This window comes from Oncorhynchus nerka, linkage group LG7 (assembly GCF_034236695.1).
Source record: "Oncorhynchus nerka isolate Pitt River linkage group LG7, Oner_Uvic_2.0, whole genome shotgun sequence".
Taxonomy (NCBI): Eukaryota; Metazoa; Chordata; class Actinopteri; order Salmoniformes; family Salmonidae; genus Oncorhynchus; species Oncorhynchus nerka.
The window spans coordinates 45792152-45863666 of record NC_088402.1 but is presented as its reverse complement, the minus strand read 5'-3'; the positions used below and the strand labels follow the sequence as shown (position 1 = coordinate 45863666).

At 41.5% G+C, this 71515-nt stretch overlaps 4 protein-coding genes across 8 annotated transcripts; all 4 read right to left on the bottom strand.

Moving 5' to 3' along the window:
* Positions 1–11733: 11733 nt before the first annotated feature.
* Positions 11734–17087, bottom strand: LOC115131789 (protein S100-A1-like). Of its 3 annotated transcripts, none has more exons than XM_029663774.2 (4): positions 16910–17087; positions 13608–13728; positions 13186–13339; positions 11734–13014 (listed from the first exon to the last, which is right to left on the bottom strand). In XM_029663774.2, exons 2-4 carry the CDS (start codon positions 13691–13693, stop codon positions 12808–12810), a joined length of 447 nt encoding a protein of 148 aa, XP_029519634.1. In that variant the 5' UTR covers positions 13694–13728; positions 16910–17087; the 3' UTR covers positions 11734–12807. The 3 variants fall into 3 exon arrangements, with proteins under 3 accessions (XP_029519634.1, XP_029519635.1, XP_029519636.1); XM_029663775.2 differs by having other exon boundaries at positions 13680–13728; positions 16910–17079; XM_029663776.2 differs by lacking the exon at positions 13608–13728 and having other exon boundaries at positions 16910–17076.
* Positions 17088–21478: 4391 nt separating this feature from the next.
* On the bottom strand, positions 21479–31345 carry LOC115131788 (uncharacterized). The gene is made up of 3 exons (XM_029663773.2): positions 31183–31345; positions 26198–26332; positions 21479–23364 (listed from the first exon to the last, which is right to left on the bottom strand). The coding sequence occupies exons 1-3, from the start codon at positions 31183–31185 to the stop codon at positions 22969–22971; spliced, it is 534 nt and encodes a 177-aa protein (XP_029519633.1). The 5' UTR covers positions 31186–31345; the 3' UTR covers positions 21479–22968.
* Positions 31346–32564: 1219 nt separating this feature from the next.
* Positions 32565–33903, bottom strand: LOC115132766 (protein S100-A13-like). Its single transcript, XM_029665507.2, has 3 exons — positions 33796–33903; positions 33433–33588; positions 32565–32877 (listed from the first exon to the last, which is right to left on the bottom strand). The coding sequence occupies exons 1-3, from the start codon at positions 33880–33882 to the stop codon at positions 32749–32751; spliced, it is 372 nt and encodes a 123-aa protein (XP_029521367.1). The 5' UTR covers positions 33883–33903; the 3' UTR covers positions 32565–32748.
* A 2344-nt stretch (positions 33904–36247) lies between these two features.
* On the bottom strand, positions 36248–58862 carry LOC115131786 (pre-B-cell leukemia transcription factor-interacting protein 1-like). Of its 3 annotated transcripts, XM_065020549.1 has the most exons (12): positions 56116–56193; positions 53413–53493; positions 53113–53211; positions 52873–52923; positions 46015–46096; positions 45783–45865; positions 44995–45607; positions 44050–44259; positions 43018–43055; positions 42613–42705; positions 41037–41217; positions 36248–39888 (listed from the first exon to the last, which is right to left on the bottom strand). In XM_065020549.1, exons 4-12 carry the CDS (start codon positions 52897–52899, stop codon positions 38783–38785), a joined length of 2433 nt encoding a protein of 810 aa, XP_064876621.1. In that variant the 5' UTR covers positions 52900–52923; positions 53113–53211; positions 53413–53493; positions 56116–56193; the 3' UTR covers positions 36248–38782. The 3 variants fall into 3 exon arrangements, with proteins under 3 accessions (XP_064876621.1, XP_029519631.2, XP_029519632.2); XM_029663771.2 differs by lacking the exons at positions 52873–52923; positions 53113–53211; positions 53413–53493 and adding an exon at positions 58719–58862 and having other exon boundaries at positions 56116–56228; XM_029663772.2 differs by lacking the exons at positions 52873–52923; positions 53113–53211; positions 53413–53493 and adding an exon at positions 58719–58862 and having other exon boundaries at positions 45792–45865; positions 56116–56228.
* Positions 58863–71515: the final 12653 nt, after the last annotated feature.

Sequence of the window (71515 nt, the reverse complement as noted above, 5' to 3'; positions counted from 1 at the left end):
GGACAACAACCACCCGAGCCACTGCCTGTTCACCCCGCTATCATCCAGAAGGCGAGGTCAGTACAGGTGCATCAAAGCTGGGACCGAGAGACTGAAAAACAGCTTCTATCTCAAGGCCATCAGACTGTTAAACAGCCACCACTAACATTGAGTGGCTGCTGCCAACACACTGACTCAACTCCAGCCACTTTAATAATGGGAATTTTATTTTATTTATTTATTTATTTATTTCACCTTTATTTAACCAGGTAGGCAAGTTGAGAACAAGTTCTCATTTACAATTGCGACCTGGCCAAGATAAAGCAAAGCAGTTCGACAGATACAACGACACAGAGTTACACATGGAGTAAAACAAACATACAGTCAATAATGCAGTATAAACAAGTCTATATACAATGTGAGCAAATGAGGTGAGAAGGGAGGTAAAGGCAAAAAAGGCCATGGTGGCAAAGTAAATACAATATAGCAAGTAAAACACTGGAATGGTAGTTTTGCAATGGAAGAATGTGCAAAGTAGAAATAAAAATAATGGGGTGCAAAGGAGCAAAATAAATAAATAAATTAAATACAGTTGGGAAAGAGGTAGTTGTTTGGGCTAAATTATAGGTGGGCTATGTACAGGTGCAGTAATCTGTAAGATGCTCTGACAGTTGGTGCTTAAAGCTAGTGAGGGAGATAAGTGTTTCCAGTTTCAGAGATTTTTGTAGTTCGTTCCAGTCATTGGCAGCAGAGAACAGGAGAAGGGGTGACTAGAGAGATATACCTGCTGGAGCGTGTGCTACAGGTGGGAGATGCTATGGTGACCAGCGAGCTAAGATAAGGGGGAACTTTACCTAGCAGGGTCTTGTAGATGACATGGAGCCAGTGGGTTTGGCCAGTGGGTAGTATATGGGGCTTTGGTGACAAAACGGATTGCACTGTGATAGACTGCATCCAATTTGTTGAGTAGGGTATTGGAGGCTATTTTGTAAATGACATCGCCAAAGTCGAGGATTGGTAGGATGGTCAGTTTTACAAGGTTATGTTTGGCAGCATGAGTGAAGGATGCTTTGTTGCGAAATAGGAAGCCAATTCTAGATTTAACTTTGGATTGGAGATGTTTGATATGGGTCTGGAAGGAGAGTTTACTGTCTAACCAGACACCTAAGTATTTGTAGTTGTCCACGTATTCTAAGTCAGAGCCGTCCAGAGTAGTGATGTTGAACAGGCGGGTAGGTGCAGGTAGCGATCGGTTGAAGAGCATGCATTTAGTTTTACTTGTATTTAAGAGCAATTGGAGGCCACGGAAGGAGAGTTGTATGGCATTGAAGCTTGCCTGGAGGGTTGTTAACACAGTGTCCAAAGAAGGGCCGGAAGTATACAGAATGGTGTCGTCTGCGTAGAGGTGGATCAGAGACTCACCAGCAGCAAGAGCGACCTCATTGATGTATACAGAGAAGAGAGTCGGTCCAAGAATTGAACCCTGTAGCACCCCCATAGAGACTGCCAGAGGTCCGGACAGCAGACCCTTTGATTTGACACACTGCACTCTATCAGAGAAGTAGTTGGTGAACCAGGCGAGGCAATCATTTGAGAAACCAAGGCTGTCGAGTCTGCCGATGAGGATGTGGTGATTGACAGAGTCGAAAGCCTTGGCCAGATCAATGAATACGGCTGCACAGTAATGTTTCTTATCGATGGCAGTTAAGATATCGTTTAGGACCTTGAGCGTGGCTGAGGTGCACCCATGACCAGCTCTGAAACCAGATTGCATAGCAGAGAAGGTATGGTGAGATTCGAAATGGTCGGTAATCTGTTTGTTGACTTGGCTTTCGAAGACCTTAGAAAGGCATGGTAGGATAGATATAGGTCTGTAGCAGTTTGGGTCAAGAGTGTCCCCCCTTTGAAGAGGGGATGACCGCAGCTGCTTTCCAATCTTTGGGAATCTCAGACGACACGAAAGAGAGGTTGAACAGGCTAGTAATAGGGGTGGCAACAATTTCGGCAGATCATTTTAGAAAGAAAGGGTCCAGATTGTCTAGCCCGGCTGATTTGTAGGGGTCCAGATTTTTCAGCTCTTTCAGAACATCAGCTGAATGGATTTGGGAGAAGGAGAAATGGGGAAGGCTTGGGCGAGTTGCTGTTGGGGGTGCAGTGCTGTTGACCGGGGTAGGAGTAGCCAGGTGGAAAGCATGGCCAGCCGTAGAAAAATGCTTATTGAAATTCTCAATTATGGTGGATTTATCAGTGGTGACAGTGTTTCCTATCTTCAGTGCAGTGGGCAGCTGGGAGGAGGTGTTCTTATTCTCCATGGACTTTACAGTGTCCCAGAACTTTTTGAGTTAGTGTTGCAGGAAGCAAATTTCTGCTTGAAAAAGCTAGCCTTGGCTTTTCTAACTGCCTGTGTATAACGGTTTCTAGCTTCCCTGAACAGCTGCATATCACGGGGCTGTTCGATGCTAATGCAGAACGCCATAGGATGTTTTTGTGTTGGTTAAGGGCAGTCAGGTCTGGGGAGAACCAAGGGCTATATCTGTTCCTGGTTCTAAATTTCTTGAATGGGGCATGTTTATTTAAGATGGTTAGGAAGGCATTTAAAAAAAATATCCAGGCATCCTCTACTGACGGGATGAGATCAATATCCTTCCAGGATACCCCGGCCAGGTCGATTAGAAAGGCCTGCTCGCTGAAGTGTTTCAGGGAGCGTTTTACAGTGATGAGTGGAGGTCGTTTGACCGCTGACCCATTACGGATGCAGGCAATGAGGCAGTGATCGCTGAGATCTTGGTTGAAGACAGCAGAGGTGTATTTAGAGGGGAAGTTGGTTAGAATGATATCTATGAGGGTGCCCGTGTTTAAGGCTTTGGGGGGGTACCTGGTAGGTTCATTGATAATTTGTGTGAGATTGAGGGCATCAAGTTTAGATTGTAGGATGGCTGGGGTGTTAAGCATGTTCCAGTTTAGGTCGCCTAGCAGCACGAGCTCTGAAGATAGATGGGGGACAATCAGTTCACATATGGTGTTCAGAGCACAGCTGGGGGCAGAGGGTGGTCTTATAGCAGGCGGCAACGGTGAGAGACTTGTTTTTAGAGAGGTGGATTTTTAAAAGTAGAAGTTCTAATTGTTTGGGTACAGACCTGGATAGTAGGACAGAACTCTGCAGGCTATCTTTGCAGTAGATTGCAACACCGCCCCCTTTGGCAGTTCTATCTTGTCTGAAAATGTTGTAGTTTGGAATAAAAAATTCTGCATTTTTGGTGGTCTTCCTAAGCCAGGATTCAGACACAGCTAGAACATCCGGGTTGGCAGAGTGTGCTAAAGCAGTGAATAGAACAAACTTAGGGAGGAGGCTTCTAATGTTAACATGCATGAAACCAAGGCTATTACGGTTACAGAAGTCATCAAAAGAGAGCGCCTGGGGAACAGGAGTGGAGCTAGGCACTGCAGGGCCTGGATTCACCTCTACATCGCCAGAGGAACATAGGAGGAGTAGAATAAGGGTGCGGCTAAAAGCAATAAGAATTGGTCGTCTAGAACGTCTGGAACAGAGAGTAAAAGGAGGTTTCTGGGGGCGATAAAATAGCATCAAGGTATAATGTACAGACAAAGGTATGGTAGGATGTGAATACAGTGGAGGTAAACCTAGGTATTGAGTGATGAAGAGAGAGATATTGTCTCTAGAAACATCATTGAAACCAGGAGATATCATTGCATGTGTGGGTGGTGGAACTAATAAGTTGGATAAGGTATAGTGAGCAGGACTAGAGGCTCTACAGTGAAATAAGCCAATAAACACTAACCAGAACAGCAATGGACAAGACATATTGACATTAACCTCTTAAGTCGACCCTCTACTTTTTTGAACATTCTGTTAAAAATCGCGCAACATTTCAGCGCCCTGCTACTCATGCCAGGAATATAGTATATGCATTTGCTTAGTCTGTGTGGATAGAAAACACTCAGACGTTTATAAAACTGGTTAAATCACTGCTGTGGCTTTACCAGAACGGCATTTACATCGAAAAGCACAGGAAAAACTGATCACTGAAAATGGGAAAATATATCCATGCGCTACTTGAACCCATTGATAAAGGTGAACCACAATTAATTGACTGAGGTTGCAGTACCTACAGCTTCCACACGGTGTCTAGAGTCTTGTCATTTCCCTTCAAGTTTTTTCTTGGTCAAACACATGCAGGGCACCGTATCTCCTCAGGTCTAGGACCGGATATTTTCGTTGAGTTTCTAGCCGGACATTTTTCCAGACGGACAGCTAATGATCTTTACATCGCCTCCTGATGAATTTTATTGCTTATTAACGTTTACTAATACCTAAAGTTGCATTACAAACGTATTTCGAAGTGTTTTGTGAAAGTTTATCGTCGACTTTTTGAATTTAAAAAAATGACGTTACGTTTTGAAACGATGTTTTTTTAGTTTATCACACAGTCTACATATAACGATATCTAGGCTTTATATGGACCGATTTAATCGAAATTAAGACCCAAATAGTGTTTATGGGACATCTAGGAGTGCCAACAAAGAAGATGGTGAAAGGTAATGAATGTTTTCTATTTTATTGTGCGGTTTGTGTAACGCCGAAATGCTAATTATTTTGTTTACGTCCCCTGTGGGTCTTTTGGGGTGTTACATGCTATCAGATAATAGCTTCTCATGCTTTCGCCGAAAAGCATTTTAAAAATCTGACTTGTTGCCTGGATTCACAACGAGTGTAGCTTTAATTCGATACCCTGCATGTGTATTTTAATGAACTTTTGAGTTTTAACTAATACTATTAGCATTTAGCGTAGCGCATTTGCATTTCCAGAGCTCTAGTTGGGACGCAAGCGTCCCGAGTAGAAGCAAGAGGTTAAGGAGAGGCATCCTTAGTCGAGTGATCAAAAGGGTCCAGTGAGTGTAGAGGTTGGTTGGGGGTCACGGCGATTTAGACAGCTAGCCAGGCCATCGGTAGCAAGCAAGCATAGGATGGAGGTCTGTTGTTAGCCACCTCTTGCGTTCCGTCAGTAGATTAGTGGGGTTCCGTGTGGTAGAGGGGATTAATCCAAATCACACAACAACAACAACAAAAATAAAAACAATAGTTATAGAGGCCCAAGAAGAAACATAATAATAATAATAATAAAAATAAATAAATTGTCCGATTGTCTATTCAGAGAGCAGCCGGTAAGACAGCTAACGGTTAGCAGGCCGCAGATGGGCGTTCAGGTAACGTCGCGACGGAGGAGCCAGCCGGATCTCCTTCGGGTAGATAACGTCGGCAGTCCAGTTGTGAAGGCCCGGTGGGGCTCCGCGTAGGCAGTAAAACGGGTCCGGATAGGTGACTGCAGCCCAGGAGTGATTGATGGAACTCAGGAGTGATTGACGGAGCTGGCTAGCTCCGGAATAATTGATGTTTGCTCCGGAATCGACGAAAGCCGATAGTCACACGGACAGCAGCTAGCTAGCTGTGAGATCCGGGTATGAATGTCCAGAGAGCAGTTGAAATCCAGGGACATGGAGAGAAAAATTGGTCCGGTATGTTCCGTTCCGAGCCGCGCTGCGCTGTACAAAACTGGCGATAGATTTTCGAGCTAAAGGATAGCTGATGACCACAAACCGTGGTTAGCTGAATACTAACGATTTGCCAGTAAAGAAGCTAACTAGCTTCTGAACTAGCTTCTGATTAGCTTCTGGATTAGCTTCTGGGCTAGCTTCTGGCTAGTTTCTGGCTAGCTTCTTGGAGTTTCTGGCTAGCTTCTGGCTAGCTTCTTGGAGGATTGCAGATTTGAGGTAAATAATACTTATTTATAAATATAAATTGGTGAGGCGGGTTGCAGGAGAGTGTTTTGAAGATGAGTTGATGGAAAATAAAAATAAAATGTATGTGAAAAAAGTTGTAAATATATATATATATACAGGACACGACAAGACGAGGCCAAAAGACGTCTGAACTGCTATGCCATCTCGGTAAGATATTGAATTGATGGGAATTGATGTAAAATATATCACCAGCCACTTTAAACAATGCTACTTAATATAATGTTTACATACCCTACATTATTAATCTCATATGTATACGTATATACTGTACTCTATATCATCTACTGCATCTTTATGTAATACATGTATCACTAGCCACTTTAAACTATGCCACTTTGTTTACATACTCATCTCATATGTATATACTCTACTCGATACCATCTACTGCATCTTGCCTATGCCGCTCTGTACCATCACTCATTCATATATCTTTATGTACATATTCTTTATCCCTTTACACTTGTGTGTATAAGGTAGTAGTTTTGGAATTGTTAGTTAGATTACTCGTTGGTTATTACTGCATTGTCGGAACTAGAAGCACAAGCATTTCGCTACACTCGCATTAACATCCGCTAACCATGTGTATGTGACAAATACATTTGAGTGAATTTGATTTGATGACGTTGGCCTGGGGGTTAGGTTTATGACAGTCATAAATACCTCTTCCCCCCTTTTTCCTCTCTCTACCCTACTGATGGAAATGAACTATATTCTGGTAATCCGACCAACTGAACATATGTGGTGGTACTTAATGAATATGATGTCAGTTCGGTTGTCATCTGAGACATTCTCATCAATGATAAGATGACAAACTCTACAGTGGAAAGTCTACACATCAGAGTTATCGGATTCACATAGAATTGTTGTTCAATTTAAATGTTTGAATATGAAATTATTCGTGATGGGATGAAATGTGATTTTAGCTTCTAAAATGTGAGATTTGGGTTTTCATAAGATAGGGCTCTGCTCAATCAGTGGCCGCCGCTGTGAAGGGACATGGGCTATAAAACTTTTCAAACACGCTCTCCTCTCTCTTCCTATATAAAGCCTTGACAACAATGTAACCTCCTGTTCCGAGGACGTGAGGCCGACGGTCCGATGTCAGAATGGTTCAGATAATAACTACAGAACGAAGACAACATGAACTTTGAACTCTTATTCACTACAGAAGTGATACCTCCTAGCCGTTGAGTTAGCAACAGCCGCTGCAAACAAGGGTTAGGAAGGAACAGACAGAGTATCCTGTCTACCACACAACGACGTTACTACAACGTATTCAATTTGCCAGCAGAGACATTCTTCAAGGGACAAAGGACTCGGTTGGGCAACACAGCCTTCCATCTACCACCAACCTACCGAAGCGCAGCTCAGAGTAAATATTTATTGCATTTTCCTTTGTCAAATGGGTGGTAATTTAGAATGCATAAGATACTGTATTTACGATAGCACAGCTTCGCCCTTTGTTCCTCAGTCTTCCCGCTCTTTCACTCAAACCCAGACCCTTTTCTTTTGTGTAACCAGCTGTCATACCTGTTCCGCCCACTAGGGACGTTTTCCTTTATGACATCATTTGAAATCAAGTTATGATTTAAATATGTGTATGTGTAATTCTGTGTGATTAGTTAGGTATTTAGTAAATAAATAATTAAACCCAATTTTGTATTGCTGATTCAACTTGTTAGCCAGGGTTCGTGCAGATAACTAAGAATTTACAACTTTCAGATGAGACCGAATTAAGATGACGATTAATATTGACTGCTATTGATGTAAAATATTACTAGGTCTTCAAGAGTTTATTCGGAAGATAACAGCTCTATAAATATTATTTTGTGGTGCCCGACTCTCTAGTTAATTACAGTTACATGATTAGCTCAATCAGGTAATATTAATTACAGATAAATTATTTTATAGAATAGCATGGGGCGGCAGGGTAGCCTAGTGGTTAGAGCATTGGACTAGTAACCCGGAAGGTTGCAAGTTCAAAACCCTGAGCTGACAAGGTACAAATCTGTCGTTCTGCCCCTGAACAGGCAGTTAACCCACTGTTCCTAGGCCATCATTGAAAATAAGAATTTGTTCTTAACTGACTTGCCAAGTTAAATAAAGGTAAAATTAATTATCACTTAATCCAGCATAGCCAAATACAAGTTTTGGGCTGTCGGAGCTGTTGTGTTATGCACTGAAGTCCACAAGCAAAGGGAAAAGGTGAGAGGAAGAGCGCGCATAGATGCGAGAAGGAATTGTACAACAAGCAAATTGATGATGCTGTTTGTATGGAGCTGCTATGATAGTGAACTTTGTGTGCGAGTGAACAGGGGTGTATTCATTCTGCAGATTCTGTAGAATTTTTTTTTTTAAACAGAAGCAAACAGAACACAACTGTGATAAACGTCACTGAATTTGTCCAGTATAAACTCTTGTTTGCAACTGTTTGGACTAATGATTACACTCTAGATCAGCTAGGTGCAGGCAAGAGTGTGCAAGGCAGAATTGAAGTGTCACTGTCTGTCACCTTGAATACTCCAATTGGTCTCCCGAATACAAAGCCTTGTGCTACCAACATGGAGTTGTGCCCTAGCTACTCTGGCCCCTAATGGTGTACAAAATCCCAATGACAACGATACAGGCTATGGAAAGGAATATCAGTGGCTATCTTAGAAGATGGCTTGGAGTGCCCCAAAGCTTCAGCAGCATTAACCTCTACAGCCGGGTGGATAAAGTTACAACTGCCATTCCGAGGCCTGAATTAGGAGTACCAAGTGACTAAAGCAAGGCAGGTCCTTATTATCAGCTGGAAACTCACCAATGTACAACCTTGTGTTATGTCGATAAAATTGATGTCTCGAGGGTCTAGCGTTATCGTCTACAGCTGGACAGCCATTCTCACCCATGTACCATAGCAGGAAGGTCCTCATTGAAAGGCTCCTGCACATGACACAAGGTTAGGTAAATGTATTGAGGGTCTAGCCTGAAAAAAATATGAAAAACTAGGATGAAGTGATTGTTATTATGGTAGTCTTTATTGGAATTTGTAAAGTGTGAATAAGAAAAACAGCAAAATCCAAACAGGAAAACCAAGTGTGTAGCTCACAACACCATATGTGAACAGACATCGACCAGAAGAAGAGAACATACAGTTGAAGTCGGAAGTTTACATACGGTTAGGTTGGAGTCATTAAAACTAGTTTTTCAACCACTACACAAATTTCTTGTTCATTAACAAACTATAGTTTTGGCAAGTCGGTTAGGACATCTACTTTGTGCATGACACAAGTAATTTATCCAACAATTGTTTACAGACAGATTACTTCACTTATAATTCACTGTATCACAATTCCAGTGGGTCAGAAGTTTACATACACTAAGTTGACTGTGTCTTTAAACAGCTTGGAAAATTCCAGAAAAGGATGTCAGAAGCTTCTGATAGGATAATTGACATCATTTGAGTACCTGTGGATGTATTTCAAGGCGTACTTTCAAACTCTGCCTCTTTGATTGACATCATGGGAAATCCAAAGAAAACAGCCAAACCCTCAGAAAACAAATTGTAGACCTCCACAAGTCTGGTTCATCCTCAGGAGCAATTTCCAAACGCCTGAAGATACCACGTTCATCTGTACAAACAATAGTACGCAAGTATAAACACCATGGGACCACGCAGACGTCATACCGCTCAGGAACGAGACGTGTTCTGTCTCCTAGAGATTAACATACTTTGGTGCGAAAAGTGCAAATCAATCCCAGAACAACAGCAAAGGACCCTGTGAAGATGCTGGAGGAAATAGGTACAAAAGTATCTATATCCACAGTAAAACGAGTCTTATATCGACATAACCTGAAAGGCTGCTCAGCAAGGAGGAAGCCACTGCTCCAAAACCGGCATAAAAAAGCCAGACTACTGTTTGTAACTGCACATGGGGACAAAGATCGTACTTTTTGGAGAAATGTCCTCTGGTCTGATGAAACAAAAATAGAACTGTTTGGCCATAATGACCATATTTATGTTTGGAGGGAAAAGGGGGATGCTTGCAAGCCAAAGAACACCTTCCCAACCGTGGCAGCATCATGTTGTGGGTGTGCTTTGCTGCAGGAGGGACTGGTGCACTTCACAAAATAGATGACATCATGAGGCAGGAAGATTATGTGGATATATTGAAGCAACATCTCAAGACATCAGTCAGGAAGTTAAGCTTGGTCGCAAATGGGTCTTCCAAATGGACAATGACCCCAAGCATACTTCCAAAGTTGTGGCAAAATGGCTTAAGGACAACAAAGTCAAGGTATTGGAGTGGCCATCACAAAGCCCTGACCTCAACCCAATAGAAAATGTGTGGTCAGAACTGAAAAAGCATGTGCGAGCAAGGAGACCTACAAACCTGACTCAGTTACACCAGCTCTGTCAGGAGGAATGGGCCATAATTCACCCAATTTATCGTGGGACGCTTATGGAAGGCTACTCAAAAATGTTTGACCCAAGTGAAACATTTTAAAGGCAATGCCCCCAAATACTAATTGAGTGTATGTAAACGTCTGACCCACTGGGAATGTGATGAAATATATAAAAGCTGAAATATATCATACTCTCTATTATTATTCTGACATTTCACATTCTTAAAATAAAGTGGTGATCCTAACTGACCTAAAACAGGGAATTTTTACATACATAAATGTCATGAATTGTGAAAAACTGAGTTTAAATGTATTTGGCTGCGGTGCATGTAAACTTACAACTTCAAATGTATTTAGAGTATCTTACCTGGATATAGTCGCATCCGGTTTCCCCTCAGAGGGAATGCCTCCGACAAAGACATATGGGCATGGTGTTTGGGTCTCCGTCAAGCCCTCTGGCCGTGGTAGCGGCAGCTGGCCTGAAATGAGTTAGGAGCCGAACTTGCTTCGCAAGAAGATTCCCTCATCTCCCTCAAGACCATATCGGGAGGGAGGGAGATGCTGAAGCTGTACCTTGCATCGCAGACTGCCATCAGGACCATTGCGAAAAAGGCCTTGTAGTTTTAGTACTTGCTGCCCGAGTTGGCCAGAGCTCAGATCCAAAAATGTTTTCCATCGGCAGCTCCTGCACAGAACTGAGAATTCCAATGATCCACAAAATCTCTACAGATTTCTGCTCATTTTGCAGCAATTGCAATTTAAAAAATGGCATGTTTACTTCTACTTCTGTGGATAAAAAGTAGTGTCGTAAAGTGCATGACACCTGACTAGGCTGACATGTAGCTGGTTAGTATGTGTAAACAGGCAGAACACCGGATCAGAAGTTCAAATGTCATCACTAGCTAGAGTCAAAAAAAGTGTCTTGGCCCCTTTTGCTAAGTAAGCTACTCTTACTTAGAGCTACTCTTACTTTGTCTCACTATCTGTCTTACTTCCCCAAGCCCTCTAGTGGATATACACTACACAAGGCAGACTTCCTCTCTGGGGAATGCAACGAAAAAAGTGTCCGCTGTTCCCCCAAAAATGTCTCCACTCAAGTGCATGCACGCACAGAGTGGGGTTTGTAACCGCCTTAAGCCAACCTGGCTCAGATCGTGCATGATCAACACGATAGTATTCAGAAGGTGTAGTAAGCAGCGCGGAAACAGCTAATGAAGAGGGGACCTCACCTGAGGATGAGCCAGGAGCAGCACAACTGCTATTTGCAGGTAGAAGTGTGACAACCAATCTCCCTTACTGTGTATATACTGCAGTGCTGACCCACTCTCTCCATTCTGTGGATCATCTTACACACTTAACCTCTTGCTTTCTTGTATTCTATGATGTCCATTTACACTCTACAGCCCTGGTTTATTGAAGGCTTACATCTGATTTGTAGTTAACCCAAATCCATCAACCATTTCAAACTTAGTTGGTGTGTATCACTATCGGGCTAGGAAGGTTCACAGTTTTGACACAGAAAAGACCAGGCAATGTTGATTGATAGCTGGTTAAATGTTATGTTTAATATTTAGAATAACACATGGGTAATTACAAAATATGTGCAAAGAAAAAGGTTAATGATATTAAAATGTTTAACACTGAATACATAATAAGTATCAGAAATATTGATTGAATAGGTTATATCTATACATCTATACATATAATATCTACATCTATGGTATGTAATCTTTATGTTCATGAGACTCAGAGTATCACCCTGTTGTGCTTCAGGCCCGATCTCACTCCATTGTTGATAGTGTGTTACAATGACATCCACTGAAAATATGAACATTTTCAATGAAATCTATCCTGAAGATATAACCAAAGCACAGTTGAATTGGAATTTGAGGCTGTATAGGGAACACAACTGAACACACACATGCTACTGTGTAATACCAGGGGAAGGCAATCAGATTCAGTCGCTGCTGATTTTTGTCTGAGAGGGTGATCTGCGGGCCGTAACATAATTAGGATAATTTGTACACTGCAAATTAGGCCCCCAAAAATAATTATTTGAAAATAACAGTCACTGATTACATTGATCACATATCACATGTTTTAATGGGAATAATTGGGAACAGATTTTCTAATTTAAACACATTTTTTTTCCTAAATTCCTGGTGATTTTACAGTCTTCTTTTATTACCAAAAAATAAATAAAATAAAAATCCACTAAAAACTTTGGGGGGGCCCAATAAAATAATTTGCGTGCTGATTTTGGCCCGCCGGGGAGCCTGTTGCTGACCCCTGCAGTATACAGTGCCATTCATGGATTTGAGGACACAGAGTAACTGGCTCCGTACCTGTGACCTAACTGTGGTATGAAAAGTATTTGGATAGTTGCAGAGGGAAATACTGCTTTTCCTGTGTCCATCAGCGAAACTTTACTTCCTTTAACACAGTGACGTTCCCTCAGCCTCTTTTCACACATTGCAGTTGCACTGTTTATAAATTGCACAAGATGATCATACAACCATAAATTATACCCTTTCACTATTGCTCTACAGTTCATTGCACCCTTCACCTCCACCTCCACCTCCCCCTTCCCTCCTCCCAGTCCCTCCTCCCATCTTTCCTTCACTCTTTAATCTCCTCTATCGCTGCCTCCTTTGTTTTGAAGGGCGTGTGGACGAGTTTCTCGGGCTTATATTCCATGAAGAAGTCGTTGCAGGCCACCGTCAGGGCTCCCATGAGGATGATGAACTCTGTGAAGTCCACCTCACCGTCACTGTTGGCGTCCAGGTCGTTCATCACCTTCTCAACCCCTTCTCCATCCCGGGCATTCTGGATGAGAAGAGGGAGAGGAAGAGGGACAGGGGGAGAGGGAGGGAGAGGGGTTAAAGAATTGTGTGTATTCTTGTCAGTACATGTATTTTCTTTGCCTGTGAGTGAGTGTTTGTGTATGTTTGCGTGTCTGTGTGTGTGTCTCTCTCTCAGCTTGTACACTCCTCTTACCCCTAGGTAACTCCCCAGCTCCTCTGTTAACAGCTCTCTCAGCTCTCCACGGCTCAGAGTGTACTTGTCCCCCTCCTTCCCCGAGTACTTGTGGAAGGTTTTGATCAGCATCTGCATTGCGTTCTCCAGGTTGGAAGACGGTTCTTTGGACATACTGGAGGGAAGGGCAGAGGTCAGAAACTATGACAGGATGCACGCTCCATCCAAACCGCATGTGCGGTCACATGACGGACATGGGTGTGAAGCCTCCACCAAGACAGAGTGAAATATACACGCTGGATGGAAGAAGGTCAGCAAACTAGAGAAAGAGATGACCTAATTCTAAGCCTAGGCTACTATATTGGGAGGTTAAATTGCAGGCTACAAATGAGCTATTCCTTCTCGACATACTGTGGCCATACTGTGGTGTTTTGTAACCTTACTTGGTTTGACGTGAAAGATGTGATGGATGATAGATGAAGAGACAGCTTTTTAAAAGCAACAGTCTTACACACATTGTGTCCGGCATCTTGGAACCTTCTTGAGTTGGTTTCGTTGGAGAGACTGTGCACACACAGACACAGATAGGTAATTTAATCTCTCTCAGTTGACAGACTTGTAAGCAGCAATCAGGAACTCAGGCCAGGTGATCTGGTAACCCGAGGCACACACACACGCACAACAATCTGTCTCTAGTCATTCCAAACTCTGAAAAATATTCCTTTGCAGATGTTGACTGTGTGATCAATAATACAGAACTGCTCAATATCATTTTAATGTGAGATGGACTAAATAATCTACTAAGGAATTCAATTTAATCAAATAACTGAAGAATAGATTTTAAAAAGTCTGGTTATAAAATGTTTCTGTCATAGGGCTCATCTGTCTCATTGACAGACGTTACACAATGGGTGGGTCTAATCCCGAATGCTGATTGGTTTAAAGGGCATTCCAGCGGGTGTCTATTCTACAAGTTACCACCGGCTAAATCTATGATGTTAAAATGTCTATATGTTCCATCTGACTGTGCAATCCACTGTCTCATCAGCCCAGCCAGGCAATTTATAACCTTGATCTCCACTATAAAAAGTTTCTAGACATCATCTCACATTTCTTTTAGAATAACATCTAGTTTATTCTAAAAGCGTAGATTTGTATAAACCTTGCCTTCTGTCTCTCCGACTGTCCCCTAGTAATGAACGTGTGGGGGTCGGGGGTTGGGTTGAGACAGACAGACAGGCAGGCAGCTTTTCTCAGCCAGTCTAAATCATGAATCAGCTGGTATCATTTTTATGGATATATATACAAAGAAATGTCAATTGAAAAAAGGTCAAATTAAATGAAGTGCAGCTAGTTTGCAGTCTTTCCAGATTCAATTTGAAGTGATTGTGTTGGCTGTGTTGTTGGTTAGCTCCTCTGAACAACAGTGTCACTTCTGACGAGTGAGCACATTTTCTATGCCAGGCGAAATCGCGCCTCATTAGCTCATTGTGTACGGATGCATCCAAATAAAAGTCACTGGAAAACAGCTTAAACAAATGCAAATGCAGCTACTGTTATTCTTTTTGACGTTTGACGTGACTGTAAGTTAGCCGTAGTTGGCTAGCTAGCAAGCAAGGGATAAGAACGTTGCCAGCCAGTATAGCAATGGAACATTTAGAACGAACGACTGGGTCACGTCTCTGCCAACAGAACCAATAGAACAAACGACCAGCCGGCTTGGGTTGCAACCCCAGATTTGGGTCGGGACTAAATCTTGTGGAAGGATGACATAGTATGAATAAATTCATCCAAATAACGTTTTTAATTAAAATATGTCAATCATTATTTGAATATGTTGGTAACTCGTTGTATAAAAGTGATAATGCCCTTGAAGCTGGTGTTTGGACGATATATTGGCATGGTTTGCCGGCCCGAGATGACCCGTGCCAATATACCCTCCAAACATCAGCTTCTCGGGCATTATCACTTAAGATGATCACTCTTAAAATTACAATTGTTCAAAAATGAAACAATGAAATTGAGTCCATGTCAATGTTTAAATCACATCAGAAGTCCATTTTTTGTTTTGATCTCGAGAGAAAAAAAACTATCTGGCCCTTTAATTGAGTGTCAAGCAAGTGATTGAGTGTCTAGCAAGTGATTGAGTGTCTAGCAAGTGATTGAGTGTCTAGCAAGTGATTGAGTGTCTAGCAAGTGATTGAGTGTCTAGCAAGTGAGGAATGTGCCATCTAATGTGCCGGTCTAGTGATGGTTCTGTACTGCTGCTGCTCATTTCATGGCAAAGTTTGCAAATAATATATACAAATGATATACTTCCTCCTGATATACATCTGTAAGGTAAGCCTACTTTGCAGTTAACATTTAATAGAGAAGGTTTTGGGGAAAGTATTTACGTCAACCCACAAGATGGTTATCACATCAACTGGCCACACACTGATAGACAAACGTGCGCACCACACAGACAGACAGGGGCAATATTGCTGGAAATTAATTGCCAGATATTGTGTTTGGTGTAGCTTTTTAAGCCAATAGTGGCTAACCAGGGATGGGATAATGTCAATGTTGCTTTGATTAGATAGTAGCCTGGAGCTTGCGGTGTCTGATACTTGTGTGAGTTGTTTATGACAGTTTGGGTGGAACGTGAAAATTGCATGTACTTTCAGAATTGTTTGGCGAGCAACTCATAGGTGGCCTGCGAGATACTGGTAGCTTGCGATCGACCTGTTGGAGACCTCTGTCCTAAGATAACATATGGAATTGTTTTAAGATGGTTACACCATGGATCATTTAGCTATTTGATTTTGAATTCTGGGTGGTATAAAAACATTTTTTACAAATGATTTGAAAAATATAGAAAATATTGTCCTTTAGTAGTATATAGTAGTATAGCCCATAGAAACACATTGAATAACACGTTCATAAATGGCAAAACAGTCAAACAAATATCATAAGGAAGAAGGTTTTGAGGTGTCTGTCCTATTAACTAGGAGATGGAGGTAAGCTTTTGTTTTTTGGAAACATATTTAACTTCTTTTTGTTGTTGGCACAAAACTACCTCCATACTGCCATCCATTTTTTAAACCAGTATGGAGTTACTTTTAGACCAGTCCCATGACACTCGTAGAGCAAAACGGAGAACACCATCGTGTTTGTGAGAGTCTTAACTTTCCATAGAGTGGTATTAGTTTGTAGGCCAAACCGTTTCGGACTCTACAGACGTTTTCGTGAGAAGACCGATTTTCGGGAAGTCTGATGGTCTAAACACCACAGGTGAAGAAGGCTGACAAAGACGGATGTGATAGATTGAGACGCAGCCCATGCAAAAAAAACGGACGGATTTCGATGGGGATTTTTGTATTATATTACATAGATTGTCTTAAAATTAAGATATTTCATATATTAGCATTGATGGAACAAGTTAACTGACTTTCTGAGCATTATATAGAAAAAAATATTTTCTTCACAGGTTTTGGTCTGTCCAACTTAAACGTTTTAAACCTCTTTTACAACAGGCAAACCAATTGTAGTTTGAGGTGATGGGCTCAAATTATCGGCCCATAAGTTTTATTGCTCTGGATACCAAGGTGCTCGCCTGGGTATCTCACTGTGAAAAAGTGTTTCACTATTCGCAATAAGGCACATATATAAAAACATGGGTAAAGCTGATCCCAGAAAACAGTTATCAGTTACAGAGAAGAAATAAGGAGAAGGGCACAACTTTCCTCTAAACTGTCAATCTTACCTTAGTGCTGATGGAGGGCCTCCTTTGTCTTTGGTGAAGAGGGAGGGAGAGAGAGAGATGAGAGAGAGAGCCAAGGAAAGATGAGGAGAGAGTGGACAGCGGCTTAAATATCACCTGTCCCCTCGTCCTTCTTCTTCCCTTCTCCCACCTACCCACCTACGTACCACCATAGCTGCTTCTATTTCTCTCTCACTCTTTCCTCTCCCCCATCCCTTCCCTCCCTTTCTTCTCAGGTGCTCACACATACAGACAGAGTGCTTGACCTCAGCACGCAACAGTAGCATCAGGACAGATCAGACAACAGGCTTGCGTCAAAGTATTTTATTTTATTATGGGCCGTTACAGTGGTTAACATACTGTAAATACTATTAGCATAGTTTAGCGAAAATGATACAGCATTGGTTGTGAAAGTGTAAGATTGGCATAGTGGTTAATTTATTATGGCTTTTGGTGAGCATGGCAGTGGCTCTGTGATAGAGCTTGTGTGCAACAGCATGTCATGTGGTGGGTGGTCTACCTGTAAACACTACGTATGTCTATTTAGTACAGTATACCACTGGAAAAGAGACCTGGAAACGGAAAATAAAATGTGCATCTGTGTATCCTGTACAAATCAGATTTGGGGTCAATTTGATGTTAATAAGCCAATTCACAAAATTGCTGTTTATTTTTGGTGAGGATTTTTCAATTAATCTACTGAATTGGCTGAGTTGGAATGGAATCCAACCCTGGTACATAGCAGAGTTCTTAAAATACACTGGGGTAGGGCACAGTGTGATAGGTCACATTGTCTATCAAGCTATAGTGTCAGCCTACCTGCATTTAGGTACAGAGTGTCATAGTTTCATCATCCTTGAGTGGACACAATTCTAACACAGGTGTGCATAGTGTCGATGTTTAGACTGTGGGGAACTGCAGGAGGGTACACAGCTAGCTCATGCATACAGTACACTGTGCTAGTGGATGAGGCCTATGTACATTCTGTAGCATTAGCAGGAGATGTTAGCATGTTGCTAACTGCTAGTGAGTGGCATGGTTTTTCACATAGTCGAGATAGGAAAGTAATGTCGTTGTGCATTACTGTTGTGCATTACTGTAAAATACACTGGTTTCCTCAGAAAATAATATTACAGTACAAAATATGCTCTTTAACTAGGTTAAGTTGAAGAAAAAAAGCATGCTTCGGATGTGTAAAGAATGCCAGATGAGCATTTGCTTTCCTTAGTTTAAATGAATCATGCAAGCAATGCAGCATAGCAAGAGAAGAGCAAGAGTGTAGTAAAATGCTTGGATAAGTAAAGGGAAGACTTTTTACAAGTGTCAAGGTGCGACATTTTGATTTACATGTCATTCTTATTAAGTAGATTGGACATCCTCTGTTTTTCACTGAAGGATTTGAAGCTCAACCTGTCATAATTAAAAAGCATTTATACTGTATATCTCCATGTCTCGGTCGTTGGTGCAATGTGGTTTCATGCATGATGCAACATGAGATTTTTCCCATGATTGCATGAGGAACCATTTAAAAAAACATTAAACTACAATAAACGAATTGTCTGTATCTATCCGACAAATATTTACTAGGGTGTAAATAACCTGAGTGTTGGGCTGTACAGTACAACCCCTGCATTCCATTAAAGTAACTGTACAGGGTTTCCAGATTTCTGTTAAATATGACCTATAATTAATTACAATATGAATGAAAAAGTTTTCCTTCCAAGAAATTTAGTCAGGCAGATGAAGCTGATTGGCCAGCTCAGCAATTAAGCCAACTTGACATCACGTTAAATTAGGAAATGTATAGCCTCTAATACTTTGGCCTCTAATAATAATTTATGCTTTGGCCACAAAACGAATATAGGACGAGTCAACAACATTATTTGGGTATGAGTTAACAGAATATGAGCTTTTAAAAGTGAGATTTCACTGGAGAGTCATTTTAAGGCTTACAAAACGTGTTAGTGGTCCAATTCAGGACATACTGTACCTACTCATTCAATGGTTTTCTTGATTTTTACTATTTTCTACATTGTAGAATAATAGTGAAGACATCAAAAATATGAAATAACACCAAAAAAGTGTTAAACAAATCTAAATATATTTGATTTTAGATTCTTCAAAGTACCTGGAATGCTTTTCCAACAGTCTTTACCTGGAATGCTTTTCCAACAGTCTTGAAAGAGTTCCCTTGAAAGAGTTCCCACATATGCTCATATACTCTGTCCAACTCATCCCAAACGGTCTCAATTGGGTTGAGGTCAAGATGATTTGTGGAGGCCACGTCATCTGATGCAGTACTCCATCACTCTCCTTCCTGGTCAAATAGCCCTTACACAGTCTGGAGGTGTGTTCGGTCATTATCCTGTTAAAAAACAAATGATAGTCCCACTAAGCGCAAACCAGATGGGATAACGTATCGCTGCAGAATGCTGTGGTAGCCATGCTGGTTAAGTGTGACTTGAATTCTAAATAAATCACTGACAGTGTCACCAACAAAGCACCCCCACACCATCACACCTCCTCCTCCATGCTTCATGGGGGGAACCACACATGTGGAAATAATCTGTTCACCTACTCTGCGTCTCACAAAGACACAGCGGTTGAAACCAAAAATATCAAATTTGGACTCATTAGACCAAAGGATAGATTTCCACCGGTCTATTGTCCATTGCTCAAGTTTCTTGGCCCAAGCAAGTCTCTTCTTATTATTGGTGTCCTTTAGTAGTGGTTTCTTTACAGCAATTCGACATCTGAATAGTTGATGTTGAGATGTGTCTGTTACTTGAACTCTGTGAAGCATTTTTTTGGGCTGCAAATTCTGAGGCTGGTAACTCTAATGAACTTATCCTCTGCAGCAGAGGTAACTCTGGGTCTTCCTTTCCTGTGGCAGTCCTCATGAGAGCCAGTTTCATCATAGCGCTTGATGGTTTTGCGACTGCACTTGAAGAAACATGTCACAACAAAACTGATTGGCTCAAACGCATTAAGGACATCAATTCCACAAATGAACGTTTAACAAGGCACACCTGTTAATTGAAATGCATTCCAGGTGACTACCTCATGAAGCTGGTTGAGAGAATGCCAAGAGTGTGCAAAGCTGTCAAGGCAAAGGGTGGCTACTTTGAAGAATGTCAAATATGAAATATATTTTGATTTGTTTAACACTTTTTTGTTTACTACATGAATCCATATGTGTTATTTCATAGTTTTGATGTCTTCACCATTATTCTACAATGTAGAAAAACCCTTGAATGAGTAGGTGTGTCCAAACTTTTGACTGGTACTATACTTGCTAAAAAGAGTATAATATACTCTCTGTAACACTACTGGTTTAAGGATTAAATCAGTTTACAGACCTGGGTTAAAATACTATTTGAAATAAATTGCCAAGGTTGCCTGGTGTAATGGACCAATAGAATAGTCCAAAAACGTCAAACCCCGCCCACCTGGCACTCTAGGAGGGCTAAAGCAAACACTCCCAGCATTTAAAAGATTTAAAATAGTATTTGAAGTCTGGCAAATTCATTGCAACTCAGGAAATTCAGATTAGTCACAGATAGCTATCAGTAATCAAGTAGCCTAGTGGTTAGAGCGTTGGACTAGTAACCGGAAGGTTGCAAGTTCAAACCCCCGAGCTGACAAGGTACAAATCTGTCGTTCTGCCCCTGAACAGGCAGTTAACCCACTGTTCCTAGGCCGTCATTGAAAATAAGAATTTGTTCTTAACTGACTTGCCTAGTTAAATAAAGGTAAAATAAAATAAACTCTTGTGTTGGTTTTGTCCAAGGGTGTGCCCACTATGGTTAAGTCAATGGTTTTAAGCACTGGGATGTAATTTCAGGTCAAACAGGGTCTCTCAACACAGAGAACAGGGGTGTGACCAGGTAACCCAGCAAACCTGATGGTAACGGAACTAGGAGGAAAACAACTAAAAAATACACTTGAAAAAAGGGTTCTTCAGCTGTCCCCATAGGATAATCCTTTTTGGTTCCAGATCAAAACCATTTTGGCTCTCTGTGGAAAGGGTTCTACATGTAACCAAAAAATAGTTCTTCAAAGGGTTCTCATGTGGGGACAGCGGAAGAACGCTTTTTGGTTCTAGAGAGGAACTTATTTTCTAATAGTGTAGAAACAATACCAACACATTACCTATACAAGGGTCAAGTTTCTGTTGTGACTTTTCACATCAGGTGTAACGTTTCAGGCTATAAGAGCCACTTTTCTTCAAGTTTGGGTGTCTGTTTCGTTTTCCTTTCCTCTTGGTTCTGGTGGATTGGGTTGCATGGAGAAACGGCTCGCGACCCATATCAAGGGCCCCTAGTGGCCTCCCCGGGTCAGCGGCCTGCTGCTTAAGGGCTATTTTGGGCTCCCTGGTGTTGATTCCATCCTGGGCCCTCAATTATTTACTAGAAGGCCAATATTAGGACACACCACACCTGATCTTCTATGGCTATTGGCTAGCTAGTAGTGGAGAGGAGTCCATAAACTCCAGATGCTGCCCTGCCTGGATTTTCCAGGAAATGAGATTGACGAAACAAAGACAGAGAGAGACTAGTCTGAACTAAGAACCCTAGGAACACAATTTGTTTATTGTCATGTCATGCCATGTCAGAGCTTAATATCAATGACAGAGTTGCAAGGGAAGAAAAGAGAGAGAGAGCACTTAGACAATCTTTTGCAAAGCAAATTGGTCAATGTAACATTTCTAATGTTAAGTTGTGTTAAATTCTCTCTGTAATTGTTAAATTAACACTCATTGGTGTAAAAGAATCCCAGTGTTGGTGTTAATAACCAGTGTTAAACCAAAACCACACCCATCATTATCATATTTCCCAGCATGCTCTACTGCAGGCATATTTTTTAGAATTGTTTCAATATCTATGTATTTGCATGTACATTCATTAATCTTATTCTTCTCAAATATAACTAACATACATTTTTCTAAACTAATCCAATCTGGTACTTGGACTTCCGCACCATTACTGAAATGGTTGTTCCAGTTAACATGGTTAAGGTGGCCTTATATGTTAATCTTCTCAACCAAGTAGTTGTTCTGAATGCAGGATGAGTGTCATTAAAAATTCTAAATGTTTTATATCTACACTCTGGCTCGATTCCAATAGAAATTACACGTCGCTTTGCAAGCCAGCCTAATGTGACTTGCAGGCCTGATGTGGCCTGTAAAGAATGAGTTTCAGGTCACTGTTTAATGGTAAAAGGACTTAAGAAATACATGATATAATGTGTTACATAATAAAAACTGTATGATAATGTATTCCCTTGTGTATTCACTTGGTGGAGGCCACAGGGCTGAAAATGGATGAATGCAACAACCATGTCTCTGTCACTAACAAATACAGTCATGGGTGGTAAACTCTAAACTTCACACGAAAGGCAAGGCCTTCTGGGAAATATGCAAATAAGGCTTTACACTGAGCAGTGTGTTAATTTAACACTGAAAAGTGTGGATCTGTATAGACACTGGACTGGAGAATTTGATGTGTAGCAAATGTCAAGAACAACTTGAGATGGCCTGACTTGACTGTACATTGTGGAATGTACTGTAGTATAGTGTTGCATTGCGTCATTGTAGATGAGCAAAGGGAGAAAGAAGGAATGCAAATATAAAAACATTTAGTATTGCATGTGTGTCAGTGTATATCAAGATTAATCAGCTCTACAGGTGTGTAAATGTGTCAATTTCACATCAATGAATGGCAGAATGAATGATATATACATATAATAAAGTATAGTGTGCTATATAGGGGGAAGTATATCAACATAATGGCATGTACGGCTGCAATGTAAGTAATTGTAGTGTAGTTTATTTTAGTACCAAATACTGGGTTTATGTATGTGTATGAACATGTATGTGCTATTGTGGTGTTGCAACATATACTGTACTGCATGGTATTATTATTATTATTATTATGGTATTAGCACTCCTGTTTGAAGGGTGGGTTGCATAGTGTACTGTAGTTTGTATTAGGGTAGTGAGGTGTCTATCAGTTTGGTGTTGGTGTGTATTGTAATGTCCGGACTGGACCAGTGGTAAACTCCTATGAGGCCTCCTTTGTCTTCTCCTCCTCGGTTGCTGCTGGTGCTGGCTCCTCCACCTTTTTCGCCTCTTCCACCTTTTCTGCCTCTACGACTGCCTCTGCTGGTGCCTCTACAGTTGTGGCTGTCTCTGGCTCAGCCTGTGCCTCCTCTGGCTGTGCCTCGGCTTCTGCCTTCTCTTCCTTTACCTCTGTTGCTGCTGGTGCTGGTGCATTCTTGGTCTCTGTTGTGGCGGCCGCACTCTCAGCTGGCGTGTCCACGGCAGCGGTGCATTGCACGCTCAGGGAGGTTGCTAGGTAGCCCACCAGCTTCATGTACTCCTCGAAGTTGACTTTACCGTCCTGGTTAGCGTCCAGGCCCTGTTGCATTTTCTTCACCGCCTCGGAGCTGTCAGTGTCCTGGGTACAGAGTAGATACAGAGACGGGCAGACGTGACTCAAGGGTGACGCCAGCAGAGGTGACCTCTGTAGTAACTGACCCCTTACATCACAAAATGCAGTACTGTTTGTGCAGCCGGATTAATAGATAGACCTTGATTTAACCAAGTTTAAGAGTTAATCCATGTTGGTGCAACACACCCTATTTTATGTTAGTCTGTAGTGTCTCCTATTTCATACATACCATAGATATCTTACTAGTGCAGCAGGCAGCATAGCGGTTAGAGAAATAAGCCAGCAACCGGAGGGTTGCCAGATTGTATCCCAGGTCTGACGGGAAAAATCTGGTGGGAAGTGAGCTGGCAACCGAAGGGTTACTGGTATTAAATCCTAGACACTGTTGCCTGCTGTTGTGCCCTTGAGCAGGGTACTTAACCTCCCACAACTGCTACAGGGCACCCAGTATGACAGCTCCCTGCTCCAACCTGTATATGTACAGTGGCGTCCAAATGTATTGACACCCTTGATAAATATGAGCAATAATATATAAAATAACAAATTCAAATACTGAGCTATAATTGAACGCTTAAAAAAAAGGGAAATTATATTATTTTATACTAATTAAATTGCTCAGAGAAAGAGATTTTGTTAACAATTAATACTTTTTTCTCTCAAAAAAGGTAGGGGTCAAAATTGTCACCCCTAACCATGCTAACCTTCCCTCTTATTTATTAATGGTGAGAGGTTAGCATTTCTTTGGGGTATGATCTTTGACCCTCTGTAACTTTCTCACGTATCATTATCATTCATTCAGGATGATCCGTAATCATGGAAGCATCCACATTAATGCAGAAGTGTTTAGAAACGTATTCTGTTCTTATTTATAATAAACGTGACTCCAAAATGACACAATACATTACTTATAATAAATTTGGACACAAATCATCTGAAACACAACCAAAACTAACTGCAAATGCATCCAACAAGTCACACCCTTGATGTAGTCATTGCATGCTAGGAATATGGGACCAAATACTCAACTTTTGACTGCTTCATTTTTAAGAATCTTTAGGGGTGTCAATTATTTGAACCCCTACATTTTTTAGATTTGTTTGTATTACTTATACAAAAATATTAAACAAAATATCTTTCTCTGAGTAATTGAATTAGTATAAAATAATATAATTCCCCCTGGACTTTTTCTACATTTTGTTACATTACAGCCTTATTCTAAAATTGATTAAATTGTTTTGTTTTTACTCATCAATCTACACACAATACCCCATAATGACAAAGCAAAAACAGGTTTTAGATTTATTTGTAAAATGTATCAAAAAAAGAACCTGAAATATTACATTTACATAAATATTCAATCCCTTTACTCAGTACTTTGTTGTAGCACCTTTGGCAGCAATTACAGCCTTGAACCTTCTTAGGTTTGACGGTACAAGCTTGGCACCCCTGTATTTAAGGAGTTTCTCCCGTTCTTCTCTGCAGATCCTCTCAAGCTCTGTCAGGTTGGATGGGGAGCGTTGCTGCACAGCTATTTTTAGGTCTTTCCAGAGATGTTCGATTGGGTTCAAGTCCGGGCCACTCAAGGATATTCAGAGACTTGTCTCGAAGCAACTCCTGTGTTGTCTTGTCTGTGCGCTTAGGGTCGTTGTCCTGTTGGAAGGTGAACCTTCGCCCCAGTCTGGGATCCTAAGCACTCTGGAGCAGGTTTTCATCAAGGAGCTCTCTGTACTTTGCTCCGTTCATCTTTCCCTCAATTCTGACTAGTCCTCCAGTCCCTGCCGCTGAAAAACATCCCAACAAAAACATCCCCACAGCATGATGCTGCCACCACCACGCTTCACCGTAGGAATGCTGCCAGGTGTCCTCCAGACGTGACGCTTGGCATTCAGGCTAAAGAGTTCAATCTTGGTGTCATCAGACCAGAGAATCTTGTTTCTCATGGTCTGAGTCCTTTAGGTGACTTTTGGCAAACTCCAAGCAGGCTGTCATGTGCCTTTTACTGAGGAGTGGCTTCTGTCTTGCCACTCTACCATGAAGTGCTGCAGAGAATGTTGTCCTTCTGGAAGGTTCTCCCATCTCCACAGAGGAACTTTGGAGCTCTATCAGAGTGACCATTAGGTTCTGGGTCACCTCCCTGACCAAGGCCCTTCTCCCCTGATTGCTCAGTCTGGCCATTTGGCCAGCTCTAGGTAGAGTCTTGGTGGTTCCAAACTTCTTCTATTTAAGAATAATGATAGCTAACTGTGTTCTTGAGGACCTTCTATGCTGCAGACATGTTTGTGCACCCTTCCCCAGATCTGTGCCTCGACACAATCCTGTCTCAAGGTTCTACGGACAATTCCTTCGACCTCATGACTTGGTTTTTGCTCTGACATACACCGTCAACTGTGGGACTTTATATAGACAGGTGTGTGCCTCTCTAAATCATGTCCAATCAATTGAATTTACAACAGGTGGACTCCAATCAAGTTGTAGAAACATCTCAAGGATGTTCAATGGAAACAGGATGCACCTGAGCTCAAATTCGAGTCTCATAGCAAAGGGTTGAATACGTATGTAAATAAGTTATTTCTGTTTTTTAATTTTAATACATTTGCAAAAAAAACAACAACAAAAAATGTTTTCAGTTTGTCATTATGGGGTATTGTGTGTCGATTGATGAGGGGGAAAAAAATATTTAATACATTTTAGAATAATGCTGTAACGTAACATTTGGAAAAAGGGAAGGGGTCTGAACACTTTCCAAATGCCCTGTAGCTCAATCAAAGAGTTCAAAAAGGTGTAGTGTTTATAGCTGGTTTATAACCATGGTGAGTGTGCAGGCTGCTGTCTAACTGACCATCATGATGTTGTGGAGCTGGCTCTTCACCAGCTTCTGGAAGTCATTCCCTCCCAAACTCTCCTTCCCTTTGGCTGATTTCAGGAAGACACCCACTACCGTCTGAATGGCTGACTCCATGACTGCTGTCTCTCTCTGCCCCGAGATAGAGGGGTATGGTTTTGTAGAGAGGGATGAACAGGGTGATTGGGGGAAAGGGGGGAGAGGAAGCAGGTAAGAAGGAATGAGAGAGAGAAAACAAAGATGGTACGAGATATTGAGTGACACAGGCAAAGCACATTTTACAAAATTATTTCCATAACAATCTATTTTAAGGAGATAAAGATAGGACACCACAGTGGGAAAAAGAAACGGTGGATGTCCTTGAGATACACAAAGGCTTGTCGTTTCAGGTGTTGAGTCTGGAACTCCTTGGTAGAATAGGGTAGGTACGCAATGGACAGGTGATGTGCGATAAACTAAGAGGGCGAGAGAGTCTGACTGAAAGACAAGCGGTGATGCGCAATGGAAGTTCGGATTTTTGATTGGTCATCTGATCTACTGAAGCCACTATTGGTCCAAGGTTTCAGATTACCTCAGGGATTACCTGCCATCTGTCTCTCCACCTTTCTATCTATCTCTCTCTCATTCTTTATAGGTCTCTCTCTCTTTCTTTATCTGTCTTGCTTTATCTCTGTTGCCTCCTCACACCCTTATGCACTCTCATGTGACAAAAAAAGTATGATTTTTTTTTTAGGGACAGACATTTTACATAGTGAATATGTTAGTATGTGTGCGTGCATGCGTGTTAGTGTGTGCTGTATGCGCCTTTATATGTGAGTAATCCGGTATGTATGTAATATAGCCCGTAAGCGTTGGACTGATTGAATGAGATATGCGTGATGTGTCCTATTAATCACAATAGACAGCTGTATGTGTAAGATGGCCCTCACACGGAGCACAAAATACAATGCATGCCAGTGAGTGACAGATCCATACAGGAATTCTCATTCCTTTCTGTCAGAGGAGATCACTTAAACAGGATAAGAATGTACAGGCCACACTAGTTTGCCCCAAAGCAGTGGAGAGAGATGTTTGCTCGTTTAATGAACCAATCTCACTCGATTGTCAACTTTAGTATTTAAATGTAGCACACAAACTACACACACACGTCCGCCAAGAAAAAGCATACACTGTAAAGGGATTACTGTGAATTTGACAGTAGCTTACAGGCAGCTAGGTGGCAAGTCAAATTTTGTATTTCATATTACAGTACACCTACTGAAATACAAATACAGTATCAGAGCAAGTCCAGTGTAATGATACAGAGTACAATATGTCAAATTCACTGCATTATAGTGTAAAAAAGTATATGCTACCATAATCGGAATCAATACAAATATGAATTCATTAATACAATTCATTGAGGGGTTTGTTTTTCACAGTATTTTACTGTAAATACAAGGGATTAATGCAAGCAGGTTAGCTCCTGGGTAACTTGTTAACAAATACAGTATATTATTGTATATTTGGTGTTTTATAATACTTGCACTTCTAGAGGCTTTAACAAAGGCTTCCAAACTACAGCAACTACAGGGCAAAACAGACCAAAAGGACGTTGCAAAATGCTCAACCATTTTGTTGTGTTACTAACATGCTGACCACACATACACACACTACCGTTCAAAAGTTTGAGGTCACTTAGAAATGTCCGTGTTTTTGAAAGAAAAACACATTTTTTGTCCATTAAAATAACATCAAAGTGATCAGAAATACAGTGTAGACATTGTTAATGTTGTAAATGACTATTGTAGCTGGAAACGGCCGATTTTTTATGGAATATCTACATTGGCGTACAGAGGCCACCATCACTCCTGTGTTCCAATGGCATGTTGTGTTAGCTAATCCAAATGTATCATTTTAAATGGGTAATTGATCATTAGAAAACCCTTTTGCAATTATGTTAGCGCAGCTGAAAAATGTTGCGCTTATTAAAGAAGCAATAAAACTGGCCTTTTGGCTAGATGAGTATCTGGAGCATCAACATTTGTGGGTTCGATTACAGGCTCAAAATGGCCAGAAACAAAGAACTTTATTCTGAGAAATGTTCTTGTTCTGAGAAATGAAGGCTATTCCATGCGAGACATTGCCAAGAAACTGAAGATCTCATTCAACGCTGTTGTACTACTCCCTTCACAGAACAGCACAAACTGTCTCTAGCCAGAATAGAAAGAGTGGGAGGTCCCGGGGCACAACTGAGCAAGAGGACAAGTTTGTCTAGTTTGAGAAACAGACGCCAAGTCCTCAACTGGCAGCTTCATTAAATAGTACCCGCAAAACACCCGTCTCAATGTCAACAGTGAAGAGGCGAGTCCGGGATGCTGGCAGCAAGTCCTGCCACTCACATCTCCTCATTGGGGTTTAGGAGCATATACCCACGTCGGTGATTGAAAGATGAACTGAGCTGAATATGTGTTTAAAATTCACTGCTCGATTGAGGGACCTTACAGATAATTGTATGTGTGGGGTACAGAGATAGTCATTCAAAAAATCATGTTAAACACTATTATTGCACACAAGAGTGAGTCCTTGCAACTTCGGTGACTTGTTAATAAAAAAAAAACTTGATTAGGCTTGCCATAACAAAAGGGTTGAATACTTATTGAATCAAGACATTTCAGCTTTTAATTTTGAATGAATAAAAAAAAGGTTCTAAAATAATTCCACAATTGAATCCATTTTAAATCCAGGCTGGAACACAACAAAATGTGGAAAAATTCAAGGGGTGTGAATACTTTCTGAAGGCACTGTATAAATTGATATATCCACGTATGAGTTAAATTGGTACAGCGTTGGTACAGTCACAATTCTTGCATTTCCATTTCTGTCCTATCCTTACATGTATTATTTACTTGGTGGCCTGGCTGCAACCTGGCTATGCCTTCTCACGGTCAGGGTCAGTGACAGTCGACCTCATCTCCAAACGGTCGCCAGACAGCATGTGTCGAGCCGCACCACTCCCTAAATCTGATTAATGAACACAGGGCTTCTATTATTTAGCCAACGTCACAAGGACAGCTCTGACCCCGCCTCAGTTCCGACACACACCAACTAATCCCTATTATTTGGAGCAAAAGGCAAACAAACTACTCAGCAAATAATTAAATATAGACAGAGGTTTCCCGTTTCACTCCAGAGCCCAAAGGAGATTGAGTGTTGTGTTTCCAAATGGGTGAATGTGATACAGTATGTGTTCTGAGTAATGGCAATACTACCGCTCGTGTGGCATGAAATATTAAGAGAGGAACCAGTTAGATTGTGGTTATATACTGCACCGAACAGGCTTGCAGTGCCTCTCTAACTTATCACATAGGTCTACTAAAATACTGCTGAACATCAATGGTGCACCAAGCTAAGAATAAGAATTCTGAGCCAGTTGAAGAGTGTCTTGAGCTCTGGTTGTTTACACAGGTTTTAATTTTGGACATTTATCATCATTGTAGATCTTTTAGGAAATAGGTTGTCGTATGTAGACTATGACAATAATTTATTTTATTTATTTAACTAGGCAAGTCAGTTAAGAACAAATTGTTATTTACAATGACGGCCTACTCTGGACAAACCCTAACCCGTACGACGCTGGGCCAATTGTGCGCCACCCTATGGGACTCCTCTAGCACTGAGATGCAATGCCTTAGACCACTGCTCCACTCGGGAGCAAGGCGCAATGCGAATGATTTATTTTGTATTATCAACAGTATAATACTCTGAAACATTTTAATGCAGTAAATTATGGTGCATTGTGGGAAAATGTTCTGGGTGGGGAAATAATTGCCGTATTTCTTATGGTACTGCAATTCCACCCCACAGAATACAGTACCGTACCATATTTTTGGAGTACAAAAAAAACCTTTTGACCATTAGTGGGTGCATGGTATTGTTGTTTCTATCTCATTAACATATTTTGAGGCATGCCTTGTAAAACGCTATATTTGTTGCACCAGTGAGTGGGAATGCTGTACCAATTTAACTCATATGTAGTTATAATGCCCCATCAATTAAAAATGTATAGGGGACAGATTCAAGTGGCAGCAAGTCTTAAACCTTAACGGTTAAGCATTTTGCCATGTCCCTTTGATCTGTTTTGCCCTTTAGTTGCTGCCAGTTCGCAAGCCTAAACTAAGGCCTCTAGAAAGTGCAAGTGCTAAAAACACAAAATATTCATTAATATGCTGTAATGTTTGTAAACACCTTACCTAGCAGCCAACCTGCTTGCACCAATCTCTTGTAATTACAGTAAAATACAAACCCTTCCCGTCAATGAATTTCATTCAGTCATCCATTAATTCATTTATTCGTTGATTCCGATTTATGGGAGCGTTTACTCTTTTTTTTCTTAAACTTTGTGTCATTGCAGTGGTTTCTTTGATATTATATTTGAGTTTATTTTATATTACTTTAGTGGGTGTACTGTAATATGACAAACAGAATTGTACTTGCCACCGAGCTGCCTGTAAGCTACTGTCAAAATCACGGTAACCCCTTTACAGTGTAGGTTTACCCATAGGTTATATGTTCTTTCGGATAGTCCATACATTTTATGCCAGTTGTACAAACCAGACAGGCTCATATGGCCCACGGTAGGCTAGATAACAGCTGATCGATCCGTTTACAAAAGAGGCACACTTATCTCAGGTATGTTTTGTTTGAGTGAGCACACGCTATGACTGATCAAGAATAGCTATGCGTTTATGATAAATAATGCACTAACGTAGTTAAATCGTTTTCCCCCTTTGAATTCAAACGTTATCCGCTACTTGCAACGTAAAAAATAACGAGTCTTTCTTGGAGTCTCTAAAAGCGTCGTCGTTGGCACTGTCCCTCGATGAGAGCGTGTAGAAAGTTCCTGCGAGGGTGAATCTAAAACGTGGCACACGCGTTATGATTTAAGCAAGTTTACAGTACAAAACCTTTTCAATAAAATATGGACAAAATGTATAACTCACCATATACTTCCTACAGGACAAGCGAACAAATCAAATGTGCCCAACTTTGTGTTTGTTTTCCTTCTTTTCCGTCTATCTCCGCTGCTTTGAGACCGCAAAAGAAACTTGCCAAACTAGCGCTGCATAATCTCTTCCGTGATTTAGTTTTTTCTTCAACTTTTTTTCCTGACAAGGCAAAGGGCGTGTACCTGGGAGAGTGCGACAAAATAAAGGGGGAATGTGGAAAAGATAAGACACTTTTTTTATGAGGGGCAGAAATGTGTATCACAGCCTTGGAACCTAATTCCCATTTATTCTATTATCTTTGGTATGTGGTGCTAGTTTAGATTATGTGTGATTTGTATTGTTCCACGCCAATAATTCGAATTCATAGAAGGAGGAGACATTGAGGTTTGAGTGTTGAGTTGCTTTGAACCCTTTTGTATCCAACATTGACTTCCAGCTGCATTTTATTAAATGAACACAAGTCTAGCTGTTAGCCTACTGTATGTTTGGACAGTAGTGATCTTTACCCCCATCATACACCCAGGCTCATGGGAGTGGCAACTGCCTCAGGAGCATATCCAGACCACTCCAGGACCACAACACTAAAATGCATGTCGACACACACGCCCTGAGGGAGTGTTTCATGCTGTATCAGTGTGTCATTGTTTGTCAGAGTAGACACACTCATTTGTCATCAGTCACACCCACACTGGCACCTTGCTGTGTTTAATTAGGATACAAAGTCTACAGTTGCCCCGTATCAAAATTGCAATGGAAATGCCTAACTTGTGAAGCATCGCTTAGCAGAATAAAATGGAGGGAAGTGTATGCTATAACACAGCAGGTGAGCATGCCAGAGAAAATAGCAGTGAATGTGTCCCAAATGGCACCCTATTCCCCATATAGTGCACTATTTTTGACCTTTCACTAAACAAACAACTTCATTAAACAATAGAGTACAGGGACAGGTAGTATTTGTACAGACACCAAGCAGCTCTCCTTTATCCAATGTATTGTTGTTGACCTAGGAAAAACGTATATTGGTAATGGAGACACAAAGATTGTAAATAGCAGCAGGGATGTAGACTGCATTTACATCACTGTGTAACACCTGGAAAGGCAGCGTATAGGCATTATAAACCTGTATGGAATAGTTTTGCTGTACCTGGTGTAGTTGTGGGAGCAGTGTAGGGTTATGATCCAATTATGCTATTAAATCAAGGTTGTAATACAGCCACACTAAATGAGAGAATGCACAAGAGGGGGGTGGACAGAGCCAGACTGGGACCAGAGATTGAGCCCGGCATTTCTAACACAGGCCCATTTTCCCCCCTCTAGGCTTCCACCTAAGTAATATATGTCATATTCTGAGGCCAGTGAACCATAGGAGACAGAAGGCGAGTTAAGACAATGGATCCTTTTATTCAAAGTCACCTGCTTTAGAAAATAATCAACTAAAGAATTGTGCATGTCAATTCAGATCAAAAGTTTACCACACAGCTACATTCAGGATAATTTCATTGGACAGTAGCCTAATGCACAATGCTAGTCCAACAGATTCCCATGAAGTCTTTTTATTGGCTAAAAGCCCCCTTGCTTGTTGGCAAGTTTTCCAATCAGCTGCCAAAACTCCAAAAATGTCAGCTCCCCATCATTGTTTTCGTCCAACGAGCCCATGAGCTGCTCGATCACGGCTGGATCGCTGGCGTTCTGCAGACAATCAGAGAGGAGAAAGGGGACAGTGATCCATTCAGGCCCAGACTGGGTTAACATTGAGCTGCATGGTTAAGGCTACTCTGCCATCTAATGGTAAATAATAGTACAGTACTATAGAACAAATGGCACGGAGTCTGAGTTCCACAAACTTTGGTTGCAAAGTGTTGTTTTGCAGAATAAAATGGAAGGAGGTTTATGCCATAACACCTGGTGAGCATGACAGAGCAAATACCAGTGACTTACATCCCAAATGGCACCCTTTTTCCCGAGAGCAATAGAAGTGGTACAGAAAAGGATTTGGCCTGCTATCACTAAGGTATATGATGCTTGATATCACGTCATTCAGCCACTCACTCACGGCTCTAGATAATTTATTGCGAAATGGATGCCAAGTATGAAGTGGGTGCTGAAGAGGACTACTTCTGTGTCCCAAATGGTACCCTATTCCCTGTGTAGTGCACTACTTTTGTCCAGGGCCCATAAGGTTCCGGTCTAAAGAAGTGCACTACATATAAAATAGGGTGCCATTTGGGACTCAATCAGAATTACCTTGACAAAAGTAGGTAGTTGAAAGGCCACCAGGCTGCTGAACTCCCCTTTGCTCAAGGTGTTTGAGGATCCATCCTTTCCAGCAAAGGTCTTGAACTGGGAGACAAGTACATTGATGGCAGATTCCATTGTAGTGAGTCTGTATGAAGGAGTTGACTGCGAATACATGACAAGAGAAAGAAACCAGTCTGCTTATGAATTGTCAATAAATGTTATTACAAAGTTTTTATACATTGTTGAAGCAGACTTTAAAATAAAGCCAGCAACTAAATGATGAAAAACCAGAAAATCATCTGAAATCAGATTCAGAGAGAAGACAGACAGAACAGCATTAAAGGAAAACCAAGTCATATGTTGTCTCACCTGATGAGGTATGGTCTGGTTGCAAGCAGGTATGGAAAACCTTGTCTTGTCTTTCCAATCCTTCTTCCCCTCTTTTATTGTCTCCATCCCCTCTTGATGATGCAGACGTCAGCGGAAAACCAACAAGTTTCCATCAGGACATTCTTATCTAGCTTTCTAATTTTCCATCACACCTTCTGGAAGGCACACAATCACCCCCAGACCCAAATGTACATACAAATTTGACATACCGCTGGACATAAACAAATATATTGATACGATGGGAGTTTACTACAGTCCAATTCAATACTATTCTGTAGTTTTGATGTTATAAACAATTGATCAAAAGTCAGCAAATAATTTCTGCAATATTGCTGACAGGACAATTTATTTCAGTTGGTTTCCTTGCAGTGTTGTGGACTTAGGATAACATCTCTGTCAGCTCATTTTAATCAGGAACCTGAATCAAAACTGAATCAGCATAGATGCATTCATACATCTCTCAAACCCTACATTGATGACAAAATGGTTTGAAGAAAATGCTGTATCATCAAATGATAGTGATCCAGGAGTGTAAGTCTGCACACAAATGTATGTATATCGGAGAGAGAGAGCGAGAACACGAGAGAGAGAGAACGTGTGTGTGTGTATGCATCTCTGAGAAAAGGTGTGCGGTGGTGTTTCCTCAGGGTTTTAAAATGGGAGGCCTGTTCACTATGTATCTAGGCCTAGTGGGGAGGCCCAGTAGTAAAAGCTTCTGCTTGACCAGTTGTTTGGGAGATGTAGAATGTTAGGTATGACAGCTTCAAAGTGTTGGACAGGAACCATCCATCATTACTGACAGCTTTACTAATCAGTTAATCTAATCAGGACTGGTACAGACTCACTGCTTCAGTCACGCATAGGTTACCTCCCCAACGGCACCCTATTCCCTGTATAGGCCACTACTACCCACAATGGTGGAAAAAGTACCAAATTGTCATACTTGAGTAAAAAAAAAAGATACCTTAATAGAAAATGACTCAAGTAAAAGTCACCCAGTAAAATACTACCTGAGTAAAAGTTTAAAAAAATGTTTTAAATATACTTAAATATCAAAAGTAAATGTAATTACTAAAATATACATAAGTATCAAAAGTAAAAGTCTAAATAATTTAAGATTCCTTATATTAAGCAAACCAGACGTCAATCCAACGCTCAGCCTTAATTTACAAACTAAGCATGTGCGTTTAGTGAATCCCCAGATCAGAGGCATGACCAGGGATGTATTCCTGGCCGGCTTAAGAATTCAAAATGTAATGAGTACTTTTGAGTAAGGGAACATGAATGTAGTGAAGTAAAAGTTATCAATAATATAAATAGTAAAGAACCCCCCCCCCAAAAAAAACAAATCTACTTAAGTAGTCCTTCAAAATATTTTTTACATAAGTGCTTTACACTGCTGACTACCCATATAGGCAAAAGGTCAAAAGTAGTGGACTATAAAAGGAATTGTAGGGTGCCATTTCAGAAGCAGTCACAGTGCTGTGCTGATGTGTGCTGCGTGTGGACATGTGTGGACATGTCTTTGTGTGCATGCTTCTTAGAGGTTCTTACAAGGTTTTATTATTACTTACAAGGGATTAGTCTGTGTCATAAATACTTTTGTCTAGTAATATGGACTCAACAAAATATTAATTCCCCACTTCCCCCTCTGCCAGTAGCCTAAGTGACACACACTTAAGCCTGGTTCACACTACAGGCCTTAATGCTGATCGTTCAAACAGCAAGTTACAAGTGACCAAATCAGATGTGTTCAGACAGCAGTCATTTGCTGACATGGCTACGCTTGTTGTCATAGCGTAGCCATAACGACAGGTGTATGTGCAGTGGTGCAGGTTGATTGGTGGTGCTCGTGCTTCCTATTCCTCAGAAGTTATGTAGCAAGCTAAGGTGACAACAATGCCTGCCTTATACATTTCCCAGTTGCTTTGAATGTTCAAAACCATAGTGTAAGAACACAAACTTTCAAAGGGAGTCATTTTTGGCAAGTCACAGCAGTCAGCTATAGATAGGTAGCTGTTTAGCTTTCTGGCACATTCACTCATTTTGTTTGTAAACAATTAACAAGCTAGTTAGCTACAACCTCCATGTTCTTGTCAAACTCAACAGAGTAGCTAGCAAGCAGCAAGAAATGACAAATGAGTCCAAAAACCACTTGACGGCAAATAAATCAGATTTGACCGTTCAGACAAGTCGCTTGGCCAGGAATGAGATTTATATCTGAATTCAAATCACCTACAAAGGTGATTTTGAAATTGGGCTTGAAATATCAGATTCCATGTGCTTTTTGGCTGTTCAGACTGCAAGAAAATTAACAGATTTTAATACTCCCCCCAAATTAATTTGAGTCACTTCAAACTACCAGTGTGAACAAGGCTTTAGACAGAGGAAAATATATAATTCGTACAAAAATGACCACATATATTATCACTCAAGATTCAGATTTTTTTTTATTGAAAGTCCAACACAAACCCACTATGAAGGAGAAATGGCTGCGGAGACGACTCATTCAGCTTAACTCAAAATTGTTACAGGATTCAGGACTTTCTTTACATGTATCAATTAAATGCTAAACTGGGATATGTCCTGACTCCTAAATTATATGGCCATTGTAAAATAAAATGTTGATAAAACAATATATATCTTCCACTTGAATGAATACCAAAAAAAAACAGTTTTTTTTTATTTAATTTTTTAAAAATATACTCTGAACATTTTATTGTGTGCATTTGGGGAGTTAAACTTAATTTCCTCAGCTTATGCAGTTTGTTTATAATCTCTGAAGTTGCTTTTTTAAGTCTTTATCCACATCAGCTAGACTTCTTTGGTCAAAAAGCTTGAACAATTAATTAACATTTACAGGTTTTAAATTCAACCAAAAACAAAGATGACATACTATATTTAATTCAATTCCCAAATGGAGTAACCTACATTTTCTCTCTTCATAAAATACCATAAAATAACCAGACCATAGCCAATCAAGTTTAAAAATAGCATGAATTCTTAAGCTTACAGAATCAAACCAATTTAGTTGCCTGTCAAACACTGAAACCAAGTGTGAAAATGGATTTATAAAAGGCAAATTGCTGGCAGAAACAAAATCTTCCCTAAAGAAAATGGTAGAGACTTTCAAGCAATTTCTTTCACAATATATACTGTCTGGGACAGACACATGACATTTGAACAGCTAGAGTTGGTTTTATGTTAAAACCATACATGTGTTGAGGCCAGGACAAGCAAAATTAGGGACAAGTTTTATGTTTCTTTAAAACACAAATAAGCTACGAAAACCTGAATTAAATATCAGGATAACAAAACACTTCACACCTAATGTAATTGATAGTGATTGTTACAACAGATGAACATAAAAACAAGGGAAACAGTCCTCCTGAATGTGTACAGATTCAACTCTCTTCAACCCGACTTGTAATATGTACTAATATCCTAACCATGTACTTAATTTGACTTTCAAATCTGGCATAAACTCTATGTAAATGGCATTGCTTGATAAAACACCAGTTAAACACCACTTTCTTATATAGACACATCCAACAATCGTGTTATTGGGTATTTTCCAGGTTACATCACAGTAACCAAAATAACTTTAAAGAGGAAAATGCAACCGATAACAGTGCTCATTGAAAATCCAAAACGTGTCAAAAACAATAGTTCAGATATGTCAAATTGCCAATATGGTTTTGCACTCCATCTACTGTATAAGTCCATGCATGGCTAACTCAGCACCACATAGTACACTGAAATATATTATAATCGATTCATGCTACATTAGGACAGCACAATCATGGTCTCAGCGTTAATAAGAAGTAAGAACTACTGCTTGTGTCAAAAAGATAGAGGCAGTAGCGCTGGGCCGCCGTCCTGTCTGTTCAGATAGTACCGGTGCATTAAGTCTGACATCAGTGGGCTCATTGAACAGCTTCTATCCCCAAGCAATACGACTGATAAATAGCTACACGTAGTATCTGAGTTTACCTTGTATCTATATTGACCTTTTATTTCAATATTTGCACTGTCTCTATGCACATTCACAGGGCCCTACACACACACGCAAACACTCACTCCATGATTTGCTCACTCACAAATACATTTCTACTGACTCTACACACCCGCACACCCACACAAGCTGATGCTAATCTGTTTCTTATATCCTGATGTCTAGTCCCCTTACCACTATACTGGTCTACCTCCATTCCTCCAGTATACCTGCACATGTAAAATATGGTATTGGATCTGACTTTAAAATATTTCCTGTATATAGTATGCTTGCTTAATTGTGTACTTCATATTTCCTATTATTGTTTTTTTCTAATAATACATTGTTATTGATTATTGCATTGTGGGGTATTGAGTTTGCAAGAAAGGCATTTCACTGTACTTGTGCATGTGACATTAAAACTTTAAATTGTTCCAGAATGTTCTGCTTTCACTGACAGTTATACTCAAAAGGGTAAGACAATTAGTGAAAACCAGAAACCGAGCACTAAGGGACAAGCGCCTACACAGCACTGTATGTTTGCAGAGCTGATACAACAGAAGCTAACAGAGCCGACAAAACCGGTTCAACTAGATCTGATCCTAACCATAATAACGGCGAAGAGACTGATAGGATTCAGTTGTGGGAGCAAAGAGTTGCTGTATATTTGTTTTGATCTTGAATTGTGACATTCAATGTTATAAGTGCCAAACACTATAGGTAAATCAACTCCACATAACTGTCAATATGTAGGCCTTGACATTGAAGTCATGACACAGGCAGGTAACAACTGATTCCCAACAGACAAGAATGACTTCAGCTAATTAGATGCAGAGCTAGGGACATGTTTACGAGATGCAAGATCACTCCTTCTCATGCAGGAATCCCTTCAAAGGCAACAACACCTGCTGTTAACCACCATGTAATACCATTGCTGTATCTTGGTGTTCCATTTGTCTGGTTAATTTCTATCTATGCAGTGGCTGCAAACTTCCACAAAGCTTCTCGCTCAAACTCCTCCATCGCCTCCTCCAGGGCTTCATCATCCTGCCCATCAACCTCCAAGATGTCTGCCATGTCCTCTAAAATGTCCGCCACATCTTCAGCGAAGTCACTGAAGAGAACTTTGTCATGGACGAACACACCGTCTTGAAAAAACATGCCGACCAACTTCTGAATCTCGGCTTTGCTGTCCGGCGTAGCCCTCTCCAGCTTGCTCAGGTAGCCGTCTAATAACTCCTCGAATTCAGACAGTTCCACAGGAAAGAGCCCTTCCTGGCTAGCGCAGTCCTCAACACCGCTACAGCCCGCCAGGGGGCGAACGTTGCGTCCAAGTTTCTCCTCCTGGTGCTTCCAGAAGCTGGTGTGGTCATACTGGTGGGTCTGGTGGTGGTGGTGATGTTGCTGCTGATGGTTGGAGTCTTGTTGATGGTGATGATTGGACTCTTTCTTGTAGTCTTTCCTGGACTGCCAGGGCCTCTCCTGCTTTCTTTTATCCCTGTCCATCCTGCGCTCATTCTTCTTTCTCTCCCACTCATCCTGGGATTTCCTCCAGGCCTCTTTATGAGAGTTTTGTTTGTTTGCCTTCCAGTCCCTGTCCTTCCTCTTGTCTTTCTCTTTCCATCCGCACGCATTCTTGTCTTTGCAGTGTTTCCAGTCTTTCTCTCCCTTCCACTCCTTCTTCTCCTTTTTCCAGTGGTCTTTGCTGTTGTCCTTGGCTTTCCTCCCGTCCCTCTTGTTCCCGCTCTCCCTTGGCTTCTTCTTGCCCTCAATCCTGTTCCCCATCTTCTCCACCTGCTCACTGAGCCTCTTCTGGATCTCAGCCAGGCTCTCCCTCACCGTCTTCTGGTACCCACCATCCTTCTTATACCCACCATCCTTCTTCATCCCCTCCAGTCTCTTCCTGCTTTCCTCCAACAGCACCTTCTGCCTCTGAAGCTCTTCCTTCACCCTGGCCCCCTCTCTCGGAACCCTCCTCTTTTCGGGCCCTGCTGTGGTGCTACTCTGGTTGCTAATCCCAGGTTGACCAGTAGGGGGTGGAGTTGAGCTTGAGGGAGGTGGGGGTGTTTCCTTGTTGGCTGAGGTAGACATATCAGAACAAAAATCAGTGAGTTACCGGTAGCTAACTCCGTTCCGTACATATGAGGGCAATCGCGGCATTCAAAAAAGACTGCAATGAAAACTAATGGGACTGTAGCGAATGTTGGCATCAAAATCCAGGGTGTGAACTAAGTTTGGATTCAGCATTGATTGACATGGTAATGGACCAATACTAACTGAACCCTCTGATGCTGTACGTTAAAGTGTGATGTGTCACGACGTAACGTACAGCAGCATAATGCAACGCATTCTGTGTCATACAGCCTCTCTCCACCAGGTGTAGCGCTTCTCTCGCAGATTAAAAACAAGAAATGATCAATGGTGAGTGTGAAGTTATTTACTTGTGAATTCATCAATAGTTAATTCAATCAATTGTTAATTTTCGCGTAAACACTGCGAACCTTCATGACTCAAAAACCATGACACCCAGTTTAATTGTGAAGATAAATTTAGCGCCGCCCTATGTATGTAATGAGACATTATATAAACTCTTTATATAGTGTTTTATTTACATTTTAGAGGTGATATGTTGGACAAATCATGTGAAAAAAGCCGGTTCCCCACACGACATATCTCCCCCTTTCACTATGACGCAGTAGCTTTCGCTTCCCCACCCGGAAAGGGGATAAATTGTGCTTTACAATGGTATTCATATTACAGTTGACCTGGAAGTATTACGTTTTTGGGGGCGCTAAAATAAAGGTCAAATGTACAGAACAGCGCAATGTACAAAAGTGAATTAGTTACAGTTACAGCATTCAGCTACCATACCAGAGAATTATGTTACATGCATGTTAAAGAGATTCACAACAGTAATTAAACCTCCACTGAACCATACAGTTCACTTTGATCAGGGTTGGGGTAAATTCAAATTGAAGGCAGTCAATTTAGGAATTGATTTGAATAAAACATTTTTAACATAAAACATTTTAAACTTTTGAAATAAATTGCTTCTAGTTTTCAGTTTATTTAGAAGTCACTGGAATGTCCATTTACTTCCTGAATGAACTGCCTTACTCGAAAAATACTGACATATTTATAGATTATCAAACAAATGATGGATATTATCAATGGAAGAAAGACTAATGAATAACAATGTGTTCACAGTGAAATGAAAATACTGTACCTTCTGTGATTTGGGACAGTTCGGTCACTCTGGCCCTCAGCGACTCCAGCTCCTCCTTCAGGCCAGGCAGGGATGACAGCTCTTCCTTCATATCATTTTCTTGCTCCAGATCTCCTTTTCCGTTTTCATTACCCTTTGCGGATCCTGCATTTAGGACGGAGTCAAGTTCCTCTTTATGGGCCTGTAACAGAGAGGGGAAAATGTTGCTTTATTTCTAGGAAGGTAGGACATAATAATAGACTGTGGATCAGACTTTTTCAGGATGTTTTAGTCCAAAGATCCTGAGCTTTACGAAGCTCCGGCGCATGTGTATATTCTCTACTTTATGCGCAGAAAACAGGCTACTCAGGCGAATGGTGCTCATTTCATAAAGTTAGATCAAAACTGAATCAATGTCTGCAAGATCACATAATGGTCACAGTATTCAAGGGTGAGACAGGATTTGTCCTTGAACGAGTGAGAATTAGCAATCATAAAAGCTAACACTGCCATTTCTTATTTTTCTCCTGACCTAGTCATCCAGATCAGAGAAACAACCTGTTGGTACAGCACATCTTAGCCATAGAGCCTCAAAGTCTTTGTATAGGCCCGACAGGCGCCGAGGCACTTGACTAAGTTGATTCCCAATATAAAAAGACTGAAGGCATTGCGGTCTGTATTGCATTCCTGATCTTGAATGGTCATGTGTCAGCTCTCAACTGGTCTCATCTCAGTTTTCAAATTATTAACACATTTACAGTTGCGTTACACCTCAGGTCCTCTGCGCTGCAGGACGAAACAGAACTCCCTGTTGCAATGACGTCTGCAGATGATTACTAGATACAGAGCTTATACTTTTGAAAAATGTTGCATTACGAAGTGGGATTGAAATTGTAATTTGTCAAGTTCCTCTTTATGGGCATGTAACAGAGAGGGGAAAACGTTGCTTTATTCTTAGTAAGGTAGGATCTTTTAGTCCAAAGATCCGGAGCTTCCCTAAGCTTCTGCGTGTGACAAGCATTTCTCTACATTCGCATTAACATCTGCTAACCATGTGTATGTGACCAATAAAATTTGATTTGATGTGTGGATCATGTTTTGCGCATGTGTATTTTCTCTACGCGCAGAGAACAGGCTGCTCAGGTGAATGGTGCTCGTTAAATACTGAATCAATGTCTGCAAGATCACATAATGATCACAGTATTCTACAAAACAGAAACAAATATAATAGTAATGATTTATTCTGTTATGTGGAATACTGTCATCAGAACGTGATCTTGAAGACATTAATTCAGCTTTGATCCAACTTTATTAAAACATTTACATTTACATTTAAGTCATTTAGCAGACGCTCTTATCCAGAGCGACTTACAAATTGGTGCGTTCACCTTAAGACATCCAGTGGAACAGCCACTTTACAATAGTGAGCACGAGCACCATTCGTCCGAGTAGCCTGTTCTCTGCCCGTAAAGTAGAGAATATACACATGCGTAGAGGCGTCGGAAGCTCTGGATCTTCTAGTCCAGCGGACTGGAGATCCTGAAAAAGTCGGGTTACACAGCCATTCCGAAAAAAATGATATGGTTCATGGGCTGACCTGGAGTTGTGTTTCTAACTGGGAGATTTGCAGATTTTCTTGTGCCAGTTTATCCAAAAGCTCCTTCATCTCCTGAGGATCGTTTAGCCAGTCCTGTCCAGCAGAATACAAATCACAGACAATCAACACAGCATTATATACACTACCGTTCAAAAGTTTAGGGTCACTTAGAAATGTCCTTGTTTTTAAATGTATAGCGAATTTTTTGTCCATTAAAATAACAAATTGATCAGAAATACAGTGTAGACATTGTTGATGTCTAGGCAGCATCCCGGGGCATGCCCCTTTTTATATCATTCCATTACACATTCTTATCTCTAAGTTTGTCCAGTTCCTTTAACTTCCATCCCAATACAACATCGTTGAAAGTGACGATGACGGAGAAGGTAGGATAGAGCAACAGACCTGGTTTTGTTCTTTCCCACTCAGCTCATCCGAGTCATCTGTCAAAAAAGAAAACAGTACATCAAACCACATTTTCCAAACTTATGTAACGTATATCAACACACCTGCATATATTTGATCATCCAAAAGGCAAAGCCCATTTTTAACTACTCTACCAGAGCATACATTGTTGGGAAGTAATTTGGTCATTGGCACAATCTCTGACTATTTGAAAGGTTCTTCCATCTCCATAGAGGAACTCTGGAGCGCTTTCAGAGTGACCTTCGGGTTCTTGGTCACATCCCTGACCAAGGCTGTTCTCCCTCAATTGCTCAGTTTGGCCGGGCGGCCAGCTCTAGGAAGAGTCTTGGTGGTTTCAAACTTCTTCCATTTAAGAATGATGTGGGCCACTGTGTTCTAGGGGACCTTCAATGCTGAAGAAAGCTTTTGGTACCCTTCCCCAGATCTATGACTCGACACAATCCTGTCGTCTCGGAGCTCTACAGACAATTCCTTCGACCTCATGGCTTGGTTTTTGCTCTGACTTGCACTGTCAACTGTGGGTCCTTACATAGACAGGTGTGCCTTTCCAAATAATGTCCAATCAATTGAATTGACCACAGATGGACACCAATCAAGTTGTAGAAACATCTCAAGGATGATCAATGGAAACAGGATGCACCTGAGCTCGATTACAAGTCTCATAGCAAAGGGTCTGAATACTTGTGTAAATAAGGTATCTGTTTTTTATATTTAATACATTTGCAAACATTTCTAAAAACCTGTTTTCACTTTGTCATTATAGGGTATTGATGTGTAGACTGATAAGAAGAAAAAAAATCTTGAATCAGTTTTAGAATAAGGCTGTAACAAAATGTGGAAAAAGTCAAGGGGTCTGAATACTTCCGAATGCATTAAGTCATACATTTTATCATAAGAATGAAATTGATGCATTGTTCAGTGTGTGTGTGTGTGTATTAAAAAATGTCCATTCCATAAGAAAAGAAATGGAAAAAGATTAAACTAGCAAAATCTGGTTTAGGTTGAACTCACCAGAGAGGAAGAGGGACCCTAGACAGAGCAGGACAAGGGCACACACAATGCATGTGTTCATAGAGAAGCCCTTCTCTTTCCTCTCTGCCATTTTGAACTCCACCTCTTCATCTTCCGATGTCATTTCTGGTGCCACATATCTCCTCCTCAGAGCAACTCCTTCCTCAGAACTCGTGTCAGCTCTTCCAAAGTCAAAGCTACTGGGAGATTCTAGCAGAGGAACAGACAAGAATAACAGAAAGATCGATGATAAGCTAAATGAAATAAAATCATGCACTAAAGCTATTGAACATTTTATACAAAAGTGTTAGATGGTAGAATGCTCTGAATGTAGATATATCTTGTGTGTAATTCTAGCGCAAATGTTGTTTTTGTAACTGTTCAATGAGTCGGGGTGTGTTAACACCCATGTGTTTTTTTTTATTTGGATGAGCCGGAGTCGGATGGAGGACCGGATACTAATCCTGAAATCGACTATGGCGATGACAATGTGAGGTCTTCATCTGATTCTGATGTTGATTTTCTTTCACATTTCTGTTTTGCATTATTTATCAACCATTGGTGTTTATGGCAAAATTTTAACTGGATTGTATTCTATTACTCATCAAATGTACAAATAAAATGTGTTGCAGTAGACCTTTGTAGAATAATAAAGAACACATTTGTAGGTGCATGTTATGTACTTAAAAATATACAAATATTCAATATAAACGAAATATTCTTACAGATTGACTACAGTCAATCAAATTATTATTTTGTACAATGGTATTTATTTAGTTTGATTACAACCCAGTAGGTGAATCTGATGCGTAGACTAAAGGAGACACCAGACAACATTCTTTATCAGGTACTTGTAGGATGAGAAACCATGTTGTTCTAGGGTTAATTGTATGCCATATCTCAGAAAATGTTGACTGATTTCCAACCTAGTGTACAAATCCATACCGTCTTCCTTTGGTATATCAGTCACTTTTTCAGGCAATTCAGTCTCCTCCTTTTCCACTGCTGGATCTTCTGCTGCCTCCTCTGAACCAATGGTCTCTGGAGGAGGACCATCAGGGTCTGGGCTTTCTGGAACAGCATGGGGTTCTGGGGCAGGGCTTAGAGGCTCCTCAGAGCTCTCTGGGAGGGGGCCAATATCAGTGACAGTGTCAGATTGGGAGCCCGTTGGGGTGAGAGAGTCTGTGTGAATGCTTATGTCAGATTCGGCACTAGTTTCTAGGGCAAGACTCTCAGATACAGGGCCTGGAACAGTGTGGGTATCAAGGGTGGAGCTCTCATGGACAGGGCTTAACTCAGGCTCAACCTCTGAGGGGGGTGGTTCTGTGAAGGGAACATTCAGTGGCACAACCATGTCGACATGAGTGACAAAGGGCATGGCAGCGAGTTGCTCATTGTCAGTGGGGGAGCTGGTTACCATATCATGGATAATGGGGGGTTCAGGTTGACTCGCCAGGTCAGGGTCAAGGGGCGCATGGCTAGACGGGGATGGGCTTAACAGGGTAGGGATGGAGGGGACAGGGCCCTCGCAGATATCAGGAGTTGTTTCCTGGCAAACCTGGGAATCAGAAGAGAATAAAAGCACAAACCTTTATAGTAATTGGTAATAATGAGTTATAACCATAGACATCATATGCCATATAGCATAAGACACCATTTTGAACGTTGTATTATGAAAGATTATGCTGTGAGAACGATACCCTCAGAAAGCATTGTGTTCATCAGGGACTCACAGTACAGACCTGTTGGCCCTCCTCTGACAGAACTGTTTGTACTGGAGTCTCCGGGTCACTTGGCTTAGACTCCACAGTGGCCCCTGGAACAGCATCCAACAAAACATTAATAACATAACATGAACAACATCCACACAAGTTCATTATGCAACATCTATACATTTGGACAACAACAGAATACACCACAGAAAGCATAGGGAAACCGTATCATTGTAAGTTTGAGATCAGGTACCTGTGACTTCCTCTGACAGACTAGGGACATCACAAAGACTCTCAGTCCCATCATCCACTGGACCCACGCTCTCAGCAGCTTCCTAAGGGCATAGGGTTCTCACGGTCAACTCAACCTTTGTCTATTCACCTCACCATTCATTCATTCACACTGCCACAGAATGTGGGTAAAGTGGAAATGTAATTTAAAACTCACAGCATTGAATACCAATCTATAATCAAATGCTGTGATGGGGTGACCAGCCTATTCTTTCATCATAACATTTGGCAAGGTGTCAGCACCAGACCTCAATTTCAAATACTGAGCATTTGCTTGAGTATGCCTGGAGCAGAGTTGCCATGGCCACGGTTTTCCACAAATTGGGCTACTTTGAAAAACAATGTTGTGGGTGAAATTGTATTGGTTGCGGGTTTTTGGGCTACTTCTAAGTTGCACTGCAGCCGCTATGACATTTCTCTTAATTTTTTTTATTTATTTCACTGTGACCTGATGCTGTTGACTATCAGGCAGTGAAGCAGGCTGTTGCGGTGTCTGTGTGGGCCTGATGGGGAGGGCTGGAGGGGTGTCTGAGAGTGTGTTGAGAGCGCTGCAGCAGGCAGCCGAGTGCACTAGTCGAGTGAGTGAAGACAGAGCAGAACGCGTGCAATTGTGACAACTTTTTACCAGTTGTAGGACATTTAGATTGTCCTTATGGAGACCTCTTTTTTACCAATCCCTTTTCCATAAAACATTAACAAGCTAGAACTGATGCGCATCAAGAAATAACAGTGAAAAAGCACTGGAAAACAACTATAGTCGCATTAGATATATTTGCTCGGAGGTGGATTAAATTCCATTCGACTTTGTCGACTTTGCTTATAAACCGTTACAAGCGAAGTGTTTAACCCATATTCAGTTCTAGGGTCTCGAGGGCTGGAAATTTGAAATGGAAGTTATGAACCTCCCTTGCGTGCTTCTGTTATGGGAGGAAAAAGTCCTCAATAAAACTGACATTAAAATGTGGAGAATTATACAGTGGGGCAAAAAAGTATTTAGTCAGCCACCAATTGTGCAAGTTCTCCCACTTAAAAAGATGAGAGAGGCCTGTAATTTTCATCATAGGTACACTTCAACTATGACAGACAAAATGAGAAAGAAAAATCCAGAATATCACATTGTAGGATTTTTAATGAATTTATTTGCAAATTATGGTGGAAAATAAGTATTTTGTCACCTACAAACAAGCAAGATTTCTGGCTCTCACAGACCTGTAACTTCTTCTTTAAGAGGCTCCTCTGTCCTCCACTCGTTACCTGTATTAATGGCACCTGTTTGAACTTGTTATCGGTATAAAAGACACCTGTCCACAACCTCAAACAGTCACACTCCAAACTCCACTATGGCCAAGACCAAAGAGCTGTCAAAGGACACCATAAACAAAATTGTAGACCTGCACCAGGCTGGGAAGACTGAATCTGCAATAGGTAAGCAGCTTGGTTTGAAGAAATCAACTGTGGGAGCAATTATTAGGAATTGGAAGACATACAAGATCACTGATAACCTCCCTCGATCTGGGGCTCCACGCAAGATCTCACCCCGTGGGGTCAAAATGCAAAAATCCCAGAACCACACGGGGGGACCTGGTGAATGACCTGCAGAGAGCTGGGACCAAAGTAACAAAGCCTACCATCAGTAACACACTACGCCGCCAGTGACTCAAATCCTGCAGTGCCAGACGTGTCCACCTGCTTAAGCCAGTACATGTCCAGGCCCGTCTGAAGTTTGCTAGAGAGCATTTGAATGATCCAGAACAAGATTGGGAGAATGTCATATGGTCAGATCAAACCAAAATATAACTTTTTGGTAAAAACTCAACTCGTCGTGTTTGGAGGACAAAGAATGCTGAGTTGCATCCAAAGAACGAACACCACACCTACTGTGAAGCATGGGGGTGGAAACATCATGCTTTGGGGCTGTTTTTCTGCAAAGGGACCAGGACGACTGATCCGTGTAAAGGAAAGAATTAATGGGGCCATGTATCGTGAGATTTTGAGTGAAAACCTCCTTCCATCAGCAAGGGCATTGAAGATGAAACGTGGCTGGGTCTTTCAGCATGACAATGATCCCAAACACACCGCCCGGGCAACGAAGGAATGGCTTCGTAAGAAGCATTTCAAGGTCCTGGAGTGGCCTAGCCAGTCTCCAGATCTCAACCCCATAGAAAATCTTTGATGGGAGTTGAAAGTCCGTGCTGCCCAGCAACATCCCCAAAACATCACTGCTATAGAGGAGATCTGCATGGAGGAATGGGCCAAAATACCAGGAACAGTGTGTGAAGACTTACAGAAAACGTTTGACCTCTGTCATTGCCAACAAAGGGTATATAACAAAGTATTGAGATAAACTTTTGTTATTGACCAAATACTTATTTTCCACCATAATTTGCAAATAAATTCATTAAAAATCCTACAATGTGATTTTCTTTCTCATTTTGTCAGTCATAGTTGAAGTGTACCTATGATGAAAATTACAGGCCTCTCTCATCTTTTTAAGTGGGAGGACTTGCACAATTGGTGGCTGACTAAATACTTTTTTTGCCCCATTGTACATTTGCATCTGTAGCCTATTAATTTATATGCCATTGTTGGCTACTTGAGCCTATCATTTGATCCAATAAATGTAAAAATGAAGCCATTACCTGAGCCATCTCAAATCAATGTGTGCTTCATGTGTAGCCTACTTGGACATGGCAAACAGATTTAAATAGTCTATAACTTCAGTTTATTGTTGTTGTAGCCCTTCGTTATTACGCAATTATTGATGGCCATGTTTAGTTAATTAAATTGGAAGTCATCAAAGCTTATAACATCTATAATAGTTTGTATACACCGCAAATTATTGCAATTATTGATGGCCATGTTTAGTTAATTAAATTGGAAGTCATCAAAGCTCTATCGCATTTGCCGATCAGTTGTTAGAAAACAATTAGATTGACGTAACAGTCAAATTAGGTTAGTTTTTTTTTTTTAAATGATAAAACACTGGCTGTTGTTGACAAGCAAATTCAGTTCCTAGCCATATTATTTATATTTGATTACAATTACACCATCCTCAGTAGCCTATACGAGCAGGTTACTGTGCGACACGCACTTACCTCAAAACCGCCTTGCTATTCATGTTGAATAAATGAATCTGTCAATTCGAACTAAGCAAGCTGCTAAATCATTCAGCTTTACATATTGGCCTATCGGGGTCTGTAGGGTCGGCAAACAAGCCATTTATAACAGTTTGTATACACCGCAAAAATGTAAACCTAAGTAAGATCAAATATCTTAAATCAAGACAATATATGCTTGATTTGTCTGACAAGGTACGTCTCTTCACATATTAAGAACAGATAATGACCAAGTAGAATTCACTGTTTTATTGTCAATCTTACACACAGCACAGCAATCATGTAGGCAAAATACAGTACAGAACAAAGACAGTACACGTTTCATATCTGGGGAACACACTGAGTCATTTGAACTGTTGTACAATTCTATTACATCCCCAAGATGGTATTTGAAAAAGTTTGGCTCTTGTTGCTAATTGTGTAATATGAGGTAAACTCAACCAGCTTTTCAGCATCCACTCACTCAGTGGCCTGTGCAAGGTGTGGGACCTCAACTTGACAAGCCATGATGTTTCTATCAAAGCATATAATTTGAAATGGTTGATATTCCAAACAATAAAGCCTAGAATCAACAAGAAATATGTTTTTGACCAGTTCAAATTGTGGAATTCAGAACTTTAGCAAAGATCATGGACTTCTGAGTTATGTTACAGGTCCCACCTCCCTTTCATTTGAAAAAAATTGGTTGCATTGAACTGTCAACATTTTGGCAGCTTCATATATTTGGTTCTGATTGATCAAAGACTTGAACATATTTTTTTAATTGAGCTTGGAGGTGCATTGTTTAAAGAAACAATGTTTAGACTCGAACCGCATACACGTCTTACCATTGGACCCAATGACTATCTGTGGTGGCAAATGTATCATATAATGCTGTTTATGTGTAACATTGCAGTCTGGAAAAAGCTCCTTCCAATGCTTCAAATGATTTTCAATGAGTAACTTCAACCTAGACATAGTCACAATGGAAAGAACAGGTGCAAATACTATCTGTACAATCTCTATTAGCTCAATTATCAGTTGTGTATGTGTGTATATGTTATGTTCCCCAGTATGTATGCATGTATGTATGTATTTCAGGAAATGGCTTCCTGGATTCCCCCAAGCAGCTGATTGGTTGGCCCCATTGCAGAGTGGAGGTCTAATCCCACCCTTTCGTTAGGGGATCCAGCTGTTGGAAATTACAAACTCCTTCTGCAGCTGGATAAAAGCCTGTGTTCCTTTGTTAGGAAGGAGAGCGCTTCTTTGTATGTCCTGTGTTTCGTTGTTGGTCTGTAAAGGATTTTGTAGCCGGTCCTACTGATGTATGTGTTTGTGATTATTGAAATTGTTCACTTTAAAGTTAGTAATTATTTCATTTGTTCCCAGGGGGGAAGGCACCTTGGGTGTGCTTAGGCAAGAAGCCTGCGGGCATACATATACCCGTAGTGTGTACTCGGTCTATGCACACTAGGTAAGACCTGGGCGGACCACCCCCTGTATTTTGGTTAGCGCGCCAGGTGGCGTTAAGGTTAGGTAAGTGGTGGCTAGGCAGGTAAGGTAGAGGACTAACATTTACTGTCTTTGCTTTGATTCCATCCAGCCCCTTTTCCCAAATTACCGTGTGAAGGAAATACATTCCCTGGTAACAGTAAAGTTCTTTGCCATCCTTACCCGCACCTGCAATCCCATACTACTTTCACTCCACAGGGAGATAAGTGTAGCAGGGTGTTGCGTTCCCACATTGCTACTAGGGAACGATATCGCTGGTGGTTAACGTCACTCCTGTGTTAGGTAGTAGACGATAAATTGGTTCAAGCATTTCCCTATGTTTTTCCTGCTTGTGTGTTAACAAGGGCACAATCTCACAAGCTGGGAAATGTGGTGGATTTGTCTAGTTTTATTTTTGAGAATGTTGAGGTAGAAGACACTGCACTGAGTATTCCTTCTGCAATGCTGATGGTTTTTACCCCCGTAAAAACTATGGCAAGGAAAGTGAAATCGTGCACCAATTACATGACATCGTCTGTCACTCCCAAGATGGTGATTGAATGTCAGAAGGGTCTTCAAGTCTTCAAGTGTTTTGCTTCAGTAATTTCCACTGAGGAAGCTAAAACTAGGGACACCGCCTACTTCATGGAAGCAGGAGTTTTGATGTGTAAATGGGAAGCTCATAACAGTGACTGGAGTGAAGTGTGTCAAGTGGTTGTTCCGACAGCAGGTGCTGTCACTCGCCCATGACCAGGCGTGGTCTGGACATTTGGGGATCACAGACTTTAAACAGAGCCCTTCAACATTTTTTTCTGGCCAGGTTTGAAGTCTGCCGTGGTCTAATTTTGTGAAACATAATATAATACATCAAAATCAATTTAGCCTCAAGTAAATAATTAAACGTGTTCAATTTGGTTTAAATAATGCAAAAACAAAGTGTTGGAGAAGAAAGCAAAAGTGCAATGTAAGAAAGCTAACGTTTCAGTTCCTTGCTCAGAACATGAGAACATATGAAAGCTGGTGGTTCCTTTTAACATGAGTCTCCAATATTCCCAGGTAAGACTTTAGGTTGTAGTTATTATAGGACTATTTCCCTCTATACCATTTGTATTTCATTAACCTTTGACTATTAGATGTTCTTATAGGCACTTTAGTATTGCCAGTGTAACAGTATAGCTTCCGTCCTTCTCCTCGCTCCCTGGGCTCGAACCAGCAACAACGACAACAGCCACCATCGGATCAGCGTTACCGATGCAGAGCAAGGGGAATAACTACTAGAAGGCTTAGAGCGAGTGAAGTTTGAAACGCATTAGCGCGCGCTAACTAGCCAGCCATTTCACTTCGGTTACACCAGCCTCATCTCGGGAGTTGATAGGCTTGAAATCATAAACAGCGCAATGCTTGACGCACAACGAAGTGCTGCTGGCAAAACGCACGAAAGTGCCGTTTGAATGAATGTTTACGCGCCTGCTTCTGCCTAGCACCGCTCAGTCAGATATTTGTATGCTCAGTCAGATTATATGCAACGCAGAACACGCTAGATAATATCAACCATGAGTAGTTAACTAGTGATTATGATTTATTTTTTTAAAAGATAAGTTTAATGCTAGCTAGCAATTTACCTTGGCTTACAGCATTCGCGTAACAGGCAGTCTCCTTGTGGAGTGCAACGAGAGGCAGGTCGTTATTGCGTTGGACTAGTTAACTGTAAAGTTGCAAGATTGAATCCCCCGAGCAGACAATGTGAAAATCTGTCTTTCTGCCCCTGAACGAGGCAGTTAACCCACCATTCCTAGGCAGTCATTGAAAATAAAAATGTGTTAACTGACTTGCCTAATTAAATAAGGTGTGTGTGTGTATATAAAAATGTTTAAATCGGCGCTCAAATACCGATTTTTATGAAAACTTGAAATCGACCCTAATTAAATCGGTCGACCTCTACTTTAGCACTCCCTCCACCTGCTTCCTGAGGTTGTCCAATAGTGATGATTGATACTGCTGTACCCCAGCAACAATGTCATTCACGCCTTTCTGAGTGAGAGAGAAAGATCAATCATGGAGGTTGGAACACCATGTATACAGATTTTGCTTATGACATTAACATAAGGGATCAACAATTGTAAGGCGGACAACCTAGCACTAAGAATAAACTTAACCATCACTGAACCACTACAAAATGTTCTGCATAATGCAACTAACCAAATGCTGTGCTCTGTTCAGAAAAAATATCTTACCTGTGAGACAATGCTTGGCTCTGGCATTTATCACAAAAGCAGTGGCATGTGCTGTCAGATCCAAAAAAATAGAGTTCACATTGAATGTTCAATCCTGACATGTGCAGGCTGGACATTACTAGTTCATGACAAATATAATGCTTGTGACAGAAGTGATTGTGAAGACTATGAATGCTATTAGTATAGCCAAGTACTTAATATGGTCAATTTCAGTAGATTGCCACCAACCGAGTAACTTACTTGTTGCACTGACAGCTCCATGTTGGTCAATGCCCCTTTGCCCTTCATCCAAGTCAGGTGTTTGGAGTTAGCTAGAAGCTGATCGGGATGAATGTTGTCCTGTGTACCACATATCAAAGAGATTATTATTTGAAATTGTATTTAGTTTCACCAAGAGCTGTAAGTGTTTTGCACCCATTTATCATTGATTCTTTTCACATTAATCCAGCTTTAGCAATTATAGCTGAAATTATCGAATAGTTCATAAAATATATATTTTTTTTAAATCCAGGAGAAAAAAATTCCTAACTATCTACCTACTTGTTCCGGTGGTAGTGGGCTTTCCGCCGATGGCTGTTCACCTGGTCCAGTGCCTTCAAGTAGGTGTTGAAGGTGTCTTCTCTTTACATGATAGAAGGAATTGTACACTATATTCCTCAGTGCATCCGTCAATCCCACAGAGCAACTGGAAATCAGGGCTGCGACTGTGCAATATATTGATATGGCTCGGTTTCAATGAAAAAGTAATAAAAACGCAGCAGATAACGCTAAGGGATCAACAATTGTAAGGCGGACAACCTAGCACTAAGAATAAACTTAACCATCACTGAACCACTACAAAATGTTCAAAGCATCTTGAACGTTACTAAAAGCAAGTAAAACGGTCCCACTGCTTTCGATGAAAAGAGCGTAAATAACTGAATGTTCACAAGTATTTATAATACGACCAAGTAATTTGATTGGAGTAGAGTATAACAGCACAGACTTTTAACTATACATGTATCACTCCACTTTACAGGTGTTCTAATAACCGTTAATTATATTAACGATCGTTATCTTAGATTGTAACAAACTTCGCACCGCAAAGATGAACATATTCCCACAAATAACATTTGAGTTAAATTATGAAGGATCATCAGAGGACGGTAACGTGTAGACCTACAGAAAGTAGCAAGCTAGTGTGCAGGAAAATGTTTGGTGCTTGGCTCCAGTCCAGTTGTGGAACTTGTTGGCGGAGCCAAATAAAATATTTTGGTGCTTATTACTGTCAACTAATAAATGGCGCTTGTAGAACTGTTGTATAAAAGCAACATCACACTCAAGGTCATGCTGTTACAATGATTATTATCCTCAGTGTTAAGGTGTAAATGTGCCCCAATGACTGACAGTCGATTATTTAGCGTCGCCGTCTTTGGCGTCCTTTCTGTTGACAATAGAAATTAAATAGAACGGGCGCCAAAGACGGCGAAGATAATGACTGACAAGTCGATAATTTGTCTACAATATTAGTTACGTTAATATTTGCTTGCCTAGCTAAGATTTTCAATATGGGCGACAATTTAGCGTTAACGTTATTTTCTTTAGGGAGGTGACAAAACCCAATGGTCACTCAAAGCGCTCCTCTGTGGAGAACCTTCCAGAAGGACAAACATCTCTGTAGCACTCTACCAATCAGGCCTTTATGGTAGAGTCGCAAGACGGAAGCCACTCCTCAGTAAAAAGCCACACGACAGCCCGCTTGGAGTTTGCCAAAAGGCACCTAAAGACTCAGCCCATGAGAAACAAGAGATTCTCTGGTCTGATGAAACCAAGATGTAACTCTTTGGCCTGAATGCCAAGCATCACATCTGGAAGAAACTTGGCACCATCCCTACGGTGAAGCGTGGTGGCAGTATCATGCTGTGGGGATGTTTTTCAGCAACAGGGAGACCAGTCAGTATCGAGGGAAAGATGAACAGAGCAAAGTACAGAGAGATCCTTGATGAAAACCTGCTCAGGACAGGCTGGGGGCAAAGGTTCACCTTCCAACAGGACAACTACCCTAAGCACACAGCCAAGACAACGTAGGAGAGTCTTAGGGACACTCACTTCCTGGAGTGGCCCAACCTGAGCCTGATTGAAATTCTCTGGAGAGACCCGAAAATAGCTGTGCTGCAACCCTTCCCATCCAACCTGACAGAGCTTGATAGGATCTGCAGAGAAGAATGGGAGAAACTCCCCCAAATACAGGTGTGCCAGGCTTGTAGTGTCATACCCAAGTAGACTCGGGGCTGTAATCGCTGCTGAAGGTGCTTCAACAAAGTACTGAGTAAAGGATCTGATATTTCAGTGTTATTTTTAATATATTTGTAAAAATTTCTAAACCTGTTTTTACTTTGTCATAATGGGGTAATGTATGTAGATTGAGGAGACAACCCAGATTTAAGTCAATTTTAGAATAAGGCTGTAAAGTAACAAAATGTGAAAGTGAAGGGGGTCTGAATACTTTCCAAATGCACTGTAGTTATGCACATGCAGAAAAGGGATTTATTTCAAATTATTCACCAAAACTGGCTTCTGAAGTCCTAACAAGTTCCGTTAATATTCTTTCCTAATTGGCTCTAATGCTATGGAAAAAGGGTTTATTGGATAAATGCTGCAACACCTCTCTCTCAGTGTAAAGAAATGTTCTAGTTTTCAGGCCTTTTGGGCAGGTTTAAGTGGTCATAGGGCTAGAGATTTTAGCTAGACCTGGCATGGAATGTCAGGTGGGGTTTGCAGTTTGGGGACTTCACTATTGATTTATTAAATAAGGCAAGCTCAAACAGGCAAAGTATTTAATAGATTTAAGTATCTGAAACCCAGGTCTGGCTGGCACACCATAGGTTGGTAGGGGGTGTATATCAGGGATCAACTAGATTCAGCCGCGGGCCGATTTATTCTTGAGTGGATGGTCGGGGGGCCGGAACACAATTACAAATAATTTGTAGACTGCAAATTGACTGCAAGAAGGCCAAACAGATACAGTATAATGTTTGCATAAAACAATTTCAAACCTGGCTTATTTGTATACAATCACTTATGCGTGGGAATACTTGGGAACAGATTTCCTAAATGAAAATCACTTGGCGCTGATTTCCTGGTGTTATTGCAGTCTTATGTCCTACTATGAAACAAAAAAGTATTATATTTGTATTTTGGGGGGGCAAATAAAACAATTTGGCCCGCGGGCCACCAGTTGGGAAACCCTGGTGTATATCTTACCTCTGGGGACAGCATGGTCCAACTGTTGGTTGAGGATCCACTGCGGCTGCTGCCTGTGCTGCTGCTGTCAGACATTGCCCCCTTGATGCTCAGCACAGCAACTACAACTTATTCTGCAGAGGACAGAGATTCACTGACTCATGTAACAAATGTCATTATGAATCACCCAATAATAACTCATTATGTTGTTTTAAAAATGTCTGCAGTTTCTACATATAGGCCACTAGAACTGTGGCCTACTTGCACTGTTCCCATTATGCAATTGAACAAACTATTCATATAGGCCTAAAGAATCAAGAAATATCACGACAGTATATTACCACGGTATTGGAAAAGTTTTTTTATTCTTTTTCAAACCAACATCAGAAATTGAATTACACCAAATTGTCAATTGTTGGGCTACAGTGAAGAATTTAACATTAAGAAAACCATCTGAGAAATAGACTGCATAGCCTACCTTAAACTCCAGTTGCAATAATTGTATAGCATACACAAAAGCCTATAGGCCCTACAAAAAGTAAGAAATAGCAAAAATGTAGCCTGAGACATTGATAACATTGGAAACAGTTAGCGAATCGCGATAGAGGGAGTGGCCATTTTAAAAACAGACGGATCCTTTTTTGTATTCTCACTTGTATAATCTATTTGCATATACTTCAGACACGCCACCATGGGTTTCTTTACAGTACCCACGCCAAAAACAGATTTAATGAATTGCTTAGTTGTGTAGAGCCATGTCATCAGAATGGTCTGGCACGAGGTTACTCAGGCAAAAAGCAAGTTTAGCTTTAAAAACATATCACAGCGCCTCTCCTATTTCTAATGATCCAATTTAAACGGCATTGTATTTAAATGTACATATGAAGTGTGTAAACAGTATTTTTACACACACCTGTTACTCTTTTACTATCTATAGGTATGCGCTTGGGTAAAATGAACATTTGTTTTATTCTACAAACTGACATTTTTTTGCAGAAAATGACAATTGGTCAAAATAAAGATGCAGTGTTGTCAGACCTCGAATAATGCAAAGAAAATAAGTTCATATTCATTTTTAAACGATAAAGGTTTTAATTTAGGAAGAGTTCAGAAATCAATATTTGGTGGAATAACCCTGATTTTCAAATCACAGCTTTCATGCGTCTTGGCATGCTCTCCACCAGTCTTTCACATTGATGTTGGGTGACTTTATGCCATTGCTGGTGCAAAAATTCAAGCAGCTCAGCTTTGTTTGATGGCTTGTGACCATGCATCTTCCTCTTGATCACATTCCAGAGGTTTTCAATGATTTCAGGTCTGGAGTTTAGGCTGGCCATGACAGGGTCTTGATCTGGTGATCCTCCATCTACACTTTGATTGCCCTGGCTGTGTGGCATGGAGCATTGTCCTGCTGGAAAAACCAATCCTCAGAGTTGGGGAACATTGCCAGAGCCGAAAGGAAGCAAGTTCTTCCAGGACAACCTTGTAGATGGCTTGAATCATGCGTCCGTCATAGATTCCAGCCTTGCTGAAGCACCCCAGATCATCTCCGATCCTCCACAGAATTTCACAGTGGGTGCGAGACCTGGAGAGGCCTACAAGCCAGTGTCACACCCACTGTGAAATTTGGATCAAGACCAGATCAAGACCCTGTCATGGACAGCCCAATCCCCAGATCTGAAACGCATCGAAAACGTTTTTTTTTTTTTTTTTTTTACGTTATTCGAGGTCTGGCAAAATGGCATCTTTTGTTATTTTGACCAGTTGTCATTTTCTGCAAATAAATGCTCTAAATGACTATATTTGGGGGGAGGGGGGGGATGTTGTCAGTAGTTTATAGAATAAAGCCAAAATGCTCATGTTACCCAAACACATACCTAAACATTGGTAAAACTGAGTTTTGCAGTGATCTCTTAATTTTACATACATATGTTGGGCCAGTAACCGAAAGGTTGCTAGATCGAATCCCTGAGCTGACAAGGTAAAAAAATCTGTTATTCTGCCCCTGAACAAGCAGTTAATCCACTGTTCATAGGCTGTCATTGTAAATAAGAATGTGTTAACATTTTAAACTAGGCAAGTCGGTTAACATAAATATTTGTACTTTTTATGTGGACCCCAGGTAGAGTAGCCGCTGCATGTGCAGTAGCTAATGGGTCTTCTAATAAACTAATCTCATTCTTGCTTGATTAGGGCCTCACGCTGTAGCCTAAATTGCATCTATCGTATCTGTGCCGTTCAGATATGAGCAAAAAGTCAGATCCAGTTGGAATTTAGGATGGAGGCTAGTTGTTAGCTTGGTAGCTAAACAAAACCTGAGCTTTGGATTAGTCTTCGACAAAACCAGGACGACGTGTTCTCTTTTTAGCCAGAGGCTTACATTTCAGCTGTGTGAATTGTCCCAGTTTGCTCCAGCGAGCGGTGAAATAAGAGTAGAAGTCATGACACCAAACTCAAAGGAAATAAATGTTTGTAGACACATGCAGCATATTTTGATCAGTTTACCATGGTAAACAAAGGCAGAATGCAATCCCTCCCACAGTTAACCTCTTTCTCTCTCTCTCTTCCGCTTCCAATAGCGTTGACCACACATTTTCCAAAGGTAATATTAGACATGTTCTTACCCTGCGGACTTCAATTCAATTTCACCGTTTTAGCTCGAATATGTCCTGGTATTCTATTAGACAGCTTTCCTGTCGTGAACATCGGAAAATGTGGGAATTCCAAGCTGCGTCACTCCAATGCCTCACACTGTCTTTTCCAATGGGATGTCAATATGGCCGTTTGCGTCACCTCCCTCAAACCGAACAGCCAACCAGGGTGAAGTGTTGTGTCAGGAAAACGGCTTGATTGACGCGCGCAGGTGAAAGTGGTAGGTAATGGATACAGACCCTTCCTTCACGGATGATAAGATGCTTGCATGTGCACATTATATACGGGAGGGGAGGCAACTTCAACCAGCCTTACATTAACGTGTTTGCAGTGAGCTATATTTTGTCGGGACTTCAACCCTGTTGCATGAGATTACCCACCTGTTTCATTGTTGCAACCCCCACTTTCGTCAGATTCTAAAATAACTGTACAGTTTTGTCTCTGTCGGACACCTGGAGGCATATTGTCATTTATTGTAACAATGAAATCTCATCCCAAACTACATTTGACCTCCTTAAATTCATATACCGAATAAAAATCTAAAGTTCAATGTGTTTCCATCACATTTTTAACTCTACCAATAGTTTTGTCACGAAAACTGTTGCGTTAAATAGCAAATGTGCCTACTCGTCTTGGCACGTGTGCTCTAGCCAACAGCTGACAGATACAGTGCGGGAAGGCTTTGCGTAGGCCTGTCTACATAATGAGATTATTATGAATAAGAGGGAGAATATTTGTATTTGTCAAATGGCAGTCAATGTCACCAGAATCAGACCCTTGATATTTCTTGGACGGGAGCATCTAGATCACCGTGCACTTTCACCATTCTGTGAAGTTCATCATAAGTAATGCAATCTTTAGCCTAATAAACTGCATAGTTTCCCGAGTTGTAGTGGGAGGACCACACACCATATCATCGCGTGACTCAAAGTTTACTTCGATACGATGGTTTTTATATCAATATATGAGCATTTTGCGTTTCCACTGCCATTCAACCGAAGAACAATCACACCATGTCGAACAAACAAATGATCTGTCGGCATTTACAAAAATGCACTGAAACTTCTTGTTTCCATCACAGCTGTTGTGATTTTTTTTATTTCTTTACTTGCGTAAGAACTGTGGATGGAAACGTGGTTATTGAGTGTCGAATTTAGTCAACAAAAAATGTAATTGCTAATTTGATACATGAGGCTTATTTGATCAAGCAGAAGTTTTGTAATGGTTAGATTGTTTAAGAATGCACTGATAAAAGTGGACCACATGTGGCATGTCAGCAACTTTGGGGAAAAATAGACTATATCAGAGTTGTGCCTGTTGTCATAGAGATATCTCCTGTTGTCATAGATACAGGACTCATCATGGCTATAACCTGTTTTAACATGGACATTGCCATTGAAGGATTCTACCATTTTAAAGTAGTCAACTGGGTGGGGATTACTATAAATTGGGAGCAATCAGCCAATGAAAAAGACGATTGACCACTTTAAAACAGAGATAGCATGGGCAGTTCCATTGAGGTTATCACAGACTGTAATGGAGCCTATATCTATCTCGATTTTATTTATATTTTACCTTTATTTAACTAGGCAAGTCAGTTAAGAATAAATTATTATTTTCAATGACGGCCTAGGAATAGTGGGTTCACTGCTTTGTTTAGGGGCAGAAAGACAGAATTTTACCTTGTCAGCTCAGGGATTCGATTTTGCAACCTTTCGGTTACTAGTCTAACACTAACCACTAGGCTACCTGCCACCGATGAGTCCCATCTTTCTCTGTGGTCTGCTGTTAAATGGTGTACGTGTCCTCTCATTGGCTAGAATGGTCACAGCAGCTCTCGCCTCCTCCCGCCTGCTTTCCATCTTTGAGGACTTGTATTTCCATCGTTAGAGCGGTCCCTTCGACTATCTTATAAATATACAGTGCCTTGCGAAAGTATTCGGCCCCCTTGAACTTTGCGACCTTTTGCCACATTTCAGGCTTCAAACATAAAGATGTAAAACTGTATTTTTTTGTGAAGAATCAACAACAAGTGGGACACAATCATGAAGTGAAACGACATTTATTGGATATTTCAAACTTTTTTAACAAATCAAAAACTGAAAAATTGGGCGTGCAAAATTATTCAGCCCCTTTACTTTCAGTGCAGCAAACTCTCTCCAGAAGTTCAGTGAGTATCTCTGAATGATCCAATGTTGACCTAAATGACTAATGATGATAAATACAATCCACCTGTGTGTAATCAAGTCTCCGTATAAATGCACCTGCACTGTGATAGTCTCAGAGGTCCGTTAAAAGCGCAGAGAGCATCATGAAGAACAAGGAACACACCAGGCAGGTCCGAGATACTGTTGTGAAGAAGTTTAAAGCCGGATTTGGATACAAAAAGATTTCCCAAGCTTTAAACATCCCAAGGAGCACTGTGCAAGCGATAATATTGAAATGGAAGGAGTATCAGACCACTGCAAATCTACCAAGACCTGGCCGTCCCTCTAAACTTTCAGCTCATACAAGGAGAAGACTGATCAGAGATACAGCCAAGAGGCCCATGATCACTCTGGATGAACTGCAGAGATCTACAGCTGAGGTGGGAGACTGTCCATAGGACAACAATCAGTCGTATATTGCACAAATCTGGCCTTTATGGAAGAGTGGCAAGAAGAAAGATATCCATAAAAAGTGTCGTTTAAAGTTTGCCACAAGCCACCTGGGAGACACACCAAACATGTGGAAGAAGGTGCTCTGGTCAGATGAAACCAAAATTGAACTTTTTGGCAACAATGCAAAATGTTATGTTTGGCGTAAAAGCAACACAGCTCATCACCCCGAACACACCATCCCCACTGTCAAACATGGTGGTGGCAGCATCATGGTTTGGGCCTGCTTTTCTTCAGCAGGGACAGGGAAGATGGTTAAAATTGATGGGAAGATGGATGGAGCCAAATACAGGACCATTCTGGAAGAAAACCTGATGGAATCTGCAAAAGACCTGAGACTGGGACGGAGATTTGTCTTCCAACAAGACAATGATCCAAAACATAAAGCAAAATCTACAATGGAATGGTTCAAAAATAAACATATCCAGGTGTTAGAATGGCCAAGTCAAAGTCCAGACCTGAATCCAATCGAGAATCTGTGGAAAGAACTGGAAACTGCTGTTCACAAATGCTCTCCATCCAACCTCACTGAGCTCGAGCTGTTTTGCAAGGAGGAATGGGAAACATTTCAGTCTCTCGATGTGCAAAACTGATAGAGACATACCCCAAGCGACTTACAGCTGTAATCGCAGCAAAAGGTGGCGCTACAAAGTATTAACTTAAGGGGGCTGAATAATTTTGCACGCCCAATTTTTCAGTTTTTGATTTGTTAAAAAAGTTTGAAATATCCAATAAATGTCGTTCCACTTCATGATTGTGTCCCACTTGTTGTTGATTCTCCACAAAAAAATACAGTTTTATATCTTTATGTTTGAAGCCTGAAATGTGGCAAAAGGTCGCAAAGTTCAAGGGGGCCGAATACTTTCGCAAGGCACTGTATGTATAAAATTATACCATTAGTGCTCCTTCAGAAAGTAACAGATGCATGACTTTTGTGTTCAAATACTTTTTTTAAAGACAATTATATACATGCATAACAGGTTTTCATTTAGTAAATGTGCATAAAATATTAAAGTTTTATTTAAGCTAAAAATTACATTTTGTGTGTACTACGTCACCACACACACATTTTTATCAGTAACAAGTCAGTTTGGTGGAAACAAACCACTTGTGGGAAAATGTGCATATTTTCTTTATGCAGATTTGATTAGATTCACATGAAAATCTGTTGCCAATTGGATGGAAACCTAGCTACTGACCTCCATATCAAAATTTCTCACTTCGTGGGCTGTTTGGGCAGAGTAAAACTTATCTATTCACCTCTTCCTCAGTGTGGAACTACACTGAGCCTACTACACTTCCTATAAAACATAGAAGTAATAATTAAGTTCAAATTGGAAAATCTGTAGGGCTATAATGATGTGGATCAAATTAAGCAACTAAAATACAAAAAAAGTGCTTAACATTGTGACACAAGCATAAATCTCCCCCTACTAGATTTCTGTCCATCAGAATTCTTAGCTTAATCTTTTATCCTTCAATATTCTTTTCTTCAGGCAGTCTTCTATCTATTGCCTATCTTACACCAGTTTCTCACCTTGTTCCATGCCCTGGCCTTCTGTAGTCTCTCTCACCTTTTGAACTTTAGCTCCCTTCCCTGTCCTTGTTGTCCTTTACCTTGGTGTCTGTCTAGCCAGTCCCAGGACCTTTTTGTTTTACCACCAAGGTTTCATTTCATTTAAAAATGTGATCTTTTCAGTGTATTTGTCACAGATCCCCAATACTGCTACTCATTCTGTTCACCAGTTCCAGAAGTCGACGTCACCAGCCTTCTAGGCTGCACTGAACTGTGTCATTACGCACACCTGGTTCCAATTCCTCACTGATTGTGTTTGTATAAATGTGCCCCATTGGGCTGTCGATTATTGTTCCCATGTCCATTGGTCGTGTGAGTACCTATGCGGTGTCTCAGCATGTGCTGCGTGTTTTGTGCATTGTGTATTACGGGTCTCCTCCCATGTCGATCTACCAGGTTTACCATCGCTCTTTTATTTGGGTACAGCCCAGTGTTTTTGTATACGTGTTTGTTTTGGGTGTATTAGAAACCCAGGTGACGTATTCCTGTGCCTGTCACCAAATCCTTTATAACAGCGTGACAGAATAATTGACAGCAGGGAAGGTCGAGCTTGCGACCATTGTAGGGACAGTACAGCACCACGAGGACTGTCTCTCCAGACTCTGGGTCACCATGGACAGTGTGCTGGCAACCATCCTGCGCATTGGAGCGGAATGTGCAGTCCCTCCAGTCTCCAGCACCGATTCCGGTACCAGCTCCCACACCACGTCCTACCTGCGTTCTATCGGAGCGGGTCCGCGGAATACCACTGTCCGTCCCGGAGCGCTTCGACGGCGCGCCAGCAAGATACAAGGGGTTCCTTCTACAATGCAACCTGTACCTCGCTCGCTACGCTGAGTCTGTTTCCGGAAGAGACACGTCATCTCGGGACTGACCGGATGGGCTCTGGATTGGGGTGCCGCAGTCTGGGAGATGGGTGGACCCGAGGTCGAGGCCTACAAGCGCTTCACCCTCTTCCACTCTGTGTTTGATCATCCTGTGGAGGGACGAGAGGAGGTTGAGTGTCTACTCCGACTACGCCAGGGAGCTAGGACCGCCTTGGAGTTCTCCCTGGAGTTCCAGACCATCGCAGCTTCCACCGGTTGGAACGAGTTGGCTCTAGTCACCGTTTTCCTGCTCCGTGGCCATAGCCGACGTAGGTGGGCTTGGCACGTTTGCCAGAGGTAGAGCATAGGAGAAGGAGGAATCTGGGCCTCTGCTTCTATTGTGGGGAAAGTGGTCATTTCTCCCCAACCTGCTCTCTATCCCATAGGAGCCGAGGAGGTGACAGAGGAGGTGCGCTATCCCAGGTAGGAGGCAAGGTCTCCTCTCCTTGTCTGTCAAATCCTCTCTATTTTCCTCTCCTCTCCTGTTAAATTCCCTGAGAATCAATCAATCAATCCAATTGATTTATAAAGCCCTTCTTACATCAGCTGATGTCACACAGTGCTGTACAGAAACCCAGCCTAAAACCCCAAACAGCAAGAAATGCAGATGTAGAAGCACAGTGGCTTGGAAAAACTCCATAGAAAGGCCAGAACCTAGGAAGAAACCTAGAGAGGAACCAGGCTGTGAGGGGTGGCCAGTCCTTTTCTGGCTGTGCCGAATGGAGATTATAACAGAACATGGCCAAGATGTTAAAATGTTCATAGATGACCAGTAGGGTTAAATAATAATAATCACAGTGGTTGTCGAAGGTACAACAGGTCAGCACCTTTAGGAGTAAATGTTAGTTGGCTTTTCATAGCCGATCATTCAGAGTATCTCTACTGCTCCTGCTGTCTCTAGAGTTGAAAACAGCAGGTCTGGGACGGGTAGCACATCCGGTGAACAGGTCAGGGTTATATAGCCGCAGGCAGAACAGTTGACATAAGCTGGAGCAGCAGCACGGCAAAGAGTCATCAGACCAGGGAGTCCTGAGGCATGGTCCTTGGGCTCAGGTCATCCGAGAGAGCGAGAATTAGAGAGAGCATACTTAAATTCACACAGGACACCGGATAAGACAGGATAAATACTCCAGATATAAGACTGACCCTAGCCCCCTGACACAAACTACTGCAGCATAAATACTGGAGGTAGAGACAGGAGGGGTCGGGAGACACTGTGGCCCCGTCCGACAATACCCCCGGACAGGGCCAAACAGGCAGGATATAACCCAACCCACTTTGCCAAAGTACAGCCCCCACACCACTAGAGGGATATCTTCAACCACCAATTTACCAACCTGAGACGAGGCCGAGTGGCGCCCGGACAGGAAGATCATGTCATTGACTCAACCCACTCAAGTGTTGCACTCGTTCTAGGGATGGCATGGAAGAGCACCAGTAACCCAGTGACTCAGCCCCTGTAATAGGGTTAGAGGCAGATAATCCCAATGGAGAGAGGGGAACCGGCCAGGTAGAGACAACAGGGGTGGTTCGTTGCTCCAGTGCCTTTCCGTTCACCTTCACACTCCTTGGCCAGACTACACTCAATCATAGGACCTACTGAAGAGATGAGTCTTCAATAAAGACTTGAAGGTTGACACCGAGTCTGCGTCTCTCACATGGGTAGGCAGACCATTCCATAAAAAATTAGCTCTATAGGAGAAAGCCCTGCCTCCAGCTGTTTGCTTAGAAATTCTAGGGACAGTAAGGAGGCCTGCGTCTTGTGACCGTAGTGTACGTGTAGGTATGTACGGCAGGACCAAATCAAAAAGATGGGTAGGAGCAAGCCCATGTAATACTTGTAGGTTATCAGTAAAACCTTGCAATCAGCCCTTTCCTTAACAGGAACCCAGTGTAGAGAGGCTAGCACTGGAGTAATATGATCACATTTTTTGGTTCTAGTCAAGATTCTAGCAGCCGTGTTTAGCACTAACGGAAGTGTATTTAGTGCTTTATCCGGGTAGCCGGAAAGTAGAGCATTGCAGTAGTTTAACCTAGAAGTGACAAAAGCATGGATTAATTTCTTCTGCGTCATTTTTGGACAGTTTCTGATTTTTGCAATGTTATGTAGATGGAAAAAAGCTGTCCTTGAAATGGTCTTGATATGTTCTTCAAAAGAGAGATCAGGGTCCAGAGTAATTCCGAGGTCAAGATTAATTGTCAGATTCAACAGAAGATCTCTTTGTTTCTTGGGAACTAGAACAAGCATCTCTGATTTGTTAGAGTTTAAAAGTAGAACATTTTCAGCCATCCACTTCCTTATGTCTGAAACACAGGCTTCCAGGGAGAGCAATTTTGGGGCTTCACCATGTTTCATCGAAATGTAAAGCTCTGTGTCATCCACATAGGAGTGAAAGTTAACATTATGTTACCGAATGACATCATCAATATATAGTGAAAACAATAGTGGTCCTAAAATGGAGCCTTGGTGAACACCAAAATGTACAGTTGATTTGTCAGAGGACAAACCATCCACAGAGACAAACTGATGTCTTTCCGACAGAAAATATATAAATCAGGGCAGAATTTGTCCGTGTAGACCAATTTGGGTTTCCAATCTCTCCAAACGAATGTGGTGATCGATGGTATCAAAAGCAGCACTAAGGTCTTGGAGCACGAGGACAGATGCAGAGCCTCGGTCTGACGCCATTAAAAGGTAATTTACCACCTTCACAAATGCCGTCTCAGTGCTATGATGGGGTCTAAAACCAGACTGAACCGTTTCGTATACATTGTCTTCAGGAAGGCAGTGAGTTGCTACGCAACAGCTTTTTCTAAAAATTGAGAGGAATGGGAGATTCTTTATAGGATAGTTTTTTATGTTCTGGATCAAGTTTAGGCTTTTTCAAAAGAGGCTTTATTACTGCCACTTTTAGTGAGTTTGTTACACATCCGGTGGATAGAGAGCCGTTTATTATATTCAACATAGGAGGGCCAAGCACAGGAAGCAGCTCTTTCAGTAATTTAGATAGAATAGGGTCCAGTATGCAGCTTGAAGGTTTAGAAGAGAACATGACTATTTTCGTCAATGTGTCAAGATGTATAGTATTAAAAAACCTGAGTGTCTTCCTTGATCCTAAGTCATGGCAGAGTTGTGCAGACTCAGGACAACTGAGCTTTGGAGGAATAGGCAGATTTAAAGAGGAGTCCGTAATTTGCTTTCTAATGATCATGATCTTTTCCTCAAAGAAGTTCATGAATTTATCACTGCTGAAGTGAAACCCACCCTCTCTTGGGGAATGCTGCTTTTTAGTTAGCTTTGCGACAGTATCAAAATTACATTTGAGATTGTTCTTATTTTCCTCAATTAAGGTGGAAAAATAGGATGGTCGAGCAGCAGTGAGGGCTCTTCGATACTGCACGGTACTGTCTTTCCAAGCTAGTTGGAAGACTTCCAGTTTGGTGTAGCGCCATTTCCATTCCAATTTTCTGGAAGCTTGCTTCAGAGCTCGGGTATTTTCTGTATACCAGGGAACTAGGTTCTTATGAGAAGTTTTTTGTTTATAGGGGTGCGACTGCATCTAGGGTATTGCGAAAGGTATTGCGTTAGGTGGTTAACTGATTGTTGTACTCTGACGTCCTTGGGTAGGCGGAGGGAGTCTGGAAGGGCATCTAGGAATCTTTGGGTTGTCCGAGTATTTATTGCACGACTTTTGATGATCCTTGGTTAAGGTCTGAGCAGATTATTTGTTGCGATTGCAAGCGTAATATAATGGTTGCCCGATAGTCCAGGATTATGAGGAAAAACAATAAGGTCCACAACATTTATTCCATGGGACAAACTAGGTCCAGAGTATGACTGTGGCAGTGAGTAGGTCCGAAGGCATGTTGGACAAAACCCACTATAACTGCTCCGAAAGGCTTTTGGAGTGGGTCTGTGGACTTTTTTTGTGACTTTATTAAATGACTACAAGGCCCGATAAGAATTCAGGGAACTCAGTGAGGAACGCTGTATATGGCCCAGGAGGCCTGTATGTAAACAGTAGCTATAAAAAGTGATTAAGTAGGCTGCATAGATTTCATGACTAGAAGCTCAAAAGATGAAACCGTTGTTTTTTGTAAATTGAAATTTGCTATCATAAATGTTAGCAACACCGCTGCTTTTACAGGATGCACAGAGGATATGATCACTAGTGTAACCAGGAGATGAGGCCTCATTTAACACAGTAAATTCATCAGGCTTAAGCCATGTTTCAGTCAGGCCAATCACATCAAGATTATGATCAGTGATTAGTTAATTGACTATAACTGCCTTGGATGTGAGGGATCTAACATTAAGTAGCCCTATTTTGAGATGTGCGGTATCACGATCTCTTTCAATAATGGCAGGAATGGAGGAGGTCTTTATTCCAGTGATATTGCTAAGGCGAACACCACCATGTTTAGTTTTGCCCAACCTAGGTCGAGGCACAGACACGGCCTCTATGGGGATAGCTGAGCTGACCACACTGACTGTGCTCGTGGCAGACTCCACTAAGCTGGCAGGCTGGCTCATTGTGGAGCTAGGGGAGTTAGAGCCTTGTCTATGTTCGTAAATAAGATGAGCGCACCCTTCCAGCTAGGATGGAGTCCGTCACTCCTCAGCAGGCCAGGCTTGGTCCTGTTTGTGGGTGAGTCCCAGAAAGAGGGCCAATTATCAACAAATGATATCTTGTGGGAGAGGCAGAAAAAAGTTTTCAACCAGCGATTGAGTTGTGAGACTCTGCTGTAGATCTCATCACTCCCCCTAACTGGGAGGGGGCCAGAGACAATTACTCGATGCCCACACATCTTTCTAGCTGATTTACACGCTGAAGCTATGTTGCGCTTGGTGACCTCTGACTGTTTCATCCTAACATCGTTGGTGCCGACGTGGATAACAATATCTCTATACTCTCTACACTCGCCAGTTTTAGCTTTATCCAGCACCATCTTTAGATTAGCCTTAACGTCGGTAGCCCTGCCCCCTGGTAGACAGTGTATGATTGCTGGATGATTCATTTTAAGTCTAATACTGCGGGTAATGGAGTCGCAAATGACTAGGGTTTTCAATTTGTCAGCGCTAATGGTGGGAGGCTTCGGCGTCTCAGACCCCGTAACGGGAGGAGTAGAGACCAGAGAAGGCTCAGCCTCTGACTCTGACTCGCTGCTTAGTGGGGATAATCGGTTGAAAGTTTCTGTCGGCTGAATGAGCGACAGGAAGCCATGAGAAAGTTGTACGGCAGCGGGGACTGTGCGAGGGGATTTATACTACTATCTGTACTTACTGGTGGCACAGACGCTGTTTCATCCTTTCCAACACTTAAATTACCCTTGCCTAACGATTGTGTCTGAAGCTGGACTTGCAGCACAGCTATCCTTGCCATAAGGCGATCATTCTCCTGTATATTATGAGTCCCGAGACTGCAATTAGAAGGCATTATGTTAATGTTACTGCTTAGCTTCGGCTGGTGGAGGACCTGACGAACCACGTCCAGAAAAACATCCGGTGTGAAAAAGTTGAATGAAAAAAAAAAAAATTAGAGGGAGGGGAAAAACTAAAAATATAAATGGTAATTAAAAGGTAAAAACCATAAAGTTGGCAGGTAGCAAAATAAGGTTAGCAACAAAACACACAGCAGCACGTAAACAAGTCTACAAGTTGTGACCGGAAATTACGTCTGGTGTTAGACTCGTTTAATGTCTCTATAACATGGGACAGAACTCTAGCCCTTCACTCCCATTAGCTCTGATTCCGGAGCTGCCGGGAATTTTTTAGATAGGCACTGGCCACTGCATTACGCATTCCTTTGGTTCTCCTACAGTCAGTCATTCCGGATTAAATCAAATCTATTTATAAAGCCCTTCTTACATCAGCTGATATCTCAAAGTGCTGTACAGAAACCCAGCCTAAAGCCCCAAACAGCAAGCAATGCAGGTGTAGAAGCACGGTTCGAGCCCTGGATAATCGTCCAATAGGGACAGGGCTCGTACATCGCAGTACTGTTCCTATTTCTTTGTTGACCCAGGACAGGACACTCATTCAGAACAGATCACCTTCTTGATTATAGACACACCCACGCATCCCATTGTTTTAGGTCTCCCCTGATTGAGTTTGCATAACCAGGTTATTTCCTGGTCCGAGAGACTGCTGGATTGGTCACAGGAGTGTCTGCTTCTGGAGTTTGAGAAGTCAATGAGAGAAGTGAAGTTCTTCCTTAGTTGTTAATTTTCAAAGAATCTAAAAAAGGCAACCTAGATTTGAGCATATGTCTTAAGTAGATGAACCCTACTCCAACCTCATGAAAGTGACAAACTGACACGTTTTAATTTTCAGCCAAACGACTGTTAGACCCGATTTACAGTGAATTAGGAATTAGAATACTAGAATGACATGAACCTTATGACGGTTGAAAGGTCAGCCATGTTGATCAGGGATTTGGTCAACCAGTGGTGTGATAAGATGGTGTAAAACAATGAATGTGGAGAATTTATCTGCACTGTATGTGTGTTCGCTAGCTAGCCAGCCAGTTTTAGAGGTATGATACCATACATTTTTCAAATGAACTGCCAATGCAAACATTCCATTCAAACAATGCAGTCAATCCACAGTCATACAGTGACTGGCTCAAATCAGTTGATAATAGAACAAGTTGTAAATGCAACAAGTAGGCTACTGATTTGAGCCAGTTACTGATTTCAGCGAAACTGTCTAAGGCACTACATCTCAGTTCTAGAGGCGTCACTACAGACCCTGGTTCGATCCCGGGCTGTATCATCACCGGCCGTGACCGGGAGTCCCATAGGGCAGCGCACAATTGGCCCAGCGTTGTTCAGGTTAGGGGAGGGTTTGGCCGGGGTAGGCCGTCATTGTGAATAAGAATATGTTCTTAACTGACTTGCCTAGTTCAATAAAGGTTGAAAAAATCATGTCTATAAATGTAGTAGCACTCACACTTTTCCAAGAAAACTAAATCTGAGACATTTATGGACAGTTTACATATATTTTAGGGGCTATTTATACAGACAATGTGTATAAAATGTGTATAAACTATTTATAATTATATGACAATATTTTACATTGACTATAATTCCATTAGGCCTACAACATTTCTGAAACATCACATGCCTTACTTTTCATTTCCTGCATAAGTAAAAGCATCACCTATGCAGCCACTGCCATTAATTCCAATTAGACTGGTTCTGGATTTCTCCCTGACCAAGATGGCTGTTTGTGTGTATAATTGTCACGACTTCCTCCGAAGTTGGTGCCTCTCCTTGTTCGGGTGGCGTTCGGCGCCACCGGTTTTCTAGCCGCCACCGATCTACGTTTCATTGTCCATTGTCCTTAGATTAGGGATCCCGATTGTTGCTTTTGATGTGCCCTTCCCTGTACATTCCTTTAGATAGTCGTCCTTTAGGGTCGGGGCTGATTAGGGAGGCCACTGCTCCACTATGTATGAAAACGCAGGAGGGTCATGAGGAGAGAATTACTCTTCCTGATTGATTCTCCTGCATTTCCCGTGGTGTTGGGCCTTCCCTGGTTGGCCTCTCATGACCCCACTATCTCGTAGCAACAGAGGGCTCTCGAGATAGTCACGTAAGTGCTTAGGGAGGTGTGTAGGTGTTTCCATTGGTGCTACTATGGTGGAGAGTCCAGACCAGGTCTCCAC

Coding starts and splice junctions, on each gene's coding strand:
- LOC115132766 (XM_029665507.2), bottom strand. CDS start 33,882: ATGGAGACAATAAAAGAGGGGAAGAAGGATTGGAAAGACAAGACAAGG. Junction 33,589..33,795: donor ACCAGACCATACCTCATCAG/GTGAGACAACAT, acceptor ATGTATTCGCAG/TCAACTCCTTCATACAGACT. Junction 32,878..33,432: donor AACTACCTACTTTTGTCAAG/GTAATTCTGATT, acceptor GATTGTCTGCAG/AACGCCAGCGATCCAGCCGT.
- LOC115131788 (XM_029663773.2), bottom strand. Junction 23,365..26,197: donor AGCTCCACAACATCATGATG/GTCAGTTAGACA, acceptor CTCTGTACCCAG/GACACTGACAGCTCCGAGGC.
- LOC115131786 (XM_029663771.2), bottom strand. CDS start 56,190: ATGTCTGACAGCAGCAGCACAGGCAGCAGCCGCAGTGGATCCTCAACC. Junction 46,097..56,115: donor GGACCATGCTGTCCCCAGAG/GTAAGATATACA, acceptor CTATGCCCTTAG/GAAGCTGCTGAGAGCGTGGG. Junction 45,608..45,782: donor AGGGCCAACAGGTCTGTACT/GTGAGTCCCTGA, acceptor TCTGATTCCCAG/GTTTGCCAGGAAACAACTCC.
- LOC115131789 (XM_029663774.2), bottom strand. CDS start 13,693: ATGCCGGACACAATGTGTGTAAGACTGTTGCTTTTAAAAAGCTGTCTC. Junction 13,340..13,607: donor CATCTTTCACGTCAAACCAA/GTAAGGTTACAA, acceptor CCTTCCCTCCAG/TATGTCCAAAGAACCGTCTT. Junction 13,015..13,185: donor AGCTGGGGAGTTACCTAGGG/GTAAGAGGAGTG, acceptor CTTCTCATCCAG/AATGCCCGGGATGGAGAAGG.